General features: G+C 39.0%; 3 pseudogenes; all 3 read left to right on the top strand.

Annotated features, from left to right (window-relative positions):
- The first annotated feature begins 8,482 nt into the window (after positions 1 to 8,482).
- On the top strand, positions 8,483 to 8,687 carry LOC130034074 (uncharacterized; annotated as a pseudogene).
- Positions 8,688 to 52,735: 44,048 nt separating this feature from the next.
- LOC130034071 (SNRPN upstream reading frame protein-like) lies at positions 52,736 to 53,451 on the top strand (annotated as a pseudogene).
- Positions 53,452 to 53,456: 5 nt separating this feature from the next.
- Positions 53,457 to 54,162, top strand: LOC130034070 (small nuclear ribonucleoprotein-associated protein N-like; annotated as a pseudogene).
- Positions 54,163 to 72,089: the final 17,927 nt, after the last annotated feature.

Here is a 72,089-nt window from a genome sequence, read left to right as displayed (position 1 = left end):
TTGCCCTTTCCTCTAGGATACCCGGCTGGCCTCTAAGTTATGGAGTAATCCTCCTGGTGCTGATTTCAGCTATTCTTGGGTATTAATCTCATATTTTGTTACTTTATATCCCCCAGATGAATGCAATCTTTCTATGTCTATCCCTCTCTTTCTGACTCATTTCACGTAGTATGATACTTTCCATATTGTACCACTTGTATGTAAATTTCATGACTTCATCTTTTCTAACAGCTACATAGTACTCCATTGTGTAGATGTACCAAAGTTTCTTTAACCAGTCATCTGTTCTTGGGCATTCAGGTTTCTTCCAGTTTCTGGCTATTGTAAAGAGTGCTGCAATGAACAAACAAGTGCAGATGTCACTTCGACTATACATTTTTGCCTCTCTGGGATATATTCCCAGGAGTGGTATAGCTGGGTCAAATGGGAGCTCAATTTCTAATTTTTTGAGAATCGTCCAGACTGTTTTCCAGAAGGGCTGAACCAGCGACATTCCCACCAACAGTGAAGGAGTGTCCCTTTCTCGCCACTTCCACGCCAGCATCGGTTGCTTTTGCTCTTTTGAATGTGGGTCAGTCTCTGAGGTGTGAGATGGTATCTCATTGTGGTTTTGATCTGCATCTCCCTGATGATTAATGATGTAGAGCATTTTCTCATGTGCTTTTTTGCCATTCGGATTTCTTCTTTGAGAAAGTTTCTGTTCATTTCATTGCCCCATTTTAGGATGGGGTTGGATGTTTTCTTCTTGTGGAGTTCAACCAGTATTTTGTATATCCTGGATATCAACCCCTTGTCAGATGTGTATTCGGTGAATATCCTTTCCCATTCTGTAGACTGGCTTTGTATTTTGGTCACTGTTTCTTTAGAGGTGCAGAAGCTTCTTAGTTTAAGATAGTCCCATTTATCTATCTCTGTTTTCACTTGCTCGGCCAGTGGCATGGCATCTTTGAAGATACCATTAGCTTCAATGTCATGGAGGGTTTTGCCAACTTTATCTTCAATGTACCTTATGGTTTCTGGTCTGATGTTGAGGTCTTTAATCCATTTTGATCTTACTTTTGTACATGGTGTTAGGCAGAGTTCTGAGCCTATTTTTTTGCATGTAGCCATCCAGTGATGCCAACACAATTTATTAAAGAGGCTTTCCTTACTCCACTTCACCTTACTTGCACCTTTATCAAAGATTAGATGATCATATGATTGAGGGGAGATGTCAGTGTATTCAACCCTGTTCCATTGGTTCAGTTCTGCCTTTGTTCCAGTACCATGCTGTTTTAATTATTACTGCTTTGTAGTACAGTTTGAAGTTCGGGAGGTTGATTCCTCCCATTTTCTTTTTCCCAAGAATTGCTTTAGCTATTCGTGGGGGTTTATTGTTCCATATAAATTTCAGGAGTGTTTGCTCCATTTCTTTGAATAATGTCATGGGTATCCTTATAGGGATTGCATTGAATTTATACAATGCTTTTGGTAGTATTGCCATTTTGACAATGTTAAGTCTCCCGACCCATGAGCAGGGGATATCTTTCCATTTCCTTATGTCCTCTTTTATTTCCTGAAGTAGCGTTTTGTAGTTTTCTTTGTACAGGTCCTTTACTTCCTTAGTTAAGCTGATTCCTAGGTACTTGATTTTCTGGGGCACAATTGTGAACGGGATTGTTTTTTTCATGTTGCTTTCTTCTCTCTCACTGTTTGCCTATAGGAAAGCCAGGGACTTTTGGGTATTGATTTTATAACCTGCAACTTTACTATACGAGTCTATTGTTTCTAGGAGTATTTTGGTGGAGGTTATTGGGTTCTCTAAGTAGAGTATCATATCATCTGCGAATAGTGAGAGCTTGATTTCTTCCTTTCCTACCTGAATGCCCTTAATATCTTTTTCTTGCCTAATCGCTATTGCAAGTACTTCCAGTACTATATTGAACAGCAGTGGAGATAGTGGGCATCCCTGTCTCATCCCTGATCTTAGAGGGAAGACTCTCAGTTTTTCCCCATTGAGGATGATGCTTGCTGTAGGCTTGTGGTAGATGGCTTTAATTATGTTGAGGAAGGTCCTCTCTATACCCATTTTGGCTAGGGTTTTCATCATAAAGGGGTGCTGGATCTTGTCAAATGCTTTCTCTGCATCTATTGATATGATCATATGCTTTTTATCTTTTCTTTTGTTAATATGGTGGAATTTGTTGATCGATTTTCGAATGTTAAACCATCTTTGCATCCCTGGGATGAATCCTACTTGGTCATGGTGTATGATCTTTTTGATGAGTAGTTGGATTCTATTTGCTAGTAGTTTGTTGAGGATCTTTGCATCTGTGTTCATCAGGGATATCGGCCTGTAGTTCTCTTTCTTTGTGTTTTCTCTGTCTGCTTTTGGTATCAGTGTGATATTTGCTTCGTAGAAACTGTTCGGTAGTGTTTTTGATATTTCAATTTCGTGGAAAAGCTTAAAGAGCATTGGGAGTAAGTCCTCTTTAAAGATTTGGAAGAATTCACTAGTGAATCCATCCGGTCCAGGACTTTTGTGCTTGGGGAGACTTTTTATTACCATTTCAATTTCCTTGATGGTGATAGGTCTGTTCAGGTATTCCAGGTCTTCTTGGGTCAGCCTTGGGAGTCTGTAGGAGTCTAGGAATTTATGCATTTCCTCGAAGTTTTGATGTTCCATGGCATAAAGCTTCTCAAAGTACTCTCTGAGGATCCTCTGAATTTCTGTGGTTTCTGTTGTAATGACCCCCTTTTCATTTCTGATTCGGTTTATTAGGGTTTTCTCTCTCCCTTTCTTTGTGAGTTTTGCTAGAGGCTTATCGATCTTGTTAATTTTCTCAAAGAACCAGCTCTTGGTTTCATTGATCTTTCGGATTGTTTTTTGGGTTTCCATCTCGTTAATCTCTGCTCTGAGTTTTATTATTTCCTTTCCCCTGTTCGGGTTGTGCTCCTTTTTTTGGTCCTTCTCCAAGCTCTTAAGCTGTGAGGTTAGGTTACTTATGTGTGCTCACTCCTCCTTCCTGAGGAATGCTTGTAGAGCTATAAACTTTCCTCTTAACACAGCTTTTGCTGTGTCCCATAAGTTTTGGTAACTCGTGTTCTCATTTTCATTCATTTCTCGGAATCTTTTGATTTCCTCTTTGATTTCCTGTGTAATCCCCTCATTGTTCAATAGTGCACTGTTTAATTTCCAGGTGTTTGATTTAGTTTTCTGTTTTTTGTGTGTGATTTACTTCCAATTTCAGCGCATTATGGTCTGAGAAGATTGTTGATACAATCTCTTGAAGTATATTTCTTGAAGAGTTTTAAAATCTTTCTAAAGGGGCTGGAGCAATAGCACAGCGGGTAGGGCTTTTGCCTTGCATGTGGCCAACCCGGGTTCAATTCCCAGCATTCCATATGGTCCCCTGAGCACCACCAGGTATAATTCCTGAGTGCAGAGCCAGGAGTAACCCCTGTGCATTGCCAGGTGTGACCCATCCCCCCCCACCAAAAAAAAGCTAAAATCTTTCTAAGCTATGAAACTCTATTTCCTAAGTTGACATAGACTGGTCACTCATAAAACAGATGTGTTTGGGGCTGAAGAGATAACACCGTGGATAGGGTGCTTGCTCTGCACGAGGTCCAAACCAATTCAACCTCCAGCACTCCTGAGCACCACCAAAAGTAATTCTTGAGTACAGAGCCAAAAGTGTACCCTGAACATTGCTGATATGGCTCGAAAACAAAAATGAAAAAAAAAAACAAAGAAACAAACCATATGTATTAGCATGGAACAGTGTGGAGATATGCCTACCTCAAGTTTTGAAAGGAAGCCAAGGAACCTCTATGACTCTTAGAGCTGAGTGCTTCGAATGCTCTCATGTCATCTCCAAATCCTTCTCTGGTGCATGTATACACACATGCACACATATGCACACACATCACTTCATTTTTGCTTCCAGATATTTCCTGTACAGAAGAGCAAATGAAACAAGAAAAATATTAGCAGACAATTGATTTAGAGCTTACAACATAAGAGAATCAGCCCTCATCATCTAAGTCCCTGGAACAACAGAGGAGTGGAAAGATTTTTAATAGAAAAACATGAGAAGGTTAAAGTGTATTCTGACTGATAGTTGTCAGTGTGGGAAGCCTGACTATAAATGGGACATCCTGTATGCATGGATTGGGAGCAATTTTGCTTTCTCTATTTGATTTCTATTTGGTCCTGATTTGGTAAGAGGGGTGGTAAATAGAGCAGCTGTCAGTTACTGCGCAAGTGCTGACTATTTGGGCTGATTACTGCAGAAACTGTGGTTTTGTTTCCTGGACTGGTTGCTTTAGATTGTAGATCAGAGTTTTATTTTTTATGTGTGGTCTGGATGTTGCCTATGTATTCATTTAGTGAGTCAGAACTCAGGTTTAAGTATCTTCAGCCCTAATCCCTGGAAAGAACAGAGGTTACTTTTGTTAAGAGGTAACAAAAATCCCCAAGACACAGACCAACAAGCCACAAGAAGCAACATCTAAACTGGTTTGGCAGAAGATATAGAGAGAGCACTTTGAGAATAGAGAGGAGAGATCCCAAGGTCTTTTCCCACAAATTGAGACTTACACAGGATCAGTGAAGATTGAGAACTGAAAGATTGCTTGAAACGGCCAAAAGCCCTGGTGTGTGTTTGACTTCTCTATCTCCAAGTTAGCAGAACTCAAGGGAATGAAAGTTATGTCTACGTTTATATTTAGATGCTTTACCCTGGGCAAGTCATGGTCCTTCTTTAGGAGTCAAAAAATGGCCCTTCAAATTAAGCATGGCATCTGAGAACAATTTAAACAGAACAAAGTAACTATTGCCATAGGGATGGATCGAAATTCTCTTTGATCAGTCATTCCACTCATGTGAGCCATCCCTAAACCTAGGATAGTATGAAAGTAATTTAACATACATCTATAATTAATATTTCACTTTTTTCCTGCTGCTGGCAAATCATTTTATTTTAGAAAAGTTCATAGACTCAGTCTCTCAGAAGAGAGATATGATGGAGAGTTTTTAGAAATGAGTGTTTTTTTATTCCCAAACATGTGGATTTTTTTTTAATTTTTAAATTTTTTTGCTTTCTGGGTCACACCCAGAAATTCCCAGGGGTTACTCCTGGCTCTGCACTCAGAAATTACTCCTGGCAGTGCTTGGGAGACCATGTGGGATGCCGGGGATCAAACCCAGGTGGGCCACATGCAAGGCAAACGCCCTACCCACTGTGCTATCACTCCAGCCCCAAACATGTGGATTTTAAGAACAACTTTTAATGACAGATCATTCATTCATTCATTCATCATCCTGTTATTCGTCGATTGCCTCAAGCAGGCCTCAGTAATTTCTCTTTCATCCTAGCCCTGAGATTATATTCAAGGCTCTTTAGGAGAATGAGACCCATCATTGTTACTGGTATTTGGCATATTTGGTATGCCACGGGGAGTTTGCCAGACTCTGCCCTGTGGGGACAGATCAGGATTAATTTAATGTTTCAAATTTGTCTTTTAGATCACTGTACAAAGTTAAAGATCTTTGTTACCTTCACAAAGATATAACTGAGGTATGCTGGACAAAAACAAAACAAAATATTTTCTTTCTCAAATGGTTGTTACGATCTGTTAGCATAGATAATACTTTTTGTGGTTGTTTGTTTTGTTAATATGAAGATGATATAAAGATAATCTAGGAATATTTATTTACATTTACATATCCAGTAATATTTAATTTGGGATATCTTGAGCATAAAGAGACTTTTGTGCATTCCTGTTATGGGTATTAAGTTGCTTAAATCACAAATATAGAGAGAGGCTCTTCAAGTATAGAGGTAACCAAACTTTGGCTAGCATTACTTTGGACATTTACTAGAAATTCAAATTTTTAGACCCCAAAGTTAATGCATTTGAAATGTTGGGGGAGCAGCAAGAATTTGTGCTGAGTCAGATGACCCCGTCATCCTGGATTTTCATCTGTAACACTAAAAGTCTTGTGTTTCCAGAAATTTCCAGACAAAATGACACCATTGATTACATTACCTAAAATTTCAGAAGTTTTAAGTTTAAACAGATTCATTTTTGAGAATTGCTAGAGAGAATACTATGGAATTGAGTCAAAGCAAGTCCAAGGCTAAGGTTCTAAAATTGAATGATTTGCCAATAACAGTGGCCTTAAGGATGGAAAATAGATTTCCCAAATACGGATAGTAAAAACTTAACTGGTAGAGTAAAGCAATAAGAAAGATTACAGATTCTATAAGCTTTTCTAATCAAGAGCTATGAAGAAATCATTTAAGAGTGGGCTGGACTGGTGGTTGGTAGGGAGCTTGCCTTGCCTGTACCTGACCTGAGTTCTGTCTCTGGCACCAGAGATTATTCCCAGAGTCCTGCCAGGAGAGATTCCTGAGTGAAGAAACAGGAGAAAGCCCAGAACACTGCTTGATATTCCCCAAAACAAAACACAAAGTAACAAAAGAAGAAGTTATTTAATGTCACCTCTCATATATCATTCAGCTACCAATCCAAGATAAGGCAAGATGCTTGAAACCTTCTGTCTGCTTCTTACATCCCTTTGTATATGGTTTTTCTTTGTTTGCTTCTAAAGACATCTAAAACAGTGATCCTCAAAATGGGTTTCCCAGGCCAGAACCAACAGCATTACTTTGGACATTTACTAGAAATTCAAATTTTTAGACCCCAAAGTTAATGCATTTGAAATGTTGGGGGAGCAGCAAGAATTTGTGTTTTAAGCCCACCGAGTGATTTTTGATGCATACTAAAAGTTGAGAACCATTGATCAAGAGCAATCCTTTTTAATACTTTTCATAATAATGGATATATTAAAAACTGATCAATCATTTTAAATGCAGCAGATGGGACAAAGAGATGAATGCACTAGAGGTTGTGTCAAGGTGCTGATTTGACATCTTTTAAGCTTGAAACCATCATATAAGAAATTAAGAACTGAATTTAAAATTAAAAACCAACAAGCTATTCTGGACAAGAACAATTGTCCCTACCTTGTCCTTCCATCCAAAGCCTAAGTTAAGGAAATTTTGGATTTTTACTCAGAATTTTTGCCTAAGTTTTCAGGTATGAAGGAAGATGGCTCGGCAGAATAGCCTGCAAGGGAATTCAGCCTATAGCCCACCACCTTTAGAAATGTGCTTTCCTGTTTTTATTTTCCTATAAAAATCACTGTGAGCATACAGACAAGATGGGTTCTTTGAGGACATGACTGTCATATACCAATCTTTCAACTTGTAGTCAGTAAAATTCTTTCTCTATCGGCCACTGCCACTCATTGATTGGCCCCTGGAGTAGCAACGGAACTAGATCTTCAGTTTATATAATACTGCATACAACAGGGCATAAGTGACTCCTGTACCTGCCCGTTGCTCTTTCCCACTTGTGATAACAGTCAGTAATTTGCTCGAGCGGGCCCAGTAACGTCTACATTGGAGACTTTGTTGTTACTGTGTCTGGCATATCGAATACTCTCGGTAGCTTGCCGGGCTCTCCGAGAGGGGCGGAGGAATCGAACTCGGGTCGGCCATGTTGGCTGCGTGCAAGGCAGACGCCCTATCCGCTGTGCTATCGCTCCAGCCCGACAGAGCGATAGCACAGCGGTAGGGCATTCGCCTTACAAGCGGCCAACATGGCCGACCCGAGTTCGATTCCTCCGCCCCTCTCGGAGAGCCCGGCAAGCTACCGAGAGTATTCGATATGCCAGACACAGTAACAACAAAGTCTCCAATGGAGACGTTACTGGGCCCGCTCGAGCAAATCGATGATCAACTGGAGGGCCTTACTTTACTCCTTTGGAATTAGGTGGGCCCTCAGGAAGGGCTTTCTTATGTTGATTTTGCTACCTGACTGGATACAGTGTCAGCCCTGAGTTCAGGGGAGTTGGAGGCAAGAGAGCTGGTGAGAGGAGAGAGCAGGGCTGCAAGATGGACGGGGGGAGGCTAGCAAGGGGGACTGAGAGAGAAGAATGTAGAACAAAAATACAGGAGTAGGGAGAGAGAGAGAGAGAGAGAGAGAGAGAGAGAGAGAGAGCCCAAGCTGAGCGGAGAGAGGAGCAGGAGAGACAGGAGGAGACAGGAATGAGACCAGAATGTGAGACCAGAATGGGAGGCTCAGAGACACTGGGGCAGGCAGTGGGGAGAATGGAATAAACGGCAACTGATCAATCAACTGGCTTGGCCCTCGCTTTCTCCTCCCGTCTGCCCCAGGGCCCAGGTCGCCCTGGCTGCAAGAGCGCCCGGGGCCACCCCGAATGCGGGTGGCTAGGGGCAGAGCCGTTGGAGCTCCCCTGGCCGCCCCTCAAAGATTTTTTACACTGGAGTATTCCAGAATTTAGGACAAATTCAGAGAAAAGATGGTAAAGAATGGACTAGTTAAAAGGATTATGCTCTGATTTTGAGTCATATTTTATTCATCATTATTCTGCACAAGCTCATAGATCCTTGTTTTAAGACAAAATTTGATCACTTTTGCCTAAGTGCCTTTTGGCTAAGACCAAGGGTACCATCAGCCCTTATCAGTTCGATATCCAATTTGTCCTCTGTCTGAAGACAATTTATTAAATGGATTTTTGGAGCAGGGAAATGGAACGGGAGCTGGCTTGTGGAATGGAATAGGAGCATGCAACGATCTGGTATTAAAGTACTTCCAGGAACAGTGCATCCTCTGGGGAATAGCTCTGTGTTTAAGAGGAGTCCCTATCATAGCCACAGAATGATCACTTTCGTATGTGAGACTTGAAGATACACTGTGAGGTAGCAACAAAGATACAAGACAATTTCTTGGGGGTTAGAATGGAGAGTGGCCCACACAACTTAGTTGGGGGTGGTGAGAGGGAGTGTGACTGTGTTCTTTGGGAAGATAGAGAGGTACACTGATGATAAGTGTGATGTTGGAATTATGTTTATGAGAAGCCATTATTAATGGTATTGTAAACTGAATAATGATAATAATAACAGTAATAATAAAAACCATGAAGGGAAAAGAAGAAACTTCTGTGTGGGAAACAGTATCACCACCAATTCTTGCCTTGCTTCACAGCTTCTTTCTCTTGCTGAGGTTGGTCTTTTCCAGGTCAGGAGTGTCCTGGTACCTGTGTTGATTCAGTTCTTGATGTTACCTGCAGGTTTTAACTTCTGAAGTACAGTGTAGTCTCTTCTTTATCCTTTTAGTCCTTTTCTTTCTCTTTTTCTTTTTCATTATTTTTTTTGAATTTTATTGAATCACCGTGAGACAGTTACAAGCTTTCATGTTTGGGTTACAATCATACAATTATCAAACACCCATCCCTCCACCAGTGCACAATTCCCCACCACCGATCTCCCCAATGTCCCCTTCCCCACCCTCCCCCTGCCTCCATGGCAGACAATATTCCCCATGCTCTCTCTCTACTTTTGGGCATTATGGTTTGCAATACAGACCATGAGAGGTCATCATGTTTGGTCCATTATCTACTTTTAGCACACATCTCCCATCCCGACCGGTTCCTCAAGCCATCGTTTTCTTAGTGATCCCTTCTCTATTCCAGCTGCCTTCTTCCCTCTTTTTTGACTACACTTGGCAGCCCCAGGAGAGATAGTATGTGAGTTCCAGACACTAGGTTCAATTCTTTCACAGTGACCCATGAACATTCCTGGAGGCAGCTGGCTCCCAAAGCAAAATAATTTTCCACTGTATCAAAAGTTAAACTTTTATAAAAAAAAAAAGAATTTTAGTTTGTCATCTTTCTTAAAGTAAAAAAAGTAAAGGCCCTCCCGTTGATCGTCGATTTGCTCGAGTGGGCCCAGTAACGTCTCCATTGGAGACTTTGTTGTTACTGTATTTGGCATATCGAATAATTCACGGGTAGCTTGCCAGGCTCTGCCATGCAGGCGAGATACTCTCGGTAGCTTGCCGGGCTCTCCGAGAGGGGCAGAGGAATCGAACTCGGGTCGGCCATGTTGGCCGCTTGTAAGGCAAACGCCCTACCCGCTGTGCTATCGCTCCAGCCCATCTTTCTTAGCAGCCAAAAAATATTTTTCTCCAAATGTATGTGGGTGAAGATTTCACTTATCAATGAGGCCAGAAACTTGATTTTGTTGACAACTAGAAGCCAAAACAATAGTCTGGTAGTGAGTCTAATTTAAAAATTATCAGTGTATTAGAACAAATGCTCAAAAGAATTCTCAATTTCTTATTCTAAGAATTAAGGTCCATGAATAAAATTATTTGAATGGTCTAAGTTATAATTTAAGGATAGATAATGTCAGTGTTAGCCAATATATTTTATTGGAAGAGGAAGATTGAGTCAGAAATAGTTAGTGTTGAACTAAAAATGTTCCTATTAGAAAGTATCCAGAAATATATTTTAAATGTCAACAATCACAGCTGACTCTTTTCAGAGAGACCTGAGTTTATTTAGCATATGACTTTGTAGTGATGTAGCTCAGTTCCAAACAGAAACTTCCTCTAGTCGGAAGAATCATTTTGTACTATTTGAAATCATTCATTTCTGAACTGAATTGGACAAATAATGTCCATTTAGGAATAACTTCTAAGGCATTCTTTTCCTTTTAAATAATCAAAACAATATTTTTAGACTCAATAGAGAGCAAACTTTTTCTAGTATACTCATTTTTCTGCCATCCAAGTAAGTTCAATTGTGACATTACTTTATTTCCCTAACTTTTGCTTTTTCACTTTAGGTTGGCATGGTAATTTCTTTTCAAGGGCTCTAATATTAAGGGCTTTATATGAGGTCAGTCAAATTCACAGGTGCAGAAATAGATCAATTTCCACAGAGTTGAATTCTAGGCTCTGTTTATATTTAATATATGACATTTAGTTAAAAGTTTTTTTCTTATTTTGTATAGTGTTGGTAAAGAACATTTATAGCAGAAATATAGTTTTCATATAAATATACTTCTAGGACATAGAAATTACTAAGCCAGTGGAATTTCAACAATTTTGGTTCATACTTCTCTCTTGGAATTCAACAATAGAGCAATTGCCAGAAAATGTCTTGCTATGCAAAATTCATTTTGCATTTAAAAAAATACTGTTTTTGTGTTACTTGCCTGGTAGAATTTAAAGGATTTTAAGGGTACTTTCCTCTTTTAATATGATGACCATATTTATAACATTTCAAAATAAATGTTATTTATTTATTTATTTAGATAGGTTTAGGGTCACATCCAGCGGTGCTCAGGGATCACTCCTGGAGGCCATTGGGACCATATGTGGTACCAGGGACTCAACCCACATCAGCCATATACATAGCAATTGCCTAACACACTGTACTCCCTTTGGGCCCTCATATCTGAATTTTTGGGGTATGTGTGTATGTGTGTGTGTGTGTGTGTGTGAGAGAGAGAGAGAGAGAGAGAAGAGAGAGAGGTGATGGAGTGATATATATAGAAATATATTAGAATATGGAACATATGAAAATATTATATATATATGTAGAGAGAGAGAGAGAGGTGGTAGGAGGGAGCATCTTGAAAATAAACTTTTTGGGGTTTTGTTTTGTTTTAGGGCCACAACTAGCAGTGCTCTCAGGGCTACTCCCAGTTCTCTGTTTGGTACTTTGACCCTGGAGAACCATGAGTTGCCCTGGATAGAACTCAGGCCTTCTGCATGCAAAGCATGTGCTCAGCCTATTGGCTTAGTCCATTGTGGCCCCTGGCTTTTTGTTTCTAAATGCAAATATGCTGGAGGGGATTTTAATTTAAAGTGATTTATAATGAGCCATGGGAAACTTATTAAAGTTGTTCTTTCTGAGATATGGTAACAGAGAAAGATCCTCATTGAAGGAGAGGTAAGATGATCAGAATGCCAATTTCTTGATATTGTTCAGGGTTTAAACTAACTATGACCAACTGCATTCATGTCTGCTATGAAATGACTTCAAACTTTAAAATAGAAATTTATAAAAGATGTCACTGAGAGTCAAACTGAGGTTAAAGAGTAAGCAAGTGCCTACAGATTTCTTTGACTCATTTGCCTTTCTGTGCTTGCCTAAGTTACATCAGAAGAATATACAACACTAGGAAAAAACAAATATTCTTTTTTTATCTACAAAATGGTTGTTTTATCACACCTTTTGGCTGGTAGGCTATCAGTGTGCTTCAAAACTTTACTATTCAAGTACAAATGAATGATTGTTTACAAAGTATTTACAATTCTGTCTGGTACTTCTATACTTTAAAACACAACAGCTGCTTACAACAAAAACAAATATTCTTAGTGAGGAAAGAATATCATTCAAAACTTTAAAGTGACCCTTAAATTTGCAGTCAACTCAACCAAACTAATCTGAGTAGAGAAAGATGTAAGAGCCAAAGGGTTTTGCATCTTTCATCCTAACACATGTTTCCAGTGGAGAGAGTGGAGAGACAGTGACCGCAGTAGAAAGAGAGCACTGTTAAACTACCTTCGCGCTAGGGGAAAAGGAAGCTCAGATAGAGAAGGGAGCACCAAATAAAGGGTGTTGGGAGGATCCTCCCAGGATGGGAGAAGCATGCTGAAAGTAGACTATAGACCAAATATGATTGCCACTGACTGCCTCTCCTGCAAACCACAAGACCCAAAAGGAGAGAGAGAGAGAGAGAGAGAGAGAGAGAGAGAGAGAGAGAGAACAAAAGGGAATGCCCTGCCACAGAGGCAGGGTGAGATGGGGGGATGGGGGGTGGGAGGTATGCTGGGACCCGTGGTGGTGGAGGATGGGCACTGGTGGAGGGATGGGTACCTGATCATTGTATAATTGAAACCCAAGCACAAAAATTTATAAGTTTATAACTGTACCTCATGGTGTTTCACTAACAAAAATAAAATAAAATAAAATAAAAAATAAAAAGTAAAAAAAAATAAATAAATAAACTGCCTTCTACCCAATAGATTTTCCAAACATGAGGGTTATCACTACCACCTGAGGTTTTGAGTTGCCATGGATTCTTAGGCTACAGTGAGGATTTTTCTCTTCATAAAAAGGAAAGCTATAGTATTGACCTTTGCCTAGGCTTCCAGGTTCAAGACCTACTCTCATAGAAAAAGATTTCAGGTCCAGGCTGATAGTACGGCAGGTAGGGCACTTGCTTTGCATGTGACTGACCCAGGGGCCATCCCTGGCATCCCATACAATTACTGGAGCCTGCCAGGAGTGAACCCTGAGTGTTGAGACAGCAGTAAGCTCTGAGTGCTGCTGGGTATGGGCATAAAACAAAAACAAACAATAGAAAAGGATTTCAGAAGACAAGTAGAAAATAAAAAGATTTTATTAAAATATGAGCTTCCTCAGAGAGAGGAGAAAGAATCCCAACCAGTTTTGCAGAAGAGATCATTTATGGATTTTTTCAAATTACCCTGGTTGGATGTTATCTGTGCAGATAGGAATTGCTGTCTCAAATGTTGTCAAGTGGGAAAAACTTTGAACTTTTGATGATCTTCTTCATTAGTTTTAATACGATCTTTTTCTTTTCTTAAAATATCTCCTTTCTGGAGGGGGTACTGCCTTTCCTGTTTGGGCTATAGCTGAGTCATTCAGGTCTCAATTTCTGTATCTCCAAAGAAAGTTCCAGACATCCCACTATGGGGCTGGCAAATGGGTTGGAAATAAAGTAATCTCTTTTGAGATAATATCTTGATTTTATTTCTTTACCAAAGTAATTAGTACTTGCCACCACTCCACACACCCACTGTGCACACTCGAATACACGCACGCACACACACACAAACACACGCACACATCTGAATATTTACCTGATTTAGAGATGCCGTTTAAAGTATAATTTAGGGAATTTTCTTTGATTCTTCTCCTAAGAACTCATAAACATTCATAAGCATGTCAGACACAGGCTTAGACAGACACTTTTGAGATTTTCCTTTACTTTTCATCTCAAGGAGATGTCAAAGCAAGGTCTTGACTTGCTCCCCTCACTTCTCAATCAACCCTGTGAGAGAAGAGGAGGTGTTTTTGTTGCTGATGGGAAGAATCAGGACTAGAAGTAAAACTCAGATTCAACCTCCAGTAAGGTTCTGGCTATTGTACTTATGTCACAAAAATAATTTCTGAAAAAAGGTAGATAGCAAAGGAAAATAATTTTATTTAGAACATAGAAAAGTAGCACCCACAGGCAAGGAAATTATGTGCTCCCTATTGGGATGCAGCTGATCCCAGAATTGGGTGTGCCATGAAGTAAGGAGAAAAAGTGACATACCCTGTATAGAGAAATGGGAAGTTAAGATTGAAATATGTAAAACTTGTTTTTATTTATTAAACATTTAATTTATTTTTTTAAAAAAATTAAAAAATTTAAATTTATTTATAACCTGGCCAATTTAACTCAAATTTATTTAAACACAATTATTTTATTTTTCATACTGAACTTTTCATAAAACAAATACTACTTAAATGATATGCTTTATAAGGTTTGCATAACATAATTATTTGTGAAGTATATATTCATATTTATTGTAATTTAGGTAAGATGACTACAATAGTGCTAACATTCATGGTATAAAACACATTATTGAAAAGCTTGAGGAGAACTGGCAAAAGGTCTTTAAAGGTTTGGAAGAATTCACTAGTAAATCCGTCTGGGCCTGGGCTTTTGTTTTTGGGATGACTTTTGATTACCACTTCAATTTCCTTGATTTGAAAGGTATCCTAAGTCTTCCTGGTTCAATCTTGGGAGATTATAGGAATTCAGAAATTTATCCATTTCTTCTAGGTTCTCTTGTTTCATGTCATACAGACTCTTAAAGTAGTTTCTGATGATCTTTTGAATTTCATTGGTTTCTGTTGTGATGTCCCCTTTTTCATTTCCGATTCAGTTTATAGGGTTCTCTCTCTCTCTTTCTTTGTGAGTCTTGTTAGTGGTTTATCAATCTTGTGTTTGGGGGGTAGATGTCAAGAAATGGAATTGTTACAGGTAGGCAGATGTGGAGAAAGGGCTGGTGATGAGGTTTTCATAAAGTAACAAAACTTATACATGATTTAAAGAAATTGTCAAGTGACTGGCACTGAGATAGCCAACAGGCATAAATACCACACCTCTTTGAGATACAAACTTTTGGAGATACAGAAACTGGGACAACACCAGAAAAGAGTAGAACCTCCTTCCCTCAGAAAAGGAGAAGCTCCTAGAGAAACAAAAGGTAAAAGTTATGAGAATGAAAAAGATGAGTTGGATAGGTTCTTCATACTCCTCCCTTGTGCATCCCTAGCAACAAACACTCTAACTTACATGGAAAGTTCCAATGGAGGGGAGCAGTTTGGGTAAAACCCTACTATACAGCCATCTTTTTTTGTTTTGTTTTGTTTTGTTTTGTTTTGTTTTTTTGAGTCACACTCATACTTGCTCAGGACTGATTACTGTCTCTGTGCTCAGGGACAAATCCTGGCAGGGCTCTGAGGACTAAACCAGGGATCAACCCCAGGTTGGTTGGTTATTACTCATGCAAACTTTATCTCTTTACCCTCACAGGTAGTTTTCCAAGTGGCTGAAGAAATGGGTGAAGCAAGGAAGTGGTAGTGCTCTTCTCTCAATGTTTCCTGTCTCCTTCCCCTTTTCATAAGTCACCTGCAACATAATTGGCCAGGAAGCCATGAGAAATAACTATAACTGAATTACTGGGTCATATAGAAGCTCTATTTTTAAGTTTTTAAGATGTTTCAATATTGTTATACGTGGAGGCTGAACCAGAAGACATTTTCAACAACATTGAATGGAGTGATTTCTTTTCTTCTTAAAACCATACCCTGGAGAATAACAGGTATCTCCAAGTTTTTCAATATATGCCATTTCACTGGCGTGAGATGATATTTCATTAACCTACCATCAGTACTCATCAATACACTGGCTCGGCTCTTCACATGCTACCTGTCTGAATTCAAGGTTCTATCCCAATGGAAAACCAGCAGGACTGTACTACTATACAAGAAGAGGGACATCCACGACATTGGCAACTGTCTCCCAATCTGCCTCTTGTCTGTCATCTACAAGCTGTTCACTCGAATCATCCTGAATAGGATTAGCAGAACAGTAGATGAAGGACAATCATGCAAGGAAGCCAGGTTCCAAAAAGGATTCAGCACCATTGATCATATTCACATGATAACCAAGCTCACTGAGGTTTCTTGGGAGTTCAAGATGCCACTCTGTCTAACGTTCATTGATTTAAAGAAGGCCTTTGATTCCGTTGAGATGGAAGCGGTCATTGAAGCCCTAGCCAATGAGGGCATTCAAACTCAATACATCTGGATCCTCCGTGAGCATTATTACGGATTCACTACCAGGATCTCATCATTCTACAAAGAAGTGATCATCGATGTCAAGAGAGGGGTTTGGCACGGTGGTATTATTTCACCGAAACTCTTCAGTGACACCCTGAAGAACATCATGCAATGACTGGAATAGGAAGGAATGGGAGTGAAGATAGATGGTCGGCAACTACACCACCCCTGCTTTGCTGATGACATCATTCTAATAACACCAAACATCAGCCAAGTGGCATAAATGCTGACCGACTTCGACCTTGAGTATGGAAAGGTTGGATTACCACTGAATCTCACAAAGACAATGCTCATGAGAAAGAGTCTTGTTCCTGACGTTCCATTCACTCTCAATGGAATGACCATCTCTGAATGCAACAGTTATGTGTACCAAGGTCGAGAAGTCAACATGACAAATGACCTGGCACCTGAGTTGCGCAGGAGGAAGAGAACAGCTTGGAATGCCTTCAAGAGCGTCAAAGAAATAACTAAGAGGACGAAGAACCTCCAGCTGCAAGCACAACTCTTCGATTCCACTGTTCTTCCTACATTAACATATGTCTCAAGGAACTGGGCCCTATGCAAATAGGATGAGAACACTATTTGGGTCTCTCAAAGAGGAATCAAAAGAGCTATGCTTGGAGTATCACGCTTCACTCAAATGAGAGATAGAATCTGGAGTTCCAACCTCTGTCAATGCTCAAGAATCAGGTATGCTGTCTCGTTTGCCAAGGCATCGAAAATGGACACATAACAAGATTCAGAGACTACCGCTGGTCTAGAGCCATTACCGACTGGATTCCACAGATGTCAAAAGATCTCATGGCCGCCCACCTACGAGATGGTCAGACTTCTTCGTCAAGAGCCTGAACCAGTTTGAAGCTCTTCGTGTTCCTAAAAGGAGCAGATGCCATTGGGCTACGCTAGCACGCAACAGGGATGAATGGAGACGTTACTGGCACTCGCTTGAGCAAATGGATGAGTAAAGGCATATCAAGTGATCAAAAGAGAGGATATTTCACCATCATTTTGATTTTCATTTCCCTGATAACATATGATGATGAACTTTTTTTTCACATGTCTACCAGCTTACATGGTCTCCTCAGGGAAGTATCTATCTCCTCTCTCCCCATTTTTTTAAAATAGTGTTTTAGGCTTTATGTTCTGGCAAGCTACCCATGACATATTCGATATGGCAAACACAGTAACAAGTCTCACAATGTTACTGCACCCGCTCAACAAATCAATGAACAACGGAAGGACAGTGTACAGTGCTACAGGATTTATGTTGTTGATCTTTGTGAATCCTTTATATATGAGCTTGAATATTAGCTTTTAACTTGATGCATGGTATATAAATATTTTATCCTGTTCAATAGAGTGATTGTTTTTTGTTCGTTTGGGGGGTTTTGGTTCACACCCTTCACTGCCCAGGAAGGTGGGGAACCTTTTGGAATGCAGGAGATGGAACCAGTGTTGGCCATGTGCATGGCAAGCAATAGGGTGTTTTTGTTTGTTTGCTTGTTTTTGTTTTTTTTTTAATTAAGTCCAAATATTTGTTGTCATGCATTGCTGAAGAGATTGTTTCCTCACATTTAGGAAGCAATCTGAATGTGAGGAAATGAAAATTAAGAATATAAAATTTGGCATATGATATGTTATTAGGGTTCTATTCCAGCAGGACCTATTTAACTAAACCATCTCAACAAGGAACCATCTCAACAAGGAGTGTGAGGTGAGTGAGGTGAGCAGGACTTTCAAACAAAATAAACAAACAAAAAAAGGTTTTATTTCTTTCTATAGCTGCTGACTAGAAAATAATAACTGCAATAATTCACAGCTGTCCAAATTTTATTACAGAAATATGGAGTGCAGGGATTTAGAAGCAATAAATTATCTACTGTATGTAGGATTTACTTGGCAAAACTAGGAAATGACTTGGTTAGTTCAATGAATAACTATATTGGTCCACCCAAAAGCCAAGGCTTTCCCTCCTCTAGTGCTGTATATACTGGTGGAGGAGCACAAGTTGACTGAGGTCTTACAAGAAAATTTCAAAGGCCCACAGTGAACAAGAGTTCATTTGCTTTTGCGTCAGAGTATACCCCCAATTGATGACAGTGTAGTCTCAGTGGGTGGGCCTACATTCTCCTGAAAAAATTCAACTTCTCATAAAGCCCTTGATTCAATCCAGAACTTATAGGTTTACTCTGCTTCTGACTGTCCTCCAAAATGCTGTTTTTTCCCCCAAGTTCTTCAAATCTGACCTAGTTTGGAAAGATGCAACAAATTTCCTGGACTTACTACCTCCACTAATGGCCATTAGACATCTCATCTTGCACCTCTCACAGATAGTCACAGACACTTGGATGGCATTTTACCAAATTTCCTAATCATAGATACTTGAATAGGAATTTACTAGGAAGAATAAAATGGGGAGTTGAAATAATTTTCCATAATGATTAAGGAAAAACATCCTAAATAAATAATCCTGAAGTACTACTATGGTCTCAGTCAAGTCATTCAGTTCTTGACTCTCTCAAACTTTGATAATGTTATTATTTAAGCAGAGTTTATACACTGGGAACAACTTTCAGTAGCCCATTTAGTTCTTAAAAGACATGTCAACGTATAAAACTATAGGAGGTCTCAACAAAATGTCCTAACTTCCAACATAATTCCAGCAGGGAGAGTATGGAAATATCCCCCACACACCACTAGGTTATTATTTTGATAAGTAATTAAAACATTACATATATTATCAGGAGAGAAATATCAGCTTAAGTATGTACATGAAACAATCCATATAGTCTGTGAAGATTTTAATCTGTATGGTGGGGGGAGGATGTAAACCCTTATTTAAAGAACAGGATATGGACCTAGAGTTCAAGAAGAGAAAAGGGACTAGAGTTCAAGGAGAGAAAAGGGACTCACCTAATCAAAATGCCAGATTCTTGGTAATTATCCAGTCATATCATTATCTTTCTACTCTAAAATTGGGGGCAATATAACTTTCATTCTTCTTTATAGTTAAACAAGTGGTTAAAATTTCTTTCAGCCTACAAGGCCACACTTTAGCTGATCTTGAATTAATCTGCACACCAAAGTGCATGTAGTAGATATAGCTGTGTTGAGCATCTTGGGAAAGAGTATTCTAGGCACCTGAAAGGCTGTATTCAGATATTTCATACAGAATGATGATGACATTATTTCTTAGAAGAATGGTTATTCTGAGATGCAAGATGTGAGAATAATGTTTCTACCTTTTAATTTGACTTTATCATTAAATGACCTTGAGTTGCAATCATCTAGAAATTGAGCTATGTCCCCATTCAATGACCTTGTAACTTCAAATAAGTGAAGAACAAACTAAGAGCAGTGTGCCACAAAATGTAGTTCTCCATAGAAATATCTGCTGAGCGCAAGGCAAATCCAGAACAGGTATCTGTCATGTCAACGTTAAGGCCAAGGTTTCTCCAGAACTAATTTGGATGAAAAGAGAATATTGCGTGGGGCTAACTACCTTGTTAAACAATGAACTATACAAAGAATCTAAAAACAGCATCTAAACATTGACTTACTCAGTCTTCTCTGTAAGTAAGTCATCATTTTCTGGGGATTCGGGTAAGAACCTTTTCAGGGTTATGACTTTCTAAGTGGAAAGGAAAGGGTGGAGCGTGCAGTACAGCAAGTACAGCAGTTCGGGCACCTTCCTTGCACAGAATGACCCAGATTTGGACTCCAACACCACATGTGGACCTCCAGTTCCACCAGGAGTGATCCCTGAGCATAGAGCAAGGAGTAAGCCCCATGCATCACCGTCTGACTCCAAAACCAACAAAATAAAACAAAGTGGAAAGGAAATATTAAGTACCTTTCTTAAATAAACTGATTGTTAATTTAAAGTATGAGTAAAATACTTATTTGTTTCTGGCTCCAATTTATTTCAAATTGGTTATAGAGCACAAAAAATGAGAATCCAGGATTGTCTCTAAATGTGTCACAACGATGTAAGATCGGTGGCGACTTCATTTAAATCAATGTCATGACTTCTTAAGTTTCAGTTAGACATGTAAAGGACTTGAAAGTTAGCACTTTCTATTACAATAAGAAAATGTGAGCAAAGTGAAAGTCAACAACTGCTGTGGTTCCTAGACTATAGTATCAAAGTTGCAGATTATGGAGAGAAGGGGTCATCTAGCAGAAACTACTAAAATAATAATCTAAAACAAGCAATGGAATGAAAAACTTGTTGCATTTCTAGAAACTGAGTGTGAATTACAGTGAGTGTGAAAAATTTCAGAGTATCATAGTCAGGTAAGACCTTCGCTTTCATGGGTTTTCAGTAAAGATTCTACCAGATTTGCACAGCAAATAATTCAAAAATCTGTATCTGCATGACTTTGAAAGGGGCAGAGGATAAATTATCATTATGATATACAATGAGTCTTTTATATGACAAGGATTCACTGTCCAGTGAAAAAGACTTTGCTTAAGGTTTAGTACAGTATAAAATGTATGCATACTTGTATTTTTGTCTATTTCTAGTAGTCCAGCTTTACATAAGGGGAAGGGAAGTAAAGAGGATGATGTCAAGAGGAACAACAATAGAATCATCAGAGTACCAGAAGGAAACCCCAACGAAGAAGCCACAGTCAAAGAAATCATTGCTGAAAAATTCCCAGAGTTAAAGAATGCAGACATCCAGATCCAATGAGCCAGAAGGGTGCCAGATAAAAGAGACCCTAATAAAAACACTCCAAGGCATATCATAGTCAGAATGATGGATGCTGTGGACAGAGACACAATACTGCAAGCAGCAAGGTCAAAGAAGGAAATCACATACAAAGGAGCACCTCTTAGACTTACAGCAGACTTATCAGAGGAAACCCTCCAAGCACGAAGACAATGGTGGGTTATAGTAAAAAAAACTCAATGAAATGAATGCCTCACCAAGAATACTTTATCCAGCTATTCACTAGTGAATTCTTCCAAACATTTAAAGAAGACTGCCACTTTTCCTCAAGCTATTCCAGGAAATTGAAAAAACAGGAACTCTTCCAAACAGCTTCCATAAGGCACATATCTCCTTAATACCAAAAGCAAACACAGATACCACCAACAAAAAAAAACTATAGGCCAATATCCCTGATGAACATGGATGTGAAGATCCTCAACAAAATATTAGCAAATAGAATCCAACAGCTCATCAAAAAGATGATACACCAAGACCAAGTGGGATTCATCCCAGAGATGCAAGAATGGTTTAACATTTGGAAATCAATCAACAAAATCAATCATATCAACAAAAGTAAAGAAAAATTCATATGATCATATCTATAGACAGAGAGAAACCTTTTGACAGGATTCAGCACCCGTTTATGGTGAAAACTCTCACCAAAATGGGTTTTGAAGGAACTTTCCTCAAGATAGTCAAAGCCATCTATGACAAACCCATGGCAAGCATTATCCTCACTGGGGAAAAACTAAGAGACTTCCCTCTAAGATCAGGGACAAGACAAGGATGCTCACTATCACCACTTCTGTTTAACATAGTACTGAAGGTTCCTTCTATAGCGATTAGGCAAGAAATAGACATTAAAGGCATCCATATAGGAAAGGAAGATATCAAGCTCTCACTATTCGCAGATGATATAACACTATACCTTGAGAATCCTAAATCCTCTACCAAGAAACTCCTAGAAACAATAGTCTCGTACAGAAAAGTCACAGGCTATAAAATCAATGCCCAAAATCTATGGTCTTTCTATACGCAAATAATGAGAGAGAGGAAAGTGACATAAAAAAATAATCCCGTTCACAATTGTGCCCCAGAAAATTAAATACCTCGGAATCAGCCTAACTAGAAGTAAAGGACTTCTACAATGAAATCTACAAAATGCTACTCCATGAAACAAGAGAGGACACGAGGAAATGGAAACATATCCCCTGCTCATGGATGGGAAGAATTAACATCATCAAAATGGCAATACTCCTGAAAGCATTATACAGATTCAATGCAATCCCCATAAGGATATCCATGAAATTCTTCAAAGAAATAGATCAAGCACTCCTAAAATTCATATGGAACAACAAATGCCCACGAATAGCTAAAGCAATTCTTGGGGAAAAAACGTGGGGAGGCATTACCCTCCTCAAACTCTACTACAAAGCAGTAATAATTAAAACAGCATGGTACTGGAACAAAGGCAGGACTGCAGACCAATGGAACAGGGTGGAATATCCATACACACAACCCCAAATGTATGAACATCTCATTTTTGATAAGAGAGCAAGAAATGTGAAGTGGAACAAGGAAAGCCTTTTCAACAAATGGTGCCGGAGTAACTAGACAACCACATGCAAAAAATCAGCTTAGACCTCGACCTAACACCATGCACAAAAGTCAGATCAAAAAGGATTAAAGATCTCAACATCAGGCCAAAATCCTTAAGGTACATTGAAGACAAGGTCGGCAAAACCCTCCACGATATTGAGGCTAATGGTATCTTCAAAGACGACATTCCACTGACCAACCAAATGGAAACAGAGATAAACAAATAGGACTATCTTAAGTTAAGATGCTTTTGCACCTCAAAAAGATACAGTGACCAGAATACAAAGACAATCTACACAATGGGAAAGGATATTTACCCAATACCCATTTATTAAAGGGTTGATATCAAGGACATTCAAAGCACTGGTGAACTCTACAAGAAGAAAATATCTAACCCTATCAAAAAATGGGGTGATGAAATGAACAGAAACTTTTCCAAAGAAGATATATGAATGGCTAAAAGACACATGAGAAAATGCTCTACATCTCTAATCATTAGGAGATGCAGATCAAAACAACAGTGAGATACCATCTCACACCACAGAGACTGGCCCACATCCAAAAGTACAAATGCAATTGGTATTGGCATAGATGTGGTGAGAAAGGGACCCTCCTTCACTGCTGGTGGGAATGCCGACTGGTTCAGCCCTTCTGGAAAACAGTATGGACGATTCTCAAAAAATTAGAAACTGAGCTCCCATTTGACCCAGCAATACCACTCCTGGGAATATATCCCAGAGAGGCAAAAAAGTACAGTAGAAATGACATCTGCACTTCTATGTTCATTGCTACACTATTCACAATAGCCAAAATCTGGAAAAAACCCGAGTGCCCAAAAACAGATGATTGGTTAAAGAAACTTTCGTACATCCACACAATGTAGTACTATGCAGCTGTTAGAAAAGATGAAGTCATGAAATTTACATATAAGTGGTACTACATGGAAAGTATCATGCTAAGCGAAATGAGTCAGAAAAAGAGGGACAGACATAGAAAGATTGCATTCATCTGGGGAACATACAGTAACAAAATAGGAGACTAACACCCAAGAACAGCCTAGATAAGTACCAGGAGGTTCACTTCATGGCTTGGAGGCCAACCGCACATGCTGGGTGAGAAGGTTGCTCAGATAGAGAAGGGAGTACCAAATAAAGGTGTTGGAAGGTCCTCCCAGGATGAGAGATGCATGCTGAAAGTGGACTATAGTCCGAACACATTTGCCACTAAATGCCTCTTTTGCAAACCACAGCACACATAAGGAGAGAGAAAACAAAAGGGAATGCCCCTCCACTTGGGTGGGGATGGGGTGATGGGGGGTAGGAAGGATACTGGGAGCATTGGAGGTGGAGAATGGGCACTGTTGGAGGGAAGGATACTCAATCATTGTATAACTGAAACCCCAGCACAAAAATTTGTATGTCTACAACTGTACCTCATGGTGTTTCACTAATTAAAATTTCCCAAAACAAAGTTAGAACCTGCTTCCTCTCTTTTTATTTGTACAAATCTATAATCAGAGCTCTGGTGTAACAGTTGATTATAATCGACAGTATTCAAAAAGAGACTTTCTATGAATGAAAGTAAGGGAAGCCCAAAGTTAAGAGGGAGAGCCAAACAATGACACTGGAGGAAATTGAAATCTGCGGGTTCTACAGATACAGTGAACTTTACAAGGACCTAGTTCTGACCACATTAAAATATGTTCTCATATTAAAGTTGTACTTATTTTAGTTCATATTACTTGATATAAGTACAATTGTTTTGAAACAATTCTAAGGCATTCTAAAAGACAAACAAACTGTAATTTGAAGAGAAAGAAATTTTTGAACTAGATATTTAGGTATGTTAGAGCTATCAAAGTGCAGTATAAAATAACTATCATTAATATGTTAAGTAGTCTACTGGAAAAGCAGATAATATATAAAAGAATATGAGAGATACATAATGGAGATAGCACTGTAGTACTGACCTCCTGTTGTTCATCAATTTGCTCGAGTGGGCACCAGTAACGTCTCCATTGTGAGACTTGTTACTGTTTTTGGCATATTGAATATGCCACAATAGCTTTCCGTGCAGGTGGGATACTCTCTGTAGCTTGCTGGGCTCTCCAAGAAGGACGGAGGAATCGAACCCGGATCAGTCATTTGCAAGGCAAATGTCCTACCCACTGTGCTGTTGCTCCAGTAAGGGAGATAAAATGCTAAAAGGGTGCCCAAAAGAAAATACCAATTAAAAGCTGTAACAGAAATGAAGAATGCCTTTCACTGGGTAAAGAAAAAACCAAGGGCAGTGAAGAGTAATCAACATAAGCTTCTGACAGTGAGGAAGGCAATACGATATCTAAGATCTGAATATGGTATAAATGTATGCATACTTGTATTACAAGAAGGAAATGAAATTCACCTTTCTCTTCCCTAGAAACTGGTGATTCTTGTACTCTCCACCTGAACTCATCACATATTTCTCTAGTGTGCTGTTTGTTTCTATTCAGACTTTTGTGTATCTTCTGATGTTTTTCTGAAAGCTTTCTCCATGAACTTCTTTATAAACTCTTTGATCTTTTCTTTTTCTTCTGTTCTACTAAGACCTACTGAGTTTTATTTCTTTGTATATTACCTGCCATGTTTTATTTATGCTTGTAGTTTTCTCATTTAGGATCTTATACTTTCTTGTGATTTACTGATTTATAGGCGACACTGTTACTTTGAGCTCATTGAACATCATCACAATGGTGTCACTAAAGCAGTCACTAAAGCGTTGTCTGAGGATTTACATAACTGACTAGTACTAGCCAAGCTTTCTAGGCTACTATTTTCATTCAGAAACTTGGGATTCTAGGCATCTTTCTCCATTTGGCTTCGCTGCTTCTGCTGTGCTTGTAGGGTGTGCTCGTAGAGGTTTCAAGACTCAATACTAAAATGACAGTTCTTCCCATTTTTTTTAAAGATTCAACATATTTCCATTAAAGTACCGGCAAGAAATTTTGTGGATACTGACAAATTGATTTTAAAAAATATCAAGAAAAGGAAAATACCTATAACAGTCAAAACCTTACTAAAGAACAAAGACAGAGGGCTTTTAATATCTGACTTTAAAACTTACTATAAAATTACAGAAATAAAGACATTATGTTCTCATCAAAGTATACAGATAGAGGACAAGGAAACTGAGACATATGTATACAGGCATGTATATTCAGTCTATTACAGTCTGTTGTTTTATAGGATCATATTTTCCTAATTGTGCTCTACCAAATAGTATTTTGCACAAATACCTTTAAAATATTTTTAGCACAGTGGGTAGGGTGTTCGCCTTACATGCAGCCAACATGGCCGACCCGAGTTCGATTCCTCTGCCCCTCTCGGAGAGCCCAGCAAGCTACCGAGAGTATTCGATATGCCAGACACAGTAACAACAAAGTCTCCAATGGAGACGTTACTGGGCCCGCTCGAGCAAATCGACGATCAACGGGAGGGCCTTTACCTTTACCTTTTATCTTTAAAACAAGTGATGTGGACAAAATGATTGGTAAACACTATTTTCTATAGCCGTTTCATGATGATTCACTATGTACACCAGTGCACTCAAAGTTTTAAGTGGTCCTGCAGAAAATCAACTCAAATGCTATTTTAAAGTTCTTTAAATATATATTATTACAGAATTCAACCCCCCCCCAAAAAAAAACCCTGAAAGGGGATTCAAGTTGGAATGGTTACCTGACATGTACAAACTTTCTCTTAACTTCTGCTGATATAAATACTACATTTTGGCTGAGGAACAGAAGGTCTATCACTATGTCTCACTAAAGTGTCTATAAGGTGAGTCCAGGTGCCTTGCAACCAGAGGATATCCCTGAGATTTTTCTGTATTTGTTAGTTTCTTTGGGGACCATACTCTATAATGCTTAGAGGATACTTTTGGCTCTGTGTTCAGGGACACTCCGGGTGGACCATGAGGTACTAGGGATCAAAACCGGTCCACCTGCATGCAGAACTGTGGTCAGTCTATTGTACTCTCTCTTTCGATACCTCTTATTTCTGAGAATTAAAGGTTAGAACTGGGAGACAAACTTCCTTTGTCTTTTAGGCCAGGGTTCTAAGGCTACATATTTTAAATGGTTTTTACTCTACTCTTGGCTACACAAAGAAAGCCTTGCTCTGGCAGTAAAAAAGCAAAGACTTTAATAAGAGAGGTAGAGAGACTGGAAAATAAGGTGAATAATTGAGATCAACAGGGAGAAATGATGCATTTAAATCTCTTAATCTACTTATCCATGAAGCCAAACCTACATGTGCTCTAATATTTAGTTACAGAAAAAAAAATACCTGTTTTCTTTCATCGCTTCACACGTATTCATTAGGAAAGCTTGCTCCCTGGCAACCTCAATAAGTTGAAACAATAAGCCTGCTCCAATTTTATTTATTTGTTTATCTATAATACATTTGTTTCTATGGTGCTGGAGATCAAGCTTAAGGACTCACAAATGCAAGGAAAGTGTTTCACCTTTGAGCTATATCACTGGCCTCCATCTGCTCAATTTTTTTTTTTTTTGGCTTTTTGGATTACACCCAGTGATGCTCAGGGTTATTCCTGGCTCTGCACTCAGGAATTACTCCTAGCAGTGTTTGGGGGACCGTATGGGACGCTGGGAATTGAACCCGGGTTGGCCTCGTGCAAGGCAAACGCCCTACCTGCTGTATTATTGCTCCCGCCTCAATCTCTTCAAATTTTAAAGGCCAAAAAATGACTTATAGGTCAACCAACAGGAGCACACAATACTTCTATCTCTGAATAATAGATTTCATTAAAAAATAGTTTTAGTTCCTAAATGAAATCTACATAGATCCTTACTTCATGTCAGCGAGGTATTCAGACACAGGGTGATATTTGTACTAAGGCAAAATGTAGATTTCATAATACACAACTCTGATAGGCAGGATGGCTGTTACTGCTGTCTTTGGAGGTATTTCGGTTTGGCAAACCTGAATCTGCATATATATCCTCTATATCTTGATTATCTTCTACTCAGCAAAGCAAGATACTTCCTTAATGCTTCTTTATGTCCTCCAGAAACATCCCAGTCAGCAAAGGGGCTTAATTCATTTTTGTGGATTGAATGAAACTCAGGCACGTCCTGTTCCTTATTAACATGGTTATAGTCAAGGTTGACTTCAGGAGTTCTTAATAAAATTTATTTTCAGCACATTACTTCATGAATGCTATCCTTGTAAATTCATATATATTCAGTGGTTGCTTTTGAGAAAACTAAAAATACCGTCCCTTGGCATTTGCCCTAGAACAGCGTGCTGCCTTGACGTAGCCATAACAGTCGCACCATATGGGGGGAAACCTGGCGTTCACGAACAGACTCTTCTTTTAGGATCGAGTCTGCCGCTCCAGTCTGGACTTTGTAGCCTTCTTAACCCCTTTATTTAGGTACAGTATTCCACAGCTATTATTTCATATGTGGAGCGATTTTTTTTTTTAATTGGTTGTAGTTTGGGCTTTTCACCACTAGAGTTCAATCTTGCTCTTACATAGTTGATTTCACATGGAAAAGAAAAAGAAAAAAAATTAAACCACACTCCTCCCAAACAAAACAAAACACAAAGAAAAGTCCCAAAGTGTTTCCGCTAATTCAGAATCCTGACCTTTGGCTACTAAGAGCTGACCTATTGATGTGCCTGTAGTGGGGGTGGGGAGCGGTGGTGCGTGGGCAAGGCACACTATGATTTCTTGTGTCATCAACTGTAAAAATATATAGTGAAGCAAGGTAGTTTTTATTGAATGAAACTTGCTTAGGAAGATGTGAAAAGAGAGCAAGGGAAAATACGTTTCAAGAGAGACCACAGGTCTCTCCCTCACGGAAATAAGTTAACAAAGAAACATTGAGACAAGCAAGGGAAGCAGTGTTTAAGGGAGAGCAAGGGCTTGAAGAGCAAGGCCAAATGTAAAATTCTTGACCGAATTTTCTTTTTCTAAATAATTTCCTCTGACACTCTGAGTGAAGTGTTCAGTTTTAATACTTGGTTGGTTTATGAGAGAGCATGCTTCTAGTGAGCAGAGTGAAGCTCACTAATAAAAACTACAGTAAATACGGTAGCATTTCTAATCTCTGGGAGCTTTGTTTTGTTTTCACGTAGGAGGTTGGGGGTTTGGATCACCCATTTCTCCTCAGTTGAAGAGCTCGAGCTCGGGGAATACTCCCAGCTCTGCTCTGGAATCACTCCTTGCAGGAATCAAAGGGTTCAGCTGCATGCAAGGTTAGTGAATAAATCACAGTACTATCCCTCTGGACTGATCATTTGTTGTTCCAGTAGTTTAAAAAAATTAAATTTCTCCTTGAACCTCCAATGTTAAAATTTTAAAATACCTACATCTTCCCCTCCTAATAATAAATAAATTTCTTTATTTATTGTTTGCTTTTCTTGTTTGGAGAAGTGATCACTCCGGGGGGACCAGGGGAGTGGATCATGTTTGACTAACTTTATGCTACTGATGCTGATGGGGATCCCCAGGTGACTTAAATCATACCTAGTCATACTTAGAATTGAAGCATGACGGAATGAAAGTACACATCTCAACGGAGGGAGAAGCAGGTAACATCTGCTCAGGCACCAAGTGCATGGGATGGCAACAAGCATGTGCATACCTTTTTTTTTCTAAGTTGGCTTTTTTAGGGATTTTTCCCACCCCCCCATACATGTGGCTTTCTATCTAAGTAAGAGTTTATTGCTAGAGTGTTGCCAGTGGAAAAGGTTGGAAGCAGATGATGGCCTTTGACATTCCTTGCCTGGCCTTTGTTCCTGCTGGAGCTTCTCTGTGAGAAGCTGGGTCTGATCAGTCCTTAGTTTCTGTGTCCACAAGATGGGTCCTGGCAGCCTTAAGGCTGGATGGTTTTACGACTCGCAGGAACTCAGAGCCTCTCTGCCTGCCTGACTGCTTCACTATCTCTCAGACCCTAGATGTATTTCTAATGAGATGAAAAATCACACGGTGGATCTGTGAGGGAAATGGGTGGACGTTTACAAGCACGGGGGCTATGAAGGAAGGTGGTAAAGAATTGCAAGCCAGAGTCCTGGACCATCAGAGAGAAACACCTAAGGCAGAACAATTAATTCTATGCAAAACCCTTTGTTCTTTATAACTTCATCTACCTATCTGCAGTTTAGTTTGTGTAAACTGGCTGGCTTCCACATTTGAAGACATGAAAGCAGAGTGAACCCTTTGTTTGGGTCTGAGAGTTACCAAGATTACCTGAATTCTTTCTTGGTCTATATGAATAACCTCTTTTCTCTTCCAACCACCTTGGACTATGATTTTGATTCCTTGAACTTTCCCTAACAGACCTATGGCCCAAACCTTGTTCTATGTATTATTAGTAAGGCAGTTATTCCAAAATTTCTCAGATAAATCTGAACTATTTCAATCAAATGAATTTAGAAAGTACATTTGCGAGGAAGTGGGCATGACTATATGTCTTCATTCTATCCTTTTAATTCCTTTTATTTATTTAATTATTTATTTTTAATTTTTTTTAATGTATCACCATGAGGTAGTTACAGACTTACAAACTTTTGTACTTACGTTTCAGTCATACAATGATCGAATACCCATCCCTCCACCAGTGCCCATTCTCCACCACCAGTGATCCCAGTAACCCTCCCTCCACCCATACCCCACCCCTTCACACCTGCCTCTGTGTCTCTGTGCTCTATGGCAGGAGCATTCCCTTTTGCTCTCTCTCTCTATCTCTCTCTCTCTCTGTGTGTGTCTCTCTCTCTCTCCTTTAGGGTATTGTGGTTTGAAACACAGGCACTAAGTGGCCACCATGTTCAGTCTATAGTCTATTTGCAACACACACCTCCCATCTCCAGTGTGCTCTCCAAGCATCCTTTACTTGGTTGTCCCTTCTCTAACTAAGATGCCTTTCCCCCAGCATGTGAGGCTGGCTTCCAAGCTATGGAGCAATCCTCCTGGTCCTTATCTCTAGTAACCTTGGGTGTTTAGTTCCCATTTTGTTACTCTATATTCCACAAATAAGTGCAATCTTCCTATGTCTCTCCCTCTCTTTCTGACTCATTTCACTTAACATGATACTCTCCATGTTGGTCCACTTATATGTAAATTTTATTACTTCATCTTTTAAAACAGCTGCATTGTATTCCATTGTGTAGATGTGCCAAAGTTTCTTTAAACAGTCATCTGTTTTCGGGCACTCGGGTTTTTTCCAGATTCTGGCTATTGTAAATAGTGTTGCAATGAAAATACAAGTGCAGATAAAATAAGAAGCTTTGGTACCTCTAAAGAAACAGTGACCAGAATACAAAGACAGTCCACAGAATGGGAAAGAATATTCACCCAATACCCATCCGATAAGTTGTTGGTATCAAGGATTTATAAGACATTGGTTGAACTCCACAAGAAGAAAATTTCCAACCCCATCAGAAAATGGGGTGATGAAATGAACAGAAACTTCCTCAAAGAAGAAATCGAATGGCCAAATAGCACATAAAAATGCTCTTCATCACTAATCATCAGGGAGATGCATATCAAAACAACAATGAGATATCATCTCACAGCAGAGACTGGCACACATCCAAAAGAACAAAAGCAACTGGTGTTGGCATGGATGTGGGGGAGAAAAGGACTCTCCTTCAATGCTAGTGGGACTGCCGACTGTTTCAGCTCTCTTTAATAAAATCTTTTTAACATCTTCCAGATATGGCTTCAGTGATCTGTTAGAGTAAATATACTTTGTATTGTATGTAGAAGTTTTCAGTGAGTTTGGACTCAGGATAGAAAGAAAGCCACATTGTATTATATAATATCCTCTGTTGTGAGACAAAGGGCTGAATACACACGCACACACACACACACACACATATATACACATATACATATGCAATTGTATATATATATATATTTATATGAATTTTGGACCACACCTTGCATGATCGGGGGTACTCCTAGGTCTGCACTTAGGGCTTACTCCTAGAAGTGCTTGGGTGACCATATATGATGCTGGGGATCGAACCTAGATTGGCTGCATGCAAGGCAAGTACCTTACCTGCCATAGTATTCTCTCATCCTGGCCTAGGCTGTGAAAATATTTAACAATTTTGCCATAATTCAGACATTATTTTATAAACAATCAGCCCCACTTCACAACTTAAGATACATTTGTTTTGGCTATGGTTTCACATTATCTACATTTGTAGGGATTTGTAGCGAGGGGATGAAGGACAATGTTAAGAGGCCAGGGATACAGTAACACAAGGGCACGTTCCTTTCTTATACCCACACAACATCTTGCGCTACCCCCAACCCCTGCCCTTTATACCTTCAGCCTTATAGCCTTGAATGGCCCCAAACTATGCAGGCCCCACACTGGCCCTTACAGTGCTCTTTCTCATCCAGCACTACCATATCCCCAGGCTCTAACAAGTCTAACCAGAAAAATGGCCAAACATCTCTCTGTAGCCTTTGGACCCTCTTGAGAGGTCAAAAAACAAATAGAAAATAAACCAAGGAAACCAAATCCCAAAACATTGTTAAGAGAGCCATAAAAGAAATTTTTTTCAAAGCTTAGTTGAGTCAGGCTTAATACCCAGAAACTTTAAGAAAAAGAGATTTGCAGTGCTAAATAAGGGATATTTAGTAATAACCCATATTGACTGAAAATTAACTATGTGCTTGGCAGTTTATGTGGCTAATTCTATATCATCTTCACAAAATCCACATAAGTCACTTACTTCTCTGTCTTGTTTTACAGATAAGCAAACCAGATGAGTGGAGAGAAGTATTTAACAAAGGTCTCCCAAGAGAGTGTATGGTAGAGCTGGAGCGAAAGGCACATTTTCACCTAAGCAATGAAGTAGATGGGTTTCTATAGTCATATGATGTGGACTTTTTGAAGTTACAGACGAAGGTTTACTAAGAACTCTGATGTAATGAATGGCCATTTCCAGGAGAACAGCAAGAAAACCACAAGAGTTAATCAATAGGAAGAAAGTGATAAGGCAAGATGTACTGTGAACTGTGAACATTATCAACTACAGTTTGTTGCCTTTTTTCTTTTTTAACAAACATAGACTTCCTGCTTGTATAGCTGAAGTTTGTAGGATCAACCTATTGCTAATAACAGAAGGATTTTTCTCAGGCACACTGATATTTATCAGGATTTTTTAGTTCTTGCTCGAGCGGGCCCAGTAACGTCTCCATTGGAGACTTTGTTGTTACTGTGTCTGGCATATCGAATACTCTCGGTAGCTTGCTGGACTCTCCGAGAGGGGCGGAGGAATCGAACTCGGGTCGGCCATGTTGGCCGCTTGTAAGGCAAATGCCCTACCCGCTGTGCTATCGCTCCAGGAGCGATAGCTCAGCAGGTAGGGCGTTTGCCTTGCACGCAGCCAACATGGCCGACCCGAGTTCGATTCCTCCGCCCCTCTCGGAGAGCCCGGCAAGCTACCGAGAGTATCTCGCCCGCATGGCAGAGCCCGGCAAGCTATCCGTGATGTATTCGATATGCCAAACACAGTAACAAGTCTCACGATGGAGACGTTACTGGGCCCGCTCGAGCAAATCGATGATCAACGGGAGGGCCTTTACCTTTACCTTTACCTTTTAGTTCTTATATTTTGAGCAATAAAAGATGTAAATCATGGTATTGGGTCTAGGTGTATAATGACTCAGTATTTGCATACGCTATGTAATGATCACATAAGAAATCTGTTACCATGAATCACTAGACATAGTTAGCTTTTAGGACGTATCCTCTGAATCCTTTAACCGATTTTGCTCACCTTAAAACTCCATTACTTCTGACAACTATCTTTCTATTTCCTGGTGTACATAGAGTTTTTGTTATTTCGTTGTATATTTGTTTTGTTGTTTAAATTACACATATATTGAAATCACACAATATATTGTTTTTCGTTAAAATTTTTCAACGCTTGGCATTGCTCCCCCAAGGTTCATGTGTGCTGTTGCACATGATAGATTTATTTTTTAAACATTGGAGTAGTTTTCCATTGTGCGTGTTTATATAAATAAAGAGGGTGGGCATACACACCCATCTTCTTCACTCACTGTTGAACACTTATGGTGCTTTTCTATCTTAATTAATGTGGATAACAATATGATGACTTTACTTTGTTAGAGTTTTCATTTTCTTTGCATAAATACCAAGAATTGAATACTTTGATCATATGGCAGTTCTATGTTTAATTTTATAAAGCGTTTCCATTCTATTTTCCATATAATGGTTGTGCCAATTTATATTCCCAGTATAAAAATTAACCAGTAATGTGTAGGGTTAATTTTTCTTGGTATCATCACCAGTACTTCTTATTTTTGTCTTTTTAATTATAATTATAATAACAGATATGAGATGATATCTCACTGTGATTCTGGTTTGTCTTGCCCTGATGATTAATGATGTTAAGTAATCTTCAAATGCCTGTATGTATATATGTATGTCTTCTCTGGGAAAGTATCTATTCAGATTCAGATTCTCCACCCAGTCATCAACTTTAGATGGAGAATTTTGACATTGATCTTAAAAATCACTTTTTTGTATTTGCAATTATGATTAGTAATTATATTAAAGTGGACTTGAGCATTCCAAAGATGTACTTGAGTAATGTCAGCCTACCTTTTTGTTACCATTTAAAATTCTAGGTTGAATAATCCCACCTCCCACTAAGTACTACTCCAAGTAGTCAACCGTGATGAGCTATCCACAGATTGAAAATATATTAAGGATCAAGAGTTGTACTAGGTACTGACAGTACAGAAGAAAACAGAATAAAATAAAATGACAATTAAAAACCTCTGCCTGCAATCTGATTGCAGAGGTAAAAACTGGGCATACAGATGAGCAAGCATTGTATGCTTAATAGTTGGCCACAAACTAGTACAAGAACTACCGGTGCTGTTTTGTTTTCTTATGTTGAATAGTAGGGTCACAGGAGGATACTCGCAGTAAACGTAACAATAAAAGTAGCTATTATTATAATGCCATTATAGTCATTACAGCAGCTAGCAATTTTGAGTGGTTGCTATGTAGCGGACTCCTTTAATTGACCTCATTCAATAATCACCATTCTTTCTCATGGTAAAGGGAAAAAGACTAAAAAACTTTTAAAGGTATAGACATTCTGAATCTTAACCTTACCAGATACTTTTCTTATAGTATTTTTCTTTATAAAGTAATATTTACATATGAGATAATATTAAATGAACAATGTTGATCTAATTTTTAAGTCCTGGTTTATGTTATCCAGAGAATATAAGATTTGCTGCAAATTTTCCAAAGACAATTCTTCAAATATGCTTGTTATTTGGTATAGTTTAATTAGAACTATGGTTTATTTATGTGTCCAGGTCATGTCATCAATCTACATTAAAATATTTATATCAACTAACAAAATTTAATACAAAATAGATTAAGAATTATAAAATAAATAAGTCATCTTTATTAGGCAGTTCATCAAAGGACAAAATAGCTTGACTCATGGCGAAATAGGATAAAGATAATTTTAAAGAACAAGGGATCAGGTTACATGGGGAATTTAAGAAAAATTCATTACTACTATTAGGAACTGAGTTTAGCTATATATTTTCTACAGTTAAGACAGAGAGACGATCACCTTATGCTACATAGTATTTATTCGACTTTACTTTTTGGGCCAAAAAAGGCAAAAAAATCTCCTGTAGAAAAACTTTTATTTATGACTGAATTATTTAAAAAGTTTTATGGATGAACAGTGCTTTGTAGGAGGCACGGATTCCAGAAATAAAAACATTTTATCAAACTTGGGTGAGAGTACAAATTGCAATGATTGGGGAAGTTTGCTGAGAGCATATGATTTAGGTATTATGTTTACTGTAGGTCTTATTTAATAATAAAGTAAAAAAATTAGAAAATGGATAGTGAACAATTCCATGGATTTTTCTCAAGCATTTAACTAGAATAAGCAGATTTTTGTTATACGGCTGGAGCAATAGCACAGCAGGTAGGGTGTTTGCCTTGCATGCAGCAGACCCCGGGCGACCCAAGTTCAATTCCTGGGCCCCTCTCAGAGAGCCCGGCAAGCTATGAGAGTTTCTTGCCCACACGGCAAAGCCTGGCAAGCTACGCGTGATGTATTCAATATGCCAAACACAGTAACAAGTCTCACGATGGAGACATTACTGGGCCCTCTCTAGCATAATCGATGAACAACGGGAGGACAGTGCTACAGTGCTATAATAATTATAAATATCAACTATAATAAAAATAGCTGCTTCAAAACACAGTAGCATCTAGTAACTTGCATACATATTGGAAGTCAGAATCTGTAGTAAACATTTAATTTTTCAAATTTTAAAATATTTATTATAGTTAAGGTAATGTATTTACAACGATGTTAATGTATGTAGTCTTGGTGTACCTTACTTCACGATGCTCAAGAAATCATTCACACATCACTCAGAAATTACTCCTGGTGGTGCTCTGGGGACAAGATGGGTTGCAAGTGCCCTACCCTTCTTACTATTGCTCCTGCTCCTTATTTAACTTTTTTGCTTCGGGGCCACACCAAGATTTGCTCAGAGTTTATTCTTGGATTTTGCTCAGAGGCACCCCTGGCATGCTTGGCAGAGCATATGCTGTGCTAGGGATTGAACCAGAGTCTGCTGCATTCAAAACAAGTACCTTAAAACCTGTATTATTTCTCCAGCCTTGTCCAAAACATTTTAAGAGCTTTCCTCAATTTAAGTTTTTTTCAGGACTCTCTGAGTTTGATACTACTATTCTTAAGGATGAAAAAACAAATTGGTAGGAAAGTTCCTAAAAGTTACCCAGATTTAAAAAATACTAGAATTCAAATTTAGACATGGTTAGACTTAATTTAAAACTGTGATTCTGCTTTTCTAATATATAATAATAATTATTATATATAATATAATAATTCTTATAATATAATAATTAATATTATTATATAATAATAATTATTATAAAATAATATATTGTATTCTGTGATCCAGAAGCCAAATAATAATTATTATTTGGCTTCTGGATCACACCTACTTGTTAGTGCTTAGGGCTTATTCCTGACTCTGAGCTTAGGGATTACTCTTGGCGGTGCTTCTCAGAACCACCTGGGATGGCAGGAACTGAACCTAGGTCGGTTACATTTAAGACAAACACCCTACTGGTTGTACTTTCACTCCATCACCAATGAAGTATAACTATTTCATAATTTTTAATTGGGACAGTTGCAACTGCTTTTAGCAACAAGAGCTAGATTTTAGGTCTAGATTGCAAAAGTGGGGGGATCCCCCCAAAATACTTGTTTTTCCATTTTCTTTCCAGTTTTATCTTTCCAGATAAAAATAACAAGTATAAGAAAAGTTACTGTACCATAATAATTACACAAAATTAAACTATTAATAATAACACAAAATTAATTCTGATGTTAGTCAAAATAGAGAAAATAAGGACTAATCAATAAAACAACTCAGAGATCTCAACTCGGGTCCCAGAATAATGAGAAGGAAGAGTCTTGAATCGTCACTGATATTTCAGGACCGAGGATAGTGACAGACATCGCTACCACTAGGGGGCAGGATGGTTCTTACATTGGGAATTTGAGATGCACTTCAAGTTTCCTACAAGCTGAAGGACCTACTTTATTTCCATTGCCCCAGAGTAAGCAGCCAGGCCAAAGCCCATGTTTTCCCCCAGGGAGAGCTCCGAACTTCTTAAAGGTTGTGAACCTCTTTAAAGCTTTGTGAGCACCCAGTGGATAAATCAGAATTTATATTTAGTAACCACAGCGACAAAGAGCTAAAGAAAGCAAAATATCAACTATTAGAAGAAAGTTTTGGAAAACTCTTTCGAAATTGCTCCTCCTAGCCCCCATGCTAATAGTGGTTGATTTCGGATTAAGCTACTGAGTCAAAGCAGTAAATACCTTTGGAGGCATTTTGAAACATTCTATGCCAGGTTTTAAAGACAGGAGGACTCTGGAACTGCCTCTCTTGCTAGACACCACCCCTAACCTGTTGATTCGACATCTTAAACTCAGGTGTGTGTATTACTTTTTCCCTATTGAGAATGTTTGCTATGACTTTTGGTAGATAGCTTTGACTACATTGAAGAAAATTCCTTGAACTCCCATTTTGTTGAGAATTTTCATCAGGAATGGGTGCTGGATCTTCTCAAATGCATTATATGCCATCTATCAATATAATTATATGGTTTTTATATTTTCTTTAAATGACATGAAGAATTACGTTGATTGACTTGTGAATGTTAAACCAACCTTGCATCCCCGGGATGAATCCCACTTTGTTGTGGTGTATGATCTTTTTGATGAGTCTTGCTGGTATTTTGTTAATGATCTTTGCATCTCTGTTCATCAGGGATATTGGCCTGCAATTCTCTTTTTTTTGTGGTGCCTCTGTCTGCTTTTAGCTTTAGGGTGATATTTGCCTCATAGAAACTATTTGGAAGTATTTCTGTTTCTTCAATTTTCTGGAAAAGCTTGAACATGATTGGGGAGGGTAAAGAGAACATATAAAGAAAACTATAAAATACTACTTCAGAAAATAAGAGGGCACAAGGAAATTGAGATGCATCCCTTGCTCAAAATTGGAAAGATTAACATTGTCAAAATGGCAATACTCCCCAAAGCATTGTACAGTTTCAGTGCTGTCCCTATAAGGATTTTTCAAAGAAATAGACGAAACACTCCTGAGATTTATATGTAACAATGGAACCCCACTAATTGCTAAATCAATCCTTGGGAAAAATATGATGGGAGGCACCATCTTCTCCAACTTCAAACTGTATTACAAAGCAGTAGTAATTAAAACAGCATGCTATTGGAATAGAGATAGACCTGCAGACAAATGGAATAGAGTTGAAAATCTGACATAGACCCTCAAATATATGATCACTTAGTCTTTTACAAAGCAGCAAGAAATGTGAAGTGGAGTAAGGAAAGCCTCTTCAAAATGTGGTGCTGGTAAAACTGGACAGCTACATAAAAAAGGGACAAAAGTTATATTAAAATGGATTAAAACCTCAATATCAGATCTGAATTTATAGGTTACATGGAGAAAAACATAGGCATGACATTGAAACTAAAGGCATCTTCAAAGATGAAACACCACTGACCAAGCAAGTGAAAGCAAAGATAAACATATGGGACTACATTAAACTAAGAAACTTTTGCACCTCAAAAGAAAGGTTATAACTATCTCACAGTGATTCAAGAAAATTAATAAAAATCACTGTCACTGTCCTCTCGTTGTTCATTGGTTTGCTCGAGTGGGTCCAGTAACATCTCCATCATGAGACTTGTTACTGTGTTTGGCATATTGAATACGTCATGGGTAGCTTGCCAGGCTTTGCCATGCAGGCAAGATACTCTCAGCAGCTTGCTTATCTGTCCAAGAGGGGCGGAGGAATCAAACCCGGCTTGGCCAGGCCGGCTGTGTGCAAGGCAAACACCCTACCACTGTGCTATCGCTCCAACCTGATAAAAATAAATAAATAAATAAATAAATAAAAAAGAAATGGTGACCAAGATTCAGAGACAGCTCACAGAATGGGGAAAATTATCCAATACCCAATTTTGAAACATGAATATATAATAATAATAATAATAATAATAACAGTCATTCTACAGTGTTGTTATAATGACCGAATACATCTCTAAAACAGATGACCAGAAGCCTAGCACATAATTAATACTTAGGCGATAGCCATTCTGATGATTCAGAAGGAAATGTGACACAATGATATCAATGATGACAATATAAATTACTAAAATAGCTGGTACAAAAATGTATATAAGCATTCATTCATCATTTACCTAATCACTGAGTCAGCAAGCATTTTTTTAGCATTTATGCATTTCAGACAAATGTGATCATTAAGATAGATCACAAATATTTGAACATATACAATGGTGATTTTAGCAATGAAGTAAGAACAGTGACTTGAACTATTTGCCAGGTATAATTGTAAAATCTTGTTAGCGCTTTGTAATGCATTTATTGTTTCCCCTCAAAATAATGTATAGTGCTTCAATTAGCATCTGTTCTGCTCATTTAAGATCCTGTTTATAATGACAATGACAATATTCAACTCTCTATGGATATAATTAGGCACAAAAAAGATTTTTTAAAAAAAGAAATTGAAATTTAGGGTCAATTACCCTAAAAGGCAGTTTATTCTGAATGATAAAGGCTGTGACACTTTGAGAATTATAATATGGGAACTTTTTTTTTCTTTTGAGTTTTGGGTCATAACCTGCCACGCTCAGAGCTTATTCCTGTTTCTGGATTCAAAAATCACTTGTGGTGGGCTCGAGGTACTAGATAGTGTGTCTGAGATCAAACCCAGATCTGCTGTGTACAAGGCAAGCACCTTACCTGCTGTACTGTCTCTTTAACACTGTAGCACTGTCCTCCCATTGTTCATTGATTTGCTCAGTGGGCACCAGTAACATCTCCATTGTGAGACTTGTTGTTACTGTTTTTGGTATATTGAATACGCCACGGGGAGCTTGCCAGACTCTGCCGTGTGGGTGGGATACTCTCCGTAGCTTGCCGGGCTCTCTAAGAGGGATGTAGAAATCAAACCCGGGTAGGCTGTGTGCAAGACAAATGCCCTACCTGCTGTGCTATCACTCCAGCCCTGTCTCTGTAGTCCCCAAATTTTAACTTTCAACCAATACCTTTTATTCATGTATCATAATACACAAATTCAATGTGGAACCCGAAAGTTCACAGTCACAGTTACAGTCCTCCCATTGTTCATCGATTTGCTCGAGAGGGCCCAGTAACATCTTCATCATGAGACTTGTTGTTACTGTGTTTGGCATATCGAATACATCACGGGTAGCTTGCCAGGCTCTGCCATGCGGGCTAGATACTCTCGGTAGCTCGCCGGGCTCTCCGAGAGGGGTGGAGGAATCGAACTCGGGTCGGCCACGTTGGCCGCTTGTAAGGCAAATGCCCTACTGCTGTGCTATCGCTCCACCCAAAAGTTAAATATAGGAAAAGGAATATATATATATACAAAGGCCAGGATCCAAAGATTATCACAACAAGCTCCCGGGAGAGCACAAGGCAGAGTCTCCTACCCTGTGTCTGACTATCCTCGCCAGGGCCCAACAGCTGAACCAAGGCTTTACTGGAGCCACTCTCCACACACTTGGATAAGCCTCAGACATAACCGAACTGGCAGAGGAACCCAGGTGTGTGGGACCCGGGACTGAGATCTCTAAGCCTGCACGGTTTGGGACTGGACCTGTCAGTAGCTAGACAGTTACACCCTCCAACTGCCGTGTAACCCCAACAAAGGCCAGGATCCAAAGATTATCACAACAAGCTCCCGCGAATGCGGCCGCGTGACTATTTATTTAATTTTCTCTAAATTTTCAGGATACCTTAAATATCCTTAAATATCCAACCCACACGGTAGAGCCTGGCAAGCTATCCGTGGTCTATGCCAAACAGACCAAATTGATATGCCAAATCCAGTAATAAATGGATCTCATTTCCCTAACCCTGATTATGCAGAGTCGAGAAGGATATGGAAGGAGAAGCTGATAAAACACCAAGGCAGACATGGGCTGCCAAAACGCAGAAAAACAAAAATGATTGTCTGTACTTTTAATGCTCGTACGCTGGCATCTGCTGCATCCATTGAAGACCTTATGGTACAAGCATGAAAGATCAAGTACGACATCATTGGTCTGACCGAAACGAGAAGGCATCAATCCCATCATGCTGTTTTCGACACTGGAGAAGAACTGTTCCTTGGAACATGTGATAAAAGAGGCGTCGGTGGTGTCGGTATCCTTGTCAACACAAACTTAGTCACAAGCACTGATTCATTTGAATGCCTAACAACCCGAATCGGACGATTACACTTGAATAAATGTGGCTCACTACCGGCAGTTTCTATCTTTGTTGTCTATGCACCAACATCCAGTTATGGTGAAAAAGAAACTGAGAAATTCTACATGGAGCTAGAGAAATTCTATAAAGAAGATCACGCACCAACATCCAGTTATGGTGAAAAAGAAACTGAGAAATTCTACATGGAGCTGGAGAAATTCTATAAAGAAGATCACACCTTCTACAAGATCATTGTCAGTGATTTTAATGCCAAGATAGGACCAAGAAGATCAGTCGATGAACTCCACATCGGAACCCATGGCCTGGAATGGAATGAACAGGGTGACAGACTGTCTGAGTTCATCATGTCAACCAAAACCTTCCATGGTAACTCACAATTCCAAAAGGCTGAATCTAAACGTTGGACATGGGAGTCTCCCGATGGACGGTTCCACAATGAAATAGACCACATCATATTAAATCGGCGGTTTTGCCTAACCGATGTTGCTGTTGTCCCAAAATTCCAAACGGGATCAGACCACCGTCTTCTTCGTGCAAAATTCTACCTCACAGAATGAGGAGAAAAGAATGCAAGGTTTAAGAAGAAGACTCCCAGAACAACCACCAACTGGGAACTCTTTGGCTCTGTTGCAGCAACATGGGAAGATGCCGTCATTGACAACATTGATGAGGAATACGATCGAATGATTCAGCACCTCCATGATTGTGCAAGGAATGCCAAGAGAGAGATAACCACAAAAAACCGTCTTTCTTCGAACACTCTTGAACTTATTCGCCAACGTGGCGTGGCACGTGCCTCAGGCAACCACAAGCAAACGTCCGAACTGGCAAAACAGTGCAGAAAAGCCATCAAGGATGACCTCAAAAACAGGAGAGCAGCAGTACTGGTAGATGCAGCAGAAGCTGGGAAAAACATTCGTAATGCCCGCCTGTCCTTCACCAACTATAAAACCAAGATGACTGCCCTCCGACATCATGATGGATCTATCACATCTTCCAGAAGGGCAATGGAGAAGATTATTCATGACTTCTACTCAGATCTCTTTAATAGCCACATCCACTTGCCCACATACCACATACCACATGATGGATATGTCGTTCCCAATGTTCTCCCTTCTGAAATCCAACATGCCATCTCGTCGGTAAAGAAACAAAAAGCACCTGGCCCAGACAAGATCAGACCTGAACACCTGAAGAACTTACCATCAGTACTCATCAATACATTAGCTCGACTCTTCACACGCTACCTGTCTGAATGCAAGGTTCCATCCCAATGGAAAACCAGCAAGACTGTACTACTATACAAGAAAGGAGACATCCACGACATTGGCAACTATCACCCAATCTGCCTATTGTCTGTCATCTACAAACTATTCACTCGAGTCATCCTGAATAGGATTAGCAGAACACTAGATGAAGGACAACCATGTGAACAAGCTGGATTCCGAAAAGGATTCAGTACCATTGACCATATCCACACAATAACCAAGCTCATTGAGGTATCTCGGGAGTTCAAGATGCCGCTCTGTCTAACGTTCATTGATTTAAAGAAGGCCTTTGATTCTGTTGAGACGGAAGCGGTCATGGAAGCCCTAGCCAATCAGGGCGTACAAACTCAATACATCAGGATCCTTCGTGAACTCTATTGCGGATTCACTACCAAGATCTCACCATTCTACAAAGATGTAATCATCCATATCAAGAGAGGGGTTCGGCAGGGTGATACCATTTCACCAAAACTCTTCAGTGCCACCCTCGAGAACATCATGCGACGACTAGAATGGGAAAACATGGGAGTGAAGATAGATGGTCGGCAACTACACCACCTCCGCTTTGCTGATGACATCGTTCTAATAACACCAAACATCAGCCAAGCGGCACAAATGCTGGCGGACTTTGACCGTGAGTGTGGAAAGGTCGGACTACAGCTGAATCTTACGAAGACAATGTTTATGAGAAACAGCCTTGTTCCTGACGCTCCATTCGCTCTCAACGGAACCACCATCTCCGAATGCAACAGTTATATATACTTAGGTCGAGAAATCAACATGATGAATGACCTGGCACCTGAGTTACGCAGGAGGAAGAGAGCAGCTTGGAATGCCTTCAAGAACATTGAAGAAATAACTAAAAGGACAAAGAACCTCCAGCTACGAGCACATCTCTTTGATTCCACTATTCTTCCTGCATTAACATATGCCTCAGAGACCTGGACCCTACGAAAACAGGATGAGAACACTATTCGGGTCTCTCAAAGAGGAATCGAAAGAACTATGCTTGGAATATCACGATTCACTCAAATGAGAGATAGAATCCGGAGTTCTGATCTTCGTCAACGCTCAAGAATCAGAGACGCTGTCTCATTTGCCAAGACATCAAAAATCAGATGGGCTGGACATGTAATGAGGTTTACAGACAACCGCTGGACTAGAGCCATTACTGATTGGATTCCACGAGACATCAAAAGATCACGTGGACGCCCACCTATAAGATGGTCAGACTTCTTCGTCAAGACCCTAAATGATCGGTTTGAGGCTCTACATGTTCCTAAAACGAACAGATACCATTGGGCTACGCTAGCACGCAACCGGGATGAATGGAGACGTTACTGGCACCCGCTCGAATAAATCGATGAATAACGGGGATTAAGTGATTAAGTGATACGTATATGCATATCTCCAAACAAGGATCATCTATTATATAAAGGAAAAATGAATTATAATGATAGTAGAATCCAAAATTTTATCTTTGTCAAGTTTACCCGCTTCTAGTCTTAGTTTAAGAGTAAGGGTCCCATTCTCTCCCATAAATCCTCTGATGTTAACCCCCTTACATTTTCCAAGAAGTTATTAGTGTTGTGTCTGATTCCTCAATGCAAATATTAACACCATCAAAAAGTATCAAAATAAAACTCTTTCACCATACATCAAACTAATGATGGAAAACTTAGGAACAGGAAATAAGTGAATCACTGAAATATTTTTTCATTGGTAAGATGAAGTTATAAGTGATTATAAGCCCGGGTGATTTATGCTATTCTCCAGAGTTACTTATGAACATAATGTTGTTATGGCAACATATAAGGAAAAAAGTGGTAAGAGTTCACTGTTAAATTTTTCTTAAAATGACCCACAATATTAACTGTAATTATGAAAATTCTGTAGAAAATATTATATAAACTCTTGCTCAGAACTGTTGCTGAGTGGGAAGGGAGGTTTGCCTACAGCTGTTCGGGCAGTATAATCCCTTCTGAGATGAGAGCAGAAAAGCAATGAACGTCTAAAGAAAAATAGAAGTCTGGTTTTGCCCCCAGGACAGTTCTTTCTAACTCTCCCCTCTATTAATATTCAAGTCATGGGACATTAAATGTCATATCCATGTCATACCAAATGCCAATGCTCTATGCAATCAAAGTTGAGAATTTCTTTGCCAACCTAACTTCGGCTAAAAACAGAAACAATGTTCCATTATTCCCCACCCCCCAAAAAGGTAAAAATGTGGTTATTGGCTTTCCTTAGAATTTTTATCCACATTAGGATGAATTGGGGGAAGTTTTTTTTTATTAATTGTGTAATTATTTTATTAGTTTTCTGGTGGAAAATAGTGCTGTGAATAGCAAAGTTATATGAAAGTCACCACCCCTTTATCAAATGTGAATGAAAACCTATATCTCCGTCCAGGATAATAAATCCATAAAATCTTTTAGGAAGAGAAGTCTCTGTTTTGTCCTTTGAAGGGCGTTTAATTGCTATTAATTTTCCAAAGACAGGTCTAAGTTTTAAAGCAACCATGCAACTAAAAAAATAAGAAAATGAACTGCAGACCATTATTTCTATGCCATTGAGACAGAACTCATTCTGTCAGTGATGCACCACCCGTATCTAATGCTGCAGAACTCCGCATCTGACTTTTTAATCTCTGTTTCTTGCATTGATGAGAATTCAATTGACTTTAATGATTGAGCACTTAGATAAGAATTTTTCCAGTAACTTGCCAATGCCTCTCTGCAACCATCTGATCATAGTACTAGATCTTACAGTACTCTGCATTGATAAAGGCTCTGAAAGAAACCATCTTTGTGAAAAATTGAAGCCTTAGACAACTCCCAGAAGGAAAAAGTTGATGGAGTACCAGTTGCTCATCTTGTCCTAAAAATTCCCCAAGATCTTTTAAGATCTCCCAGGGTATGCTTAAGAGCCTAGCCCTGCTCTTGTATGTGTTGTTTCTTATGTTCCAGATGCCATTCATTTTGGAGTTAACATCTGGTGTTTCCAGGGCATTTAGTAGTTGCTGGTAATGTGAACAGAATATACTAATCATGTTGCCTAAACTCTTTAGAAAGGACAACGAATTGCATAAAGGAAAGAGAAAATGTTTATCTGTCATAGTAGTTCAATTTGCTTGTCATTTGTTTGTCTGTGTCTCTACTAAATGGACCATGATATACCAAAATAGTGTATGTAGTTATCTATTTGACACTTTATCCCATCTCCAACATGAAACTAAATGAGGATAGGGACTATTTTTGTTCCCTACTCTGTTCTCAAGACCCGTTTCACATCAATTAGGGCAATGAACAGTTGTATTTAAAGTGACAAGACCTGAGTGAGACCACAAGAAAAATGCAAGATCTTGGAGAGACAAACTGCAGCCACCACAGGTGGTTCTAGTGTAATTAGCTTGTGGTTGGTTATTCCTAGCTTCAGCAGTGTAACTCAAATGTTTGTATTTGAAAGTGTGTTCCATATTCAGAAATATGAAAACCACTCATGTGGAATTTGAAGAGTGAATTCTTTCCATATTAGAGGGGAAGACAGAATGAATGGATGAATTATACAGCAGCAGAGTGAAATAAAACTTATCTGAAAGGCCTGTTCTCTACATGTTAGTAAAAATGGAGTCTTCACATGTTCTGAGCATACAGCAGCATTCTACAATTCTGGTATTGTTGATGGACTTATAGCACAGCACAGTCTATATGTGAATCATGTTGGAATAGATATGTTTTTAAGTGATGCCAATAGTTTACTTAGCCTTAACACAAGAATGATGATCCTAAAGAATAAAATCACTAAACATTGAGTCTGAAGATGTATTCTTGTCCTTATTATAACACTAAAATGTGCATTGAGATGGTCTTTCTATTTCTCTATCAATCCTGAGCAGATAAGTTGATTAGATTATCTCTAAGAAAGATGTTGATTAAGTGACTAACAGAAATTAAGGCAAGTGTTCGGGCTTTGGGAGAGGCAGTGCCCTTTTTCATTTGACTAGATGTTTAATGTTATTACTTGTAAACCTCATTTTCTCTTCTGTAAAATGTAGATAATGATTGTACCTACTTCATTTGGGTGATTTTTTGGATTAAATTCAATAAATGAAGTGCTTATCACAGTAAGTGCAGCAATATTTTTTAGATTTATGTAGTTGCTTTGCAATTAAGGTAGATAAGTATTTAAAAGTGTGCCGGCAATCTTGTTCTTCATTGAACTTTTTAGACCCTTTGCACACCCTCTGTTTTTGACTTTCTTCTAAAGCTAATTTTTTTTCTTATAAACTGTGTGTTTCATGTTAATGTCAGAACCAATCACAGAAGAGAGGAAAAGAACAAACAACAGATGCCCTATCCCCAGTGGGATCACACAGATCACCCAAAGCAGATGTTATATAGTGGTGTTGTCTAAAGTTTCACAGAAAATAGGTTGACATATCCCGGTGACTTCACCAAACCACTGACTTTCATGCCACGAGTCCGTCATTCTTTCCTGTGTTTATTGATTTACTCCACCAGCCCCTTAAACACCTCAAATCTCAACTGGCAGATAAGATGGGTTGGGGGGGCCACTATCTTCTCTGATTTCTAATACTGAGTAAGTGTTAGAACTACATTTCTTTTACTTTTCTCCCCTTGTAGCAACTCTTGTCTCTTGAGTATTGACCTCGGAGTAGTGAACAACCAGATCTTGATTTCGGTATCATCCACTTTATAAAATTGGTAGCCATAGTAGCGACATCTATCAAAAAATTCTGCTTGTTGTTTCTTTTTAACTTTTTGTATGTATTCTTGAGGCATATGTGTTGAGTCTCTGTGCATGTAAAAACCTATGCATAGGTGGAAAAGATCATGAGTATATACTTCAATATGTATAGAGTATTAATTTTTGCTAATCTTATTGCCATGAAGGTATAAGTGTGATATATAATTTTACACTTGAATCATAAGTAGGTATGGGTAAGATAAGCTCAAAATAATTTTAAGTATACAAAGAAACGAATAAGCATATATATTTGCCAAAGATAGTACAAAGGTTAGGGTGCATGCTGTACCTGGGTTCAATCTTTGTTCCATACCTGGCACCATAAGGTTTCTTAAGCACTGACAAGGGCACTGGAGACCCCTGAGCACTACCAGGGTGATCCAGGCAATTGCCAGGTCTTCCTCACAGTGCTCTTCAGGCCCTCCAAGCTCTTAGGCCTCTGCACTGAACTGCTGCTAGCTTAGTTGGCTGAGAATCATCCCCAGGCATCCTGAATGCCACTTGGGAAGTGGGCCCCCACAACAGAAAAAATAAACAGATATATGTGAAATTAAAAGAAAACTCTCAGAGACCCCGGCAAGCTACCGAGAGTATTTGATATGCCAAACACAGTAACAACAAAGTCTCCAATGGAGACGTTACTGGGCCCGCTCGAGCAAAAGAAAACTGACAGGTAGTATGAAATACATATCAAAACACAGCTCTATTGTTTTTCAGCTTTAGAAGAGTATAAATCATCCTTAACTTGGATTTACCTAAAATTTCACAGAAGTACTGAGGGAACCCCAATTAGGCAACTTTAGTTTATAAAATACTTCTCTAATGTATGATTAGAGAAACTTTCCTGGGTGAGTGAAGTATGAGTCTTCCTTCAAGAAGCACGTTGTGCAAGGAAAGGTTAAAAGACTAAATATTAAAAACTCATTTTCCATTATATTAAATGTCATTACTCATAAAATATGTACTTTGGGGTTCCTGTCAAACAATATTGACAAGAAGAATTCAAAGGTACAAAGAAAAATATTGGTATACTTGTGATATCTTTTGTTATATAACAATATAGAGGTGTTTGAGATGTATATTGGTCTTTATAAGCAGTAGAATTGCAAGCAATTGCTTAAAAATACTGAGGATATTTTTCCCCTCTATAGTCTTTGGGTTTAGTTATAAAAGTTGATGCATTTTGTACACTTTCTATTCACTCCATTGTTTTTTATAATCAAAGGTAGCATCTGGAATTTATTTCGAATGCAATTTCTTAAATCACCGTTTGGTTGATACATATAGATTTTGATGATTGTGGAGAGTGATTCTATTTGCCTCACTGTTTCTCTTTATTTCACTGACAAAGAGAGTTCAGGATTTTCAACCAATGGATTCAAAAGAACTAGAAAGGGCAGGGCTCCTGCCCATGTCCAGAGCATCTCAGATCTGGCCCACCTTTCAACAGAATCTCACTCAGCAGCTTGTGAAACTATTGTTCCAGTGGATCTCGAACCCTTGTAAGTACTTTTTTTTCTGTTCATTTTCAAGAAAAATGTGATTTTTTTTCTTTTCTTTTTGGGGATTGGTGGTGGTGGGCAGTGGTCTATCTGTGGAAGTGTTCAGAGCTTATTCCTAGCTCTGTGCTTAGGGATCACTCCTGGAATTGCTCAGAAGATCAGGGTATGCCAAGAATTGGGCTCAGGTTGGTCATACTCAAGGCCTTAACCATTGTATTATCTCTCTAGCCCCTGGTCATATTACTTTGGGTCCCATCTGTTCCTAGAACAAGCAGACACCATTGGGCTACCTTAGCACATGACAGGGACAAATGGAGACATTGTTGGCGCCCGCTAGAGCAAATTGATGAGTAATGGGATGTCAAGTGATCAAGTGATCCATCTTATCACAAGATTTCCTTATAAAGAAGCAGCTGCATTATCTCATAACTCCCATTCTGTTTGTTGAAAAATTATACAATCCGAAACTATGTTTTATACAATATCACAATCACAGGTAGTAGTTCAAAATTGGTCCTCTCTTTCACTTTATGCACATGATCTTTTTAATTTTATTTTCTCCAGCAGAACTACATAGATGATTCCCATAGAGACAGGCAAAGACAGGAGCCACGCTCTGCCTGCTGCTGTTCCCATGAGAACAAAGGCTACTTACCAATTGTCAACAATTTACTAATGACTATTTGTGGGCACTTAGCTGGTCCAGACACTGGTCTGTGCCCTCACATGCATAATTTTATTTAACAGGGGTCCCAACAGGGACCCATGAGGTGGGCATTTTCATGCCCCTATTATTCTGATGAGGAATGGGGCTAAAAGAGCTTAAGAGATTTCCCTGAGAACTCCAGGGAAATGGAAGAGAAACAGTAGAACAGAAACCCAGAAGTTCTGATGCAAAAGCCGGAGTGGCTGTTCACTGTGACCACGGCTTTGTAATTCCTGTTCTTCCTAATTCCTGATTTTGGATGCTTTTCCTGCCTTGAAACAATGTTCCTAACTGCTGCAGAGTTCACTGAGAACTGGAACAGTGATTTAATAAAGAGGGGTTTTGGAGCCAGGCTAGCCAGTTTTCAGTTTTTGCTCTACTGTTTATTACCAAGATGATCTCTGGCCAATCACTGAAAGGGAAAGAACAATAATCTTATTCCAAGTATGCTTGTAAGGATTAAACATGGCAAAACCAGATCATGTACTGTAATAGAGTGCCATGTGCCAAATGTTGAATAAATATTTGTGGTTGGCAGGTATTATTCTATACAAGGATTTGACATCCAGTTGTTTAAAGAGCCATTGTGAAACCTAGTAATTAAGGACTCACTGTGTTATGGTTATGGAGAGGGCAGTAGGAGAGAGGGCAGTTTGTAGCAATGAATAAAAGAAAAAAGCAAAGTACTTGGAATCAGGTGCTTGCAGCAGCAGTGTGAGCTGAACGTGTCACAAACTTCCAACCCAGGGAATTATTACGTTTTCAGTTTCCTATTAAGGCTTCACATCTGGTTATAAAGTTCAAATGCAGACTTTTGTCAGGAAAAGGGTGCACAGGAGCTGCCGCTGCAAATATCTTGGCTGCTGTTCATGATGCCCGGGTTTTATGTTCCTTGTTTTCCTCTGAATTATTTATCCTCAGCATCTGTGTTACATTATCTTTATGTAGTGTCACAACAGAAATAGGAGAACCACTGCTGCCTCCCAGCTCGCCCACTGTGAGTGCACCCTGCAGCTTCCAGGTGCCTTTCCTGCCCTTCTTCTCTCGCTTCCCCAACTCTCTCTAACTCTCTCTCTCTCTCTCTCTTTCTCTCTCTCTCTCACTCTCTCACAGGAACATCCCTTTGGGCTGAGCAAAGTCTGCCTCCGTTTAGCTGGGAGAGGACAGACAGTTCGCTTAAAGATAGGCCGATTGACTTTTTATCACATTCTTTTTTTTTTTTTTTGATTTTTGGGTCACACCTGGGGATGCACAGGTAGGTTACTCTTGGCTCTACACTCAGGAACTACTACTGGCGGTGCTCGGGGGATCATTTGGGATGCTAGGAATCGAACCTGGGTCGGTCTCATGCAAGGTAAATGCAAGGTATGCTGTTGCTCCAGCCCCCCCCCCCCTTTTTTTTTATTTTTTCACTTTCTTTGCAGCAAATGATTGCCTAAGCAAACAGGTCTACAGTCTGAATTTTGTTTTTCACTTACCAAAATACCAGTGTCCTTCACGTGGCTTGGGAGATCACAACCTAGTTATGATTTCAGACATCATAACTATTTGACAAGCTTTTCTGGAGGGTTTTAACAACAAACCAGGAAGCTGTCAGAACAATTCAACAACTGCAAGTGATTATTAAGCACTATGTGTAAAGAATTGAATATACTTTATATCACTTTATTTAAATTTTTTACCACCAACTTCTGATATGGTTTTCCTCCTTTTAAATAATGGAAGAAAATGAAGTTTAGCACAAAAGGGGTGGAGCGATAGCACAGTGGTAGGGCGTTCGCCTTACAAGCGGCCAACATGGCCGACCCGAGTTCGATTCCTCCACCCCTCTCGGAGAGCCCGGCAAGCTACCGAGAGTATTTGATATGCCAAACACAGTAACAACAAAGTCTCCAATGGAGACGTTACTGGGCCCGCTCGAGCAAATCGACGATCAACGGGAGGGCCTTTACCTTTACCTTTAGGGAAGAAAGGGGTTCACTACTAAGATAAAGAAAGATAAAGGCTAACTGCTAAGTTCACTACTAAGTAGGTGCTGAAGCTAAAATTCAATGCCAATTCTCAGTACATGCTGTTTCCTACTACTTTCTGCGTGTTTATGTTTTGTTTGGTTTTGTTTGGGGGCAATACTTTAGGGAGCAATTCCTAATTTGGTGCTTGGGGCTTGTTCCTGTCAGTGCAAAGGCACCCCACTACTTTTTGATTCACGGTTTGCATAGAATGTCTTTTGCCATGCTTGAAATTTTAACTAATCTATGTATTTTTATTTAAATTGGTTTCCTTCTAAACAACATGTAGCTGATTCTTGCATTTTATCCAAAGTTACAATCTCTGAATTTAGACCATTTACATTGAATGTGATTATTAATTGGGTTTAAATCTACTATTTTACTAATTTATTTTCTATTTGTCTTAGTTATTCCATATTTTAATTTACTATTTCCTTGCATTGTTTGAGCTATTATTTATTATTTAATTTTGTCTTCGATGCTGGCTTTCTGACATTTCTGCTTTCATTTTTTAGTGTTTGTTCTAGAATTCACAATACATACTTATTTCCATCTACCACTGAATAATATTCAGTTCTGTATAATAATTTTTAAAATATGGACATTTTCCTCCCTCTTGTATTTTTGACTGTTGTTACTACTATATATTTCACTTCTACATAATCTATCACTCCCTAATATGCTTTTTTGTGGGGGGTTACTTAAATATTCTTTACATAATTTAATCATCCACTCTTGTGGCTAACCCTGCTCTCAGGTCCCGGGAAAAGCTTTTTCACACCTCCTATGAACTCAAAACAGAAAGGGATTGCTTCCAAATATTGTAAGGATATGTGGGCAGTTGCCATAGAATGTGGGAAGGTGTGGAGAGATAGAAGAGCTAAGACACAGAACCGTGCAGCTGCTCGATATGACTGATGAGTTCTGCTTAGGATCAGCTAGTGGTGTGATGGAAAGAACCAGAGATAGCTTACCTTTGCGATGGACAACAGAACAGCATGCACCAGAGGTGGAAGTGCAGCTCACATGTAGAAAGACAGACTCTCTGAGCAAGCAAGAGTGTCAGCTGAACCCAAGGCGATCTCAGCAGCAAGTTTCTGTGGTGGATTACCCAAGCAGAACTAAGACAGGCATTCTAACTTGAGACACCAAGAGGTGGTCAAAACATAATTGGAGGATCCTCCCAGGATGGGAGAAGCATGCTGAAAGTAGACTATAGACCAAACATGATTGTCATTCAATGCCTCTCTTGCAAACAACAGGACCCAAAAGGAGAGAGAGAGAATAAAAGGGAATACCCTGCCACAGAGGCAGGGGGGTTGGGGGGATGGGGGTGGGAGGGATGCTGGGACCCGTGGTGGTGGAGGATGGGCACTGGTGGAGGGATGGGTACTTGATCATTGTATAACTGAAACCCAAGCACAAAAATTTGTAAGTCTATAACTGTACCTCATGGTGTTTCACTAATGAAAAAAAATTTTTAAAAACCCAAAAAAAACTAATTGGAACATCAAGGTAGTTGCTTCCAAGTGAAAAATGTCAGGCTCCTTCTACTGTTCGTAGCTTCCCAATTTGCATTGTTTGTAGGAGAAGCAGCATCATATCTTTTCTTTTGGTTTTAAAGATTCTGAACCACTACTGTGCACATTTGATTGGGTGGAATAGCAATCATGACTGTGGGAAAGAGCAGAAAGATGCTGCAGCATATTCACTATAGAATGCGATGTTTCCTGCAGGAGGACCGAATCTTCATTGACACAGCCAAGGTTTTTGACAAGCATTTGAACTTGATTTGCTATGATTGTATGAGTTCAGGAAGATTGAGCTGAAGAATTCAAAACAGTGGAGCATGCAGTAAAGCAGTTTAGGGGTTGGTATCGTTATATGGGAGAACTTGGTTTCTGTGACTGTGAACGAACCACCTACCAAAGATACCAGCATTGCCTAGCTCCTCTTGGAGCTGCAGGAGACTCTGGGGTTGGCGGGTCAGCTGTCGAAGGTGTCCCAGCTGGTGTTCCCACTCCCCAAGATCCAGCTGGGTTGCTGAAACTGTCTGAGGATTTGGTGGGCCATCCCAACAGATAATGACTCCACAGGAAAGAGGCACTGCTGCAGCTGCTGTGGTTACTACTAGTGCCAGTATTCTGGAACCCCAAGACAGTACCAAGCAAGACTGGGGAAGCCGCCCACACATTGAGCTGCCTCATCTCCAGGCATTATGGCTCTTCCACCTGCTATGAGACCACTTATTGGCCCTCCAACTGGACTTCCTCCTACTTGAGGGATATGATAGGCATGCCTCCTCTTGGAATGAGACCCCTTCCTCCAGGAATGAAAGGTCTACCTACCCCAGAAATGCGTCCACCAGGATCCTAGAATTCTAGCAATTCTTCACCACATTTTCCCACTTTGAGACTTTTGAAACTGTAAAGAGTGCTTGTGAGCTTTTCATCTCCTTCCTACCACATAGTAATAGTTAATAAATAGATAGAGTGATTAAACTGCAAAAAAAAGAAGAGTTAAGACAAACTCACAAATATCAGAAATTCTCTTAGATTGTGAGGATGTACAAATTTTTTTATAAAATAGTGTAAGTGTCTAATACCCTTGATTTTCTAATTTAGGGATCTCCATTCAAATTAGCAAGGTACTTACAGAAATTGCATGTAGAAGACAATTTATTTTTGTAATATTAAATTATCCATATTATTACCTAATGTCTATATGTGTTGTTCTACTCTGAATCATGCAGATGTATCACAAGTATATCATGCACAAGTATTTTCATGCAGAACTCTTTTGACAAAGGGTTTAACTGATGCTTTAGATTGACGTTACAAATGCCAAGCACTGCAAATAGTATTATTTTATAATTTAAAAGGTATGTTAATTGAGATAAAGAAAAATTTAGCTTAATTTTTTTATTTATAATTATAATCAACATTTGGCTCTTAATGTTAAACTAAGAAAAATAAACTTCTGAACACACTTAAAAATAACTTAAAGTTCAAGTCTTTATTTTATTTGCATTTTTGGTGAAATGTTTAATTTGTAAGTAGGTTGAAAGATTGAATACTATTTTATTTCTTTTAATAATTTATATTGTTAGTGTTAGAACAGATATTGAGTGAAAATTGTGAGAATGGCTGAGATTTTGTGAAATTATAATTACGATATATTATAATCAGGTAATTCTTATGAAATGAAGGCCAGGAAAGAATTTTTCAATAAATGAATAATCATTTAAGAATTTTATCTTAATTTTGTTAGATATCCAAGCATCAATATGTTAAGAAAAAAAAACAGTGTTCAAATATAATTAAAAGCTGTTGCCTTTGATTTCCACAGTCACATAAAAAAGTGACTTTACACTTATTTTTACTTTGCATAATAAAAATGTAGGTAGGAGGAAAGATGTTCTTAGTAGTGTATTAAGAATGATTTATAACTTTTAGTGTAAATTTCTATTTATCAGCTTGCTTCAGGGACCCAAAATGTTAATGTCATAGTATCACTGTATCACTGTCCTCCCATTGTTCATCGATTTGCTCAGGCGGGCCCAGTAACATCTCCATTTTGAGACTTGTTGTTACTGTGTTTGGCATATTGAATACATCACGGGTAGCTTACCAGGCTTTGCTGTGCAGGCAAGATACTCTCGGTAGCTTGCCGGGCTCTCCAAGAGGGCCAGAAGAATCGAACCCAGCTCTGCCGGGCTGGCTGTGCACAAGGCAAATGCCCTACTGCTGTGCTATCGCTCCAGGAAATAAAATTTTTTCCAAACTCACAGCTTTTAATGTGTCTCTTACAAGTGACAATAACCTATTTGTCCTAAACTCAAACTTGTTCTGTACTAAATATGGTGTTCCATTTTATCTTATTGCTAAGAAGTGGTTTCTCCAATTAATCTTGACAGATTTGAAGAATTTTAGAGTTTGAAAGAACTTACAGGTTGTTGCTGCAACCACCATTATTAAATCTAGTTCTCACAACTTTCACTGACTTTATAGCCACAATGCTGAGTACTAACCACTATACGATCAGGGCATTTTGCAAAGCCTCAGAGACATAGACAATTTCTCAGATCAAAAGGATTGTCTTTCCTCTTTTTAGTTTACCTTCCAGACTTTTATTTCTCCACCTAGGAGATAAGGGATTAGCTTTGTATGTGGTCATTTCATCCAACCCTGGTTTAATACTTGGTACCATGTATGATCCCCTGAGCAAAACCATTGTCACTCCTAAGTATGAAACCAGGAATAGTTCCTGAGCATCTTTGGGTGTGCAACTCCCTATCCTTAAACAACCCCCCCCCCCACACACACACAGACACACTTTTTTTTTTGTATTCTGGACCTGTCTCCTATCAACATCAACATTGTCCATCTGTTTCCATTCCTCTGAGACTTGCTCGCTACCTGGCACAAACTCTTCCCAGAGATATCTCTTTAAGATTCTTGGCCCAGAAAGGAGAAAGGTGAGGAACAGCTGAGAGGGCTTGGAACCCTGGAATTGAAAGGTGATAAAAACTTTAGAGTCAAGAAGTAAGAGCAACGAATAAGAAGAGAACTATATTAGAATCACTATTTTGTTTCATGATGATAGTTGAAGGCAAACCCTACAGGGAACAAAATTATGTGTAATAATATCCATAAGGAATTGAATGCAATAAAGAACTTTGCAATGGGGCTAGAGAGAGTGGATAGTACACTTGCCTTGCACTTGGCTGACCACGGTTTCATCTTGGCATCCTATATGGCACCCCAAGTCCACCAGGAGTGATCTTTGAAGACACAGAGCCAGGACTAAACCTTGAGCTTTGCTGTGTGTTTTAAACAAAAAAATAGAATAAAAAGCTTTGCAGAGGGAAATGCCCTCCCACAGAGGCAGGGTGGGATGGGGGCTTGGGGGTGGAAGGGATACTGGGATCCGTGGAGGTGGGAAATGCGCACTGGTGGAGGGATGGGTGTTTGATCATTGTATAATTGAAACCCAAGCACAAAAATGTGTAAGTCTGCAACTGTACCTCATGATGTCTCACTATTAAAAAAAATTAATTAATTAATTAATTAAAAAATTTATTTATAGGATTTTCAATGAAGAGGCAGAATATAAATCAGGTAAATTTAAGTATTAACAGTATAATAAATAGTAACCAGCAAGAACAGTTCCTAAATTGGCAGTTAAGTTTTTGTGTTCAACAAAGATATATTCATGCATACATAAATGCAATGAATACACATGTGTATTTAATAAAATATTTCCATAAAAATGCAGTTACCTCCCTTACCAAATTATTATACCTTTACTCAAAATATGTGTATTAAGTACAGGTAATGTCATGGAACAAAGAAAAAATACAAAAATAATGTTATGTATGTTTATAATTGTTATTGTGCATATGGTTATACTGTCCTCAAGCTACTATAACAAAATGCTATTGATTTGGTGGTTTAAATCACTGTTCTTCAATCTGTGGTCAGCAGACCAACAGCAGGCTTGACAATTTATTATAAGTCCACCAAAAAATTTCCCCCAGTCATGTAGTAGCTAAGCAGCAGAGGTTTCACTAGCCAAGGAGAGTAATTTTATAAATTAGATTTAATAAATAAAACTCCATTTCCAAAAAAAAAAAGAAAAAAAAACTTTGCAGTTACATATGTGTCAGGACAATTGATTGGTTGGTAATTAGCTTTTTTAATGTAGTTTTCTATAGGATAACACTGTTTTGTCCTTCCTCAGGTAGTTTAGGTTTATTGGGTCACATCCATCTAAGAACACTGAACTTGTAAGCAATGTCCTTTCTGTATGGACACAGGAAGACAGTTAATATTATGCTCTGTAACTTGAAAGTTGATTGACTCCGAATAATATTTACTCGTGGGCATCTGATTTCTTGACTCAGTTGCCCTTAGTTCCTAGTATTCCAAAAGCAGAGTCCCGAGGAGGGACTGAATGGACCCAGGGCAAGCTGTGAACTACCCTGGCATCGAAATGGGCCAGGCCAAAGCGCCACGATACTCAACTATAAGTTGAGGGCATGATCATGGACAAATGCCGTCATGATCCAAAAGTAAGTAACGACGAGACTAGGACCCTGCCGGAGCTAGGAAGATTAACCTGGCCTGAGGACTGCGGAATATATAGTGAGATGTTCTCAGGAAAAACCAAACTAAGTTTATATCTCTTACTGTGCTCATACAGAATGACATTGCTAGAAATATTAGAAGTAGATTTATTACAACTCTTTAAGTAGATTACTAACTGAGGGAAGAACACACCCTTGTTGGGATCACACCCTTGAGCGGATCTCCTAGTAATCTGGAGTAATCTCTTTAGATGAGATTTTATCCTTGAGTTAATCTCCTGGAGGAGTGGTTTTACCTCTCTTTGTTGATTTGTCAATATTCAACCCACCTTTATGTCACCGCCTTACTTGATTGCTATATAAACTAATACTGTAAGCTGGGGTGGGGGGGAGTAGAGTCAGAGGGAGAGGGGCTCAAGGTTGAGAGAAAGAACAGCCATCCTGATCCAGGCCACACACAGGGCTCAAGAGCACCAAACACAGGCAGTGATAAAGAGCCATCCAGTGAGCCCGTGAACACACAACCTTCGGCGAGATAAGATTTTAAAATTTTCCTTCCACTTTCTCCAAGCAACTAGTCAGTTTCCTTCTCTCTTAAGTTGAGGAAACTTTTTTTTATGGCTGGAGATAGATATGTTTGGGTCACTGTGCTAAAGTCTGATCCAGGATTGGCAGTGTGCAAGACAAACTATTATTTCTCTGATCATTATGCTGAGTAATTTTGGAGAGCTACATAAGAGATGGTGTAAAGGTAATTTTTTTGTGGAAGTTTGGCCTCATGAAAACTATAATGTTAGGTAGTTATATTGAAGATAAGGAGAAGTAGCTATCTTTGAGAACAGCAAGAAAAGAGACTTGTTATTAACACCTAGAGCTTTCTTGTTGTTGTTGGTAACTGAGAAATGGGTGAAAATCAAGAAACACCACATTATTTCTTTGTCTCATGACAGATGGAGTCAAAATCATTGGTACATGACTTTCATGTAGTAGACCTATTAAAATTAAACTCCAGTTACTCATTATTAACAAAAGAAAACCAATAGAATCCAGTTATCCTGCCTTCAATGCAGCATTACTTACAAAAGTCACAAGTTAGAAGCAATATAAGGGCCCAATAAAGGTTGATGAAATAAAGAATATGTGCAACAAAACACTACTTGACTATTAAAAACAAGAGATAAAATTTTATTTTATATCTTCCACAGCAACATGAATGGACTGAGAGATGAAGTATGTTACATCATGGAAGGACAATGTATTATTCTGCTCATATGGTACTTAAACAAACTTGACAAGTGAACTAAATAAAACAAAAACAGTCTGAGAGACAGTTCAATAGATAGGGCATTTGCCTTACGTGCGGCCAATCTAGATCCACATCATCCCATATGGTCCCCTGAGCACTACCAGGCATGATTCTTGAGTATAAAGCTAGGAATGACCTCTGAATATCACCGGATATGGCTTGGATTATTTGGGTAGAATAGAAATTTTTAAAAAATCATGAGGGTTGGTGCTTTCTCTTTGTTTTCCACAGAGAATTCCTTAGTTCACTTGCAAGCTGATGAAGGTGAGGCCTTGATGAAGGGAAAGTTACTCAACACTGGGCTCATTTGTTTTCTTGGGAGCTCAATATAATCCCAGAGCAGTTGTGGATTTTAAGAAACATTTCTGTGTATAGAGGGAAAGAAACTTTTCCATCGTATCATATGAAGGTATTAGTTTTATTAAAGAGAAATGAGATGGTACTTGTTCATCAGAATTCACAGATAAAGATTCATAGATGAGTTCATAGATGAAGATTTATTTCTAGTCATACATTAATGTCAAACAGAGTTTAGACCACTTCCTAGTAAATGATTAACACTTATCACTGAAGAATCAAACAGCTTCTAAGTTCTTTTACACTGGTAAACATTTCTATCAAAGCTCTTAAGGGAACTTCTTAAAAGTTTCCATGTAATTATAAGAATATTTAGATAAGGATTTTAAGGTCTTTGGAGAAGACCGTTGCAATTTTACCAAAATCAACTTCCTTACATTCTAGAATGTAATATATATTTTCACTGTCACTGTCACTTTCACTGTCCTCCTGTTGTTCATCGAGCGGGCCCAATAACGTCTCCATTGTGACAATTGTTACTGTGTTTGGCATATCGAATACATCATGGATAGCTTGCAAGGCTTTGCTGTGTGGGCAAGATACTCTCGGAAGCTTGCCGGGCTCTACGAGGAGGGCGGAGGAATCAAACTCGGGTCGACCATGTTGGCCGCTGCAAGGCCAATGCCCTACCCGCTGTGCTATTACTCCAGCCCAATATAGATTTTAGCCAAATCAAATCAGTCTTGTTTGAATTTTCAGGAAAAAATGGAGGGCAATATATCAACTCAAAATATACAATGTGTCAGGGTCTCAAATCAGCATTTTTTCATTGTGATTTCTAGGATACAGATACTTGCAATAATAGACTGCAATAGAATTGTATGGAATAAATTTAGAATTTATGATAAGAACCATGAGAAGGGCAACGACCAAGGTTATTAAAAATAATTTTTCCTGGCTTCATTTTTGTTACAATTTTCATTTCTCAGTATCATCCAGGTCACCATATAGGCATTAATCAAAGTGTTTCCTCTGGCTTTGCTGGAGAGTTTGACCACACATAATGATTGATGATTCAAAACCAGGGACAAAATGATGATCTTTTAGAGAACCTGGAGATATACAAGGGCAGTGACAATCATATACTGAACAACTGTTCACAGCAGACACACATCTGTTCTTTCTAGATGGCACCGCTTTCTTTGTGACACTTACTCTTGCAAAAACACTTTCTACATCTTGACAAACTTTCCCTTTACGAGCTGGAAAGAAAATTAGAGATTTACAGCATGGGTGTTGGCTTTTCACTATTGTTTTAAGTAGAGATGTCCTGTCCATCTACCAATGCTGACTGAGCCTTAAATAGATATCAATTGGCGTATATTGGAGTTATTCGAGTAAGAGAGAGGATCAAAAGGCTGTAGGTTTCCATGGTTCCACAGAATCATAATTCAATATGCTATTGGTCCATTTGGGAACAAGCATTCTATCTTTTGTTCTTCTTGGCCCAAGAAGAAGGTATTAGGCTTACTGTCTCCTCTAGTTAGAGAAGAGAGTTGCTTATTCTCTCTTGGAATCTCTGTCATTGGTATCTTTCCCAGTATCAATTCATTCACAAAGAGTCATTTGATGATGCTTTTGAAATCAAGTGGTTGAAACATCCACTGGATAGCAAAATGCAAGCTAATTTTACTGGGTTGGTGTCAGGTCAGCATAAATCAGACTAGGCTTGGGAAGAGCTAAAGGCAACACAAAGGCTGTGCAACTCCACTGTCTCAGTCCCTAGCACTGAACTGCTGACCTGGTTGACCAAGCATCAAAAGGAGTATCCTGAGGACTCCTGAGCACTGCCTGGAAGGTCCCAAATAAAATAATATTTTTAGAGGTAATTAATATATTAAGCCTTTATTTCTGTAAGTGCAACTCTAATGCTAAACAAGATTGGCTTTTATTAGTGGGTCTGCCAAGTACAATTTCAATGGAGCCACTTAAAACAATGATGAAATGAAAATGCACATTTAATTTGGTTCTCCAGAGAAGTGGAAGGAACAGTTTGGTCCATGTTTAAGTGCAAGTTATAGTTATCCTGAGTAGCAGATTCATTAACGGGGGTTAATGGAACTAGAATGTAAAATTTATGCAGCATCAACAATACAATAAAGCAATCTCCCAAAAGACAAAATCACATTCTGTTGGGATCATTGTCTTCCTCTTCACTAATATTGCCACCACTGAGGACTATTCCCTGTAAGGGGGTAGGATTAGTGTCAAATCTAAAGTAGGATGTCCCAAGTCCCTTTATTATCCTTAAACACTTCTAACATATGATAAAAAAAGAGTAAAATAACAGATTTATAAGAACAACAGTATAAGTTGGACTGACCACAAGAATTAAGCTTCGATTTTCAGTTGAAAATTTGTACCATTTACAGTTTTTCAGAGCGATAGCACAGCGGTAGGGCGTTTGCCTTGCACGCAGCCAACATGGCCGACCCGAGTTCGATTCCTCCGCCCCTCTCGGAGAGCCCGGCAAGCTACCAAGAGTATCTCGCCCGCACGGCAGGGCCTGGCAAGCTCCCCGTGACGTATTCGATATGCCAAACACAGTAACAACAAAGTCTCCAATGGAGACATTACTGGGCCCGCTCGAGCAAATCGATGATCAACGGGAGGACCTTTACTTTACTTTACTTTACTTTACTTTACTTTACTTTACTTTACTTTACTTTACAGAAGGTATATTGGAGGTAGTTTCTGTGTTGAAGTGCCTTACATGATTTAATTTTTAATTCTTTAAGCAGTTTTAGAAAAACTATATCAACAGTATCTACAAACAAGAAAAACCAAGATGTAGAGATTGAATCACTTATCTAAAGTCATGCAGTAAGTGGTAAATTCAGATTAAAATCAGGTAGTCTAACCACATCCACCAATTCCCTTTGGTTGAGAAGAAGCCAAAGTATTTTAGATAAACCTAAATTGAAATCATTGGTTGGAAGTAAATCAATCATGAAATAACCAGTTCTTTCATGGTTGCAGCATAAAATACCAACAACTGGAATAATAATTGTGTTGGTCTACTTGAGTTTACCCTTGTGTTGAAAAACCATTGTACTTAATGATGCCTGTAAGTTTAGGATTCATTTTCTTATAACAATAAATGACTTCCAGAAAAAACTGTACTAGGCATTCAGGCCTAACTTTGATGATAGAAACACTAGGCCAGTAAATCCAAGAGCTAATGAATTAAAGGCTGAACAAAAAGAAAAGTGACTTAAATTCTTGAATAGGCTTTTATCTGCATAAGAAAAATGGAAACTTGGTGGTATATGCATATTGTTAACCTTTGGAATGTATTCATTCTTTTTATTGTAGGAGTCACTCCCAGGATTTCTGAGACTTTATGCATGTGCCTAATAGTTCAGTACTCTGGACTTCAGGCAACAAAGGCAATTCTGATAATGTTCAGAGACCACTACATTTGGTGGTACTTAAGGGACCAGGCAATTCTGAAGATCAAACTCAGAGACTATGTGCTTATGATCTATCTTTTTAGATAAGTCCGCAGTGAATGTTTAACATTAATTTTTGCCCCCATCTCTAGAAAAATGCTTCCTATTCCTACTCTTTGGCCTGGTCCAAGCATACTACCTTATTTGGGAAATATTCAATTAGAAAATTTCTAAGCCTTGTGGATTCATTCATTTCTGGTTTTAATGGGAGCAAGTAGAAGAGTCTACAGATAAGATTTCTAGAGCCAAAAGCCTGTATATACTGATAAGGTACACATGAAACTGTTACAGTCACCAGTCTGGTCTTCTTTCAAAAAAGACTTGAGAGAACGTATCTATCATAAGATTCTTGCCTGTGTCCTGTGTATTTAAACTATTCATGGACAGTTGCTAGAGAACAAAAGAACTACTAGAGTTGGACCATTTCTTCCAGATGTTGAATTCTTTCAATAAATATTCAGTGGATATTCCTCACTTTCACCAAACAGACTTTCTCGGAGCCATGCTGATGCTGAAAACTCTTTCTACCCAATTTCCTTTCCTGTTCTTTCTCCATTCATAGATGTCAGAACTGGACAGCAATAATAAATTTTACTTGACCTAGTCATGCTTCTTCCTTCCTTTGTCCTTTGTGGGCATGTTACCAGTGAATTTCTTGTACATTTAAATTTCATGTTGGCATCTGCAACTTAGAGGACCTGGAAAGAAATAAACAGTAACTCCTCATATTTACCCATGCAATTAAAATGTAACATGAATGTTTGGGCCATTTCCTAGCTGTATTCTGTAATAATCTATAAGTGGTACATCTGTACATGTATTTTAATGTCTTATACTCTAAGTGGTCTATTCAGCACAATAGACCATATCCACACGGTGACCAAGCTCACTGAGGTTTTGCAAGAGTTCACAATGCCGCTCTGTCTAGCATTCATCATTCTAAAGAAGGTCTTTGATTCTGTTGAGACTGAAGCAATCATTGAAGTCTTAGCCAATCAGAACATTCAAATTCAGTACATCGAGATCCTCCACAAGCTGTATTACAGATTCACCACCAGGATCTCACCATTCTACAAGGAAGTGATCATCGATGTAAAGAGAGGGGTTCAACAGGGTGATACCATTTCACCGAAACTTTTCAGTGCCATCTTTGAGAATGCCATGCGAAGACTGGAATGGGAAGAAATGGGAATGAAGATAGACAACCGGCAACTACACCACCTCTGCTTCACTGATGTCATCATTCTAATAACACCAAACATTAGCCAAGCAGCACAAATTGCTGGCCAGCTTCGATCATGAGTCAGACTGCAACTGAATCTCAACAAGAGAATGTTCATGAAGAACGAACTAGTCCCTGATGTTCTATTTGCTCTCAATGGAATGAACATCTCCAAATGCAGCAGCTATGTGCACTGGGTCAAGAACTCAACATGAGGAATGACTTGGTGACAGAGCTGTGCAGGAGGAAGAGAGCAGCATGGACCACCTTCAAGAGCATAGAAGAAGTTGTTAAGAGGATTAACAACCTCTGGCTCTGGGGACATGTTTTCGACTCCACTGTTCTTCTTGTACTAACATATGCCTCAGAGATCTGAGCCCTATGAAAACAGGACAAGAACTCTAGTTGGGCTTTACTCAAATGAGAGAAGGAATCTGGAGTTCCAACCTCGGTCGATGATAAAGAATCAGGGAGGCTGTCTCATTTACCAAGGCGTCGAAAATCAGATGGGCCGGACATGTATGCAATTTAGAGATGACCACTGGACTAGAGCTGTTACTAACTGGATTCCATGGGACATCAAAAGGACATGTAGCCGCCCACCTATGACATGGTTAGATTTCTTCATCAAAACCCTGAGCAAACAGTTTGAGGCTCTTCGTGTTTCTGGAGTGAGAGATGCCATTGGGCTACACTACAGTATGCTACAGGGACAAATGGAAATGTTACTGACACCTGCTTGAGCAAATCGAAGATTAACAGGATGACAAGTGAACAAAACGTGATACTCCAAGTGAACAAAACGTGATACTCCAAGTGAACACTGAAATCTCAAAACATAATCCTAACTTTAAACTGATGTCTTTATTTGATTGTACCCAACTTTTATTTTCATTTGCAAAGGCTGTTTACCTTTCTTATTTGCTTTGAATATATGGACTTTGCTACACTTCCAAAAAATATTAGAAATTTCTAAAGTGTGTGTGTGTATGTATGTGTGTGTGTTGTTTCACTGCCCGGAGCATTGTTACGTCAAATATTCACAATGCTTTATCTTTTTATTCAGATCTTGTCTTCATTCCCAACTCCAAGAAGACATCTGTAACCAACCTAGAAGAACATGGCTCACAAATTAAGCCCCTGTTCTGTTTATCATGACATTTTATTTTTTTAACCAGAAAAAAAATAAAAAGAAACATAAAAGATAATAAACTGTTCTTAATTTTTCACAACTGCTTTAGCTAATTTAGTTAATTTATAATCTTTAACAGATTTTTCAAATATATAATCTGCTTGCATTAGTGAAAATTAAATTCTTAGGAGACTTAGGAGACTTTACAAAAAGAGTGAGACTATTTATTAGGAGCTTCACATGCCTTCACAAAAAAGATGAGGGAATGGGGGTATGGTGCCGCCAGCAGGTCAATCTGTACCTGTGAGGCGAGTGCATCAGCAGCCTGATGGCAACGTCAGACTTTCAGATACCCCAAAATTGCTGCTGTGCCTTTGGCCAGACCCCCAAAAAACTTGGGGCAAAGTTTACCAAGAAAGTAAACAGCCAAAAGTTAGGTATGTGGGAGACACACCAACAAACCTCCTTCAGCTCAGCTAGATAATTGGAGGCAAGGCCTCTCTGGTTCCTGATCGAACTGCTTAATGGCCATGATCCCAGAGACTCAGAAACGAATCTTGGAACCCAAAGGCTTCTGGCAGAAATGTGTCCTGTTCCTGCAGTAGGTTACTGGTGGTAGGTCATTCCAGGTGGGAATAGGTTCCGTGCCTTGGCCTGTTCTCCCTGTTGGCCTGGTGACCACCATCCTCCAGAGGTCACTTGACAGTCAGGTTTGGGCCTACAGTGATGAGACACCTGGGGTTTCACTACATGGGGGTGAGCCGACTGTTTCTTCCCATCCCAACAAGACCCCAAGTCGCCACCTACAAACGGCCTCTCTGGCTCCTGATCAAGCTGATTAATGGCCATGATACCGGAGATTCAGAAACAAATCTTGAAACCCAGTGGCTTCTGGCAGAAATGCATCTGGACTGCATACAAGGTGGCCGCCAGCTCAGAGCTTATTGGAAAGCCAGGTATGAGCCGGCGGTGACAGGGCAACTGCAGTCTCATGGAAAGTGGGGCGGTACCGGCTCATCCTTCACGCACTACCGAGGTCACGAGTTGCCCCCCACAAGCGGCTCTCTGGCATGGCCATGGCTCCAGAGGCAAACGGACTTAATTCAGAACCCAGCAGCTTGCGGCAGAAAAGTGAATGGACCATGCACTAAACTACGGCGCCAAGCCTCCCCGGGAGGGAAAGGGTGTTGCTACCGTCTGCCTTTTTCTCCCCTGGCAGCAAGGTGGCCGCCACCTCAGAACTTATTGGAAAGCCAGGTATGAGCCGGCGGTGACAGGGCAACTGCAGTCTCCTGGGAAGGGGACAGTACCAGCTTGTCCTTCACGCCCTACTGAGGTCATGAGTTGCCCCCCACAAGCAGCTCTCTGGCATGGCCATGGCTCCAGAGGCAAAAGAACTTAGTCCAGAGCCCGGCAGCTTGCAGAAGAAAAGTGAATGGACCATGCATTAAACTATGACGCCGTGCCTCCCCAGGAGGGAAAGGGTGTTGCTCCCTTCCGCCTTTTTCCCCCCTGGCAGCAAGATGACCACTGCCTCAGAGCTTATAGGAAAGCCAGGTATGAGTCAGCGGTGACAGGGCAACTGCATTCTCATGGAAGGGGGACAGTACCAGCATGTCCTTCACGCCCTACCACGGTCATGAGTTACCCCCCACCAGCGGCTCTCCAGCATGGCCATAACACCAGACACACAGAAACCAATCTTGTAATTGTCTGGCTCTTTGCAGAAATCCAAAATCGTGACCACGTGACATTATATGATTCTCATAATTAGCTATAGAAAACAAATTATTTCACAATGCCTTTTCAGCAATTCTGATTGTTTGAGGGGGAATTCTAAACAATAATGGTGCATCTTTTGTCGAAATAGTGAATGTAATCAATGTAGAGAAGAGTTAAGTAGAAATCATCTGCCTCACAGGCATTTGGAGGGGTGGGAGGGGGGTATACTGGGGTTCTTGGTGGTGAAAAATGAGTACTGGTGAAGGGAAAGGTATTTGATCATTGTATGACCGAGACTTAAACCTGAAAGCTTAGTAACTTTTCCCACAGTGATTCAATAAACAAATACAAAAAGAAAAAAAATACAATTTAAAAAAATTAAGGTGGAGTTCATGTCCAATTCAATTAGCTATTCAGTGGCTGAATAAATAGCAGTACTCCTACAAAAAAAAGATGAGGGAAGTAAGCGATATTATTAAGCTGAACATCTGAAATGTGTCTGGCAATTTATGAAATTTCATGGGCAGATATCGCTGGTGAATCGAAAATTCAGGGTAAAAATCAAAGCAAATTCTTATTTAAAAATCTTTTCTATAAAAATAATTTGAATCTACTACCCATAGTTCACATGTCAAATGAAAAAGCACTGGAGCAAGAAACGGATTTTTTCTGCCTTTTATGCACAGCCTACACAATAAAATTACAATATAAAAAATGCCTATCGTGTATAAATGGCCTAATTGATTAATTCTACATAATTAATTCTATATTCTATGGGATTTAAAATTTTCTTGAATATGTTGTTTGTACATGATATTCATTGAGAATTATTACTAATTATTATTATTAATATTACTAATTATTACTAATGTTAAAAATTTTAAACAAACAAGTTTAAAAAAACAAGAAGTTTTTGTAAACTATTGCATCAAAAATTGGATGCTAAAATGTGTGCCTATACATCTATGTGCATGTTTAAATATATATTATTCATGCATAAATAAAACATTTTAAAAAGCATTACTTTGTTTGAATAGCAATAGATTTTTGAACATGCATGTAATGAGCATTTACATTTTTCTTTTTCTGTAAATTGCAAGTGTTTTTAGATAAACACATTTCACTTTTGGAATATTAAAACATATTAAAGCATATGCAAAATGTGGATTGTGGAAGAAAGTTGCCAAAAGGAGTACAGAACTCATTAATATATAGTTCAGTGAACTTCAATACCAAATTTGTGAGTCGGTGCCAGTGGGCAAGAGTTTCTTGCTAGTCTCTAAAATGGTTATTAGCATTTAGCACCTGGTACACCTGAATCACTATTATAAATATTTATACATAAATATTTACAGTTTAATTAAAGACAATTTCTTAATTTTAGCCTTAGCAATCTGTGAAATTTTTCTCTTATTTTCATTGGTCCATGCATGTAAAAATGATTGAAAACCACTGAAATAATTCAAGGTTCACTTCCATTTTACAAAGAAACTTAGATCCAGCAGGGAAAATAAATTATACAGTACTCAGATGTATAACCCTCTCTCCCATCATTCTCCCAAGTTAACACCCCGGCAGGTGCTCAGTTAACAAGTTGATTGATGTAATTGGTTTATATTGATGTGATGGAGCCTGAGGGTGATCTCACTCTACTGTTGAACTGTGGCAGAAGATTTCACAGTGGGAACAGAGAAGGTTTAATTTTCCCTCTGCTCCAATTATGCAAACCTCTGATGCACATTGATCAAGACATCGTTTTGGACAGCTGAGGAGTTGATAAAAATTGCTAATGTAAGATTCCCTCTGACTCAGAATGTATTTAATTTCTCCTACCCTCATTGCCTTTTGTTTTAGTGCTTTTTGTGAAAAATATCTGTCCCTGTGAATTCATTTAATTTATAATTTCTTAATTATACAAAATCCATATTGATGGAGGGACCAGAACAGAAGTTCATAGCAAGTGTTTTAAATCTAATTATTCTTCACCCTCATAAATTTATAGTGTAAGAGTGTGAACAATTGAGAAAGAAATCATGTTGATAATGAGTTTGAAAAATTACTTCCAGAGGAAGCAAAAAATGGTCACAATAGAAGCTCAGATTCCAGCCACATGTGAAACATGGCTTTATAAAACTGTGTTTTGTAATCTTTTGCTAACGGAGGAGGCAAAGCTGAGGAGGGAGAGTCTGTAGAAGTTTCAGAATGTTTGCACTTTTTGCCCAATTTTCTAGTTCAATGATCAACCAATAAATGACTATAAGTGAAGGTAACATATGGTTGCATCTTTTACTTGACCAGAAGTCACCCAACATATTTATCAAACAAAGAATTCGCAAAAACACTGAAAATCCCTTTTTTTGGTCTTAACTTCTGTGGCACTGGACACAAACGGAGTTTTTGCACATGACGAGAAAACAAAATAATGATCATGGGAGAAGTAGCTCTCTTATGTCATCTTTCTTGCCAATAACTTACTGCCTACAAAACTATTACCCAGAGGGAGAAAGTTTTGTGTATTAGTTAAATTAGAGCCAACCCAGGTGGTATTTGACAGGAGACTTTTAATTTCCTCCTCCATAGGATATCATATTCAACAGACAGTGCTCAGCTGATCCTTTCTCCACTGTCTGCAGTAGAAAAGTGGTGTGAACTGTAAATTGATTGCATTAAGTAACCAGACCACAGAACTCTGTTGTACAAGGCTTGTTTTTCTTTCTACAGAAATAGTTATCACCACAGCAGTGTGACTCATCTGCACTGCCCTTTACCTTTCAGGACATTATCGTTTTTACACAAAATATTACAGTGCAAAAGTTGCTGGAGTAAAAACAAGGTTCAGATATCATTGCTCTGAGGATAGTGTAAAATTTTTTAGTCCATTTAATTCTCATAACAAGATGTAATCCTAAAATATTAAGTACATTAACATACATGAATAAAGAAGCAGCCGAAGACATATAACTTAAGCACAGTCTTCTTATATATTTTATCTTCTGCCAGTGCAGTCTTTTCTGTCAATATAATTAGGCAACATAATATACAGATTCCTGGAATGAAACCCAGATGAGTTGGGTTCCTATGTTGGCTTTAACTCTACATAGCTATGTGACTTTGAACAACCCAGTATAGTCTCCAAGAGCTATACAACAAACTTAAGATAATCTAAGTGTATTATTTTATAATTCTGCATATCATAAATCCAGAAAGTTCAACTGGTTTATCTGCTCTATCTCTCATAAGGCTGAAATCAAGGTAGCAGCCAGTGAGGATTCTTATTTGGAGGCTCAGAAAAATATCTGCTTTCAGGGTCATTCTCTCTTTAAAGGTTACATGTAGAACTGGATCCAAGCAGCTGGAAGACTGAGGCTTCTTAGCTGGTTGTCAGCCCTGAGGTTATTTTCAGCTTCTCAGGGTCACTTATGGTCTCTGGCACTCACTTGCTTTTATTTTCAACATCAATGATAGAAGGTCAAGTCCCTTTCAGGTTTCAAATCTTTCCTCCGGCTTTAGCCACAGAAAAATTTTCTGCCTTTCAGTGATTATGTTGGGTCTATCTAGATAATTTAGGGCAAATGTCCTTCTCAAGGTCCAAACTCAATTACATCTGCAGAGTATCTTACTCTATAAAATAACCTATTCACAAATTCTAGGGATTAGATTGTGGTTATCTAGGGAGTGTGGATTGGAGAGGTTGTTATTATTCTGCCTATCTCAAGTCCTTCTCTGGACTGCTTCAGCTTCTTCAAATTTAAGAGAAGGGAGCTGAATAAAGTCATGTTTTTTGAAGTGTGTACTACTCTGGAAGACTGAAACATGAATTTAGGATTTGATGTCAATTTATGAAGACTGTTATTCCAATATGCTGGAGCAATAACACAGAAGTAGGGCATTTGCCTTGTGTGCAGCCGGCCCGGCTGAACCGGGTTCGATTCCCCTGCCCCTCTCGGAGAGTCCCACAAACTACCAAGAGTGAGAATCTCACCTGCATGGCAAAGTCTGGCAAGCTACCCATGAAGTATTCGATATGCCAAACACAGTAACAACAAGTCTCACGATGGAGACGTTACTGGGCCCACTCGAGCAAATCTATGAACAACAGGAGGAGAGTGCAGTGCTGCAGTGTTATTCCAATGACAATTATTGGACAATTTTTCTTTATAAGAAAGAAAAACTGTCTGGTATTAGTATTTCTTTTATACTGCTCTAGTACTTTTTCATTTGGAGTGGGGTTTGGGGAGAGATAGAGAGAAAGAGAAAGAGAGAGAGAAAGAAAATGAGAGAGAGGATAAAGTATATGGCAATATAGGGGGTCAAATTCAGGGGCCTATCTACTTAGTCACATTTAACAGTGTGATTGTATTTTTTTATTGTATTTGTTCAATTTTTGTGCTATCTTTAGTCCAGATAAATTGATTAGTTTTTCATCTATGATAGTAATAAAACTTAAGCTTAAAATTAATGCATAGAAAATCAATAGACTTAAGAAAACATCACATAACTAATAAAAATGTACAGATAAGCCCCATGCTGAAAAGGAAGAACAAGAATGAGGAGAAATGGAGACAAATGACTGTCTCCTACATCTCTTCAAGCTCTGAAAAAGTCACATAAATAGAAACATGGATCAAATCATGAACCCTACTTTAAAAGACGAGGTTATTCACATGGGAAATGACATATAAATAAATATTTAACTTCAATAAATAGCAAAGTTAAATATCTAATTTAAATATCCATTACCTCCATTACCCGGGGCTGAGATCTCCAAGCCTGCATGGTTTGGGACTGGACCTGCCAGTAACTAGACAGTTGCACTCACCAACTGCCGTGTAACTTCAACAACGGCCAGGATCCAGAGATTATCACACTCAGCTCCTGGGAGAGAACAAGGCAGAGTCTCCTACCCTGTGCCTGACTGTCTCCACCAGGGCCCAACAGCTGAAGACCACCGGGGCCCAGCCAAGGCCATGCTGGGACCACTCTCTACACACTTGGATGAGCCTCACGCATAAAAGAACTGGCAG

The sequence above is a fragment of the Sorex fumeus genome, unplaced genomic scaffold (genome assembly GCF_029834395.1).
Source record: "Sorex fumeus unplaced genomic scaffold, SorFum_2.1 ptg000056l, whole genome shotgun sequence".
Classification (NCBI taxonomy): Eukaryota; Metazoa; Chordata; class Mammalia; order Eulipotyphla; family Soricidae; genus Sorex; species Sorex fumeus.
Note: the sequence above shows the minus strand (reverse complement) of the source record. Positions and strands in the feature narration are given on the sequence as shown.